This window comes from Monodon monoceros, unplaced genomic scaffold (assembly GCF_005190385.1).
Source record: "Monodon monoceros isolate NGI ecotype Baffin Bay Population unplaced genomic scaffold, NGI_Narwhal_1 Super_Scaffold_18, whole genome shotgun sequence".
In the NCBI taxonomy this organism is placed as follows: Eukaryota; Metazoa; Chordata; class Mammalia; order Artiodactyla; family Monodontidae; genus Monodon; species Monodon monoceros.
This window is the reverse complement of record NW_021703774.1, coordinates 136,191,229-136,263,317: the sequence shown is the minus strand read 5'-3', so window position 1 is coordinate 136,263,317 and position 72,089 is coordinate 136,191,229. Positions and strand designations below refer to the sequence as shown.

General features: G+C 38.7%; 1 protein-coding gene across 1 annotated transcript; it reads right to left on the bottom strand.

Moving 5' to 3' along the window:
• Window positions 1-24,590: 24,590 nt before the first annotated feature.
• On the bottom strand, window positions 24,591-69,025 carry NDC1 (NDC1 transmembrane nucleoporin). Its single transcript, XM_029230629.1, has 18 exons — window positions 68,733-69,025; window positions 67,124-67,244; window positions 64,461-64,562; window positions 61,424-61,598; window positions 60,141-60,279; window positions 56,848-56,956; window positions 54,858-54,909; window positions 52,961-53,096; window positions 51,832-51,924; window positions 50,209-50,290; window positions 47,409-47,567; window positions 44,988-45,236; window positions 44,783-44,898; window positions 42,069-42,119; window positions 40,234-40,297; window positions 39,371-39,471; window positions 28,155-28,315; window positions 24,591-24,909 (listed from the first exon to the last, which is right to left on the bottom strand). Exons 1-18 carry the CDS (start codon window positions 68,880-68,882, stop codon window positions 24,846-24,848), a joined length of 2,124 nt encoding a protein of 707 aa, XP_029086462.1. The 5' UTR covers window positions 68,883-69,025; the 3' UTR covers window positions 24,591-24,845.
• Window positions 69,026-72,089: the final 3,064 nt, after the last annotated feature.

The window sequence follows — 72,089 nt, the reverse complement described above, 5'->3', positions numbered from 1 at the left end:
CCAAATGTAAAATAGATAGCTAGTGGGAAGCAGCTGCACAGCACAGGGAGATCAGCTAGGTGCTTTGTGACCACCTAGAGGGGTGGGATAGGGAGGGTGGGAGGGAGGCACAAGAGGGAGGAGATATGGGGATATATGTATACATATAGCTAATTCACTTTGTCATACAGCAGAAACTAACACAACATTGTAAAGCAATTATACTCCAATAAAGATGTTAAAAAAAACAATGGGCAGAGGACTTGAATAGATGTCTCTCCAAAGAAGATACACAAATGGCCAACAAGTATGTACATGAAAAGATGTTCAACATTATTAGTAATTAGGGAAATGCAAATCAAAACCACAATGAGATATCACTTCACACCTATTAGGATGGCTTTAATTTTAAAAATTAAAAATCAAAAGAACAGGGACTTCCCTGGTGGCGCAGCGGTTAAGAATCCACCTGCCAATGCAGGGGACACGGGTTCAAGCCCTGGTCAGGGAAGATCCCACATGCCGCAGGCCAACTAAGCCCATGTGCCACAACTACTGAGCCTACACTCTAGAGCCCAGGAACCACAACTACTGAGCCCGCGTGCCACACCTACTGAAGCCCATGCTCCTAGAGACCGTGCTCCACAACAAGAGATGCCACTGCAATGAGAAGCCCGTGCACCACAACAAAGAGTAGCCCCCGCTTGCCGCAGCTAGAGAAAGTCCACGCACAGCAACGAAGACCCAACACAACCAAAAATAAATAAATAAATTTATTTTTAAAAAATCGAAAGAACAGAAAATAACAAATATTGGCAAGCATGTGGAGAAAGTTGAGCCCTCATACATTGCTGGTGGGAATGTAAAATGGTTTAGCCACAACTGGAAAACAGTTTGACAATTCCCCAGAAAGTTAAACATGGAATTACCATATGATCCAGCAATCCTATGTCTAGGTATATGCCCAAAAGAACATTGTTGTGAAAACAATCCAAATGTTCATCAAAGAATGAATGGATGAATGGATAAACAAATTGTGAAAAAATATATGTAAAGGAATAAAGTACTGACACATGCTACAACATGGATAAACCTCAAAAACATTACGCTAAGTGAAAGAAGCCAGACACAAAAGGCCATGTATTGTATGAGTCCACTTATATGAAATATCCAGAATAGGTGAATTCATAGGAGATAGAAGGCAGATTAGTGGTTGACAGGGGCTCGGGGGAGGGACCAATGGGAAGTATCTGCTTAATGGGTATAGGTTTCCTTTTGAGGTAACGAAAAAATGCTGGCACTAGGTAGAGGTAGTAGTTACACAACATTGTGAATGTACTAAATGACACTGAATTGTTCACTTTTAAATGGCTACTTTTATGTTATATGAATTTCACTGCAATAAAAATTTTTAATGTAATTAAAATTTAAAAGATTATCTACCTGAGTCCAAAGCCTAGACTTTTCAGTGCATTTCAGGGCTCTCACTGGGGTCAGTCCATAGAAGAGCTTCTATAATGGTTGTGGCTCTGGTGCTATAAAGCTGAGGGACATGAGCAAGTCACCATCCCTGGTTCCTCGATACTACACCTGTCAAATAAAGGTGATGGTACCTGACCCACCAGGCTTCTGTGGAGACTCAATGAGAAGGTGGAAAAAGGTAAAATCAATTGGAAAATGAGAGGTAATGATGACGATTAATGAAATACCCAACTTACTTCTCCTACCATTTCCAAAATTCATATTATAACTTGAAGATGCTCTTTTAAAGAACAAATCAGCGACTTCCCTGGTGGTGCAGCGGTTGAGAACCCACCTGCCGGTGCAGGGGACACAGGTTTGATCCCTGGTCCAGGAAGATCCCATCTGCCACGGAGACACTAAACCTGTGCATCACAACTACAGAGCCTGAGGTCTAGAGCCCACGAGCCGCAACTACTGAGCCTGAGTGCCACGACTACTGAGCCCACATGCTGCAACTACTGAAACCAGTGTGCCAAGAGCCTGTGCTCCACAGCAAGAGAAGCCACTGCAATGAGAAGCCCATGCATGGCAATGAAGACCCAATGCAGCCAAAAAAATTATTTTAATTTTTTACTTAAAAAATAAAACAAATAAAAACCAAATCAAACAAACAAACAAAAACCTGGAGAACCCCAATATGGAACACAGTCACAAGAGGCCAAAGATGATGTTTTATATGTACACTCATATATGACTAGAGAATAAGAACCAATTTAGGAATAGAAAGAAACTTTCTTAACTAGATAAGGGCAGCAACAAAAACAAAAACAAAACAAAACCTACAGCTAACATCACACGCTTACACTACACTTAGTGGTAGAGACTGAATGCTTTCCCCCTGAGATCCAGAACATGGTAAGGATATCTACCTTCACTATTCCTATTCAACATCATACTGGAAGTCCTAGCAAGCGCAGTAAGGCAAGAAAATAATTAAATAAAAAGGCATACAGCAGAAAACTATAAGACACTGATGAAAGAAATTAAAGATGATACAAACAGATGGAGAGATATACCATGCTCTTGGACTGGAAAAATCAACATTATGAAAATGACTATACTATCCAAAGCAATCTACAGATTCAATGCAAGCTCTATCAAACTACGAAGGGAATTTTTCACAGAACTAGAACAAGAAATTTCACACTTTGTATGGAAACACAAAAGACCCTGAATAGCCAAAGCAATCTTGAGAAAGAAAAACGGAGCTGGAGGAATCAGGCTCCTGGGCTTCAGACTATACTACAAAGCTACAGTAATCAAGACAGCATGGTACTGGCACAAAAACGGAAGTATAGATCAATGGAACAAGATAGAAAGCCCAGAGATAAACCCATGCACATATGGTCACCTTATCTTTGATAAAGGAGGCAAGAATATACAATGGAGAAAAGACAGTCTCTTCAATAAGTGGTGCTGGGAAAACTGGACAGCTACAGGTAAAAGAATGAAATTAGAACACTCCCTACCACCATACACAAAAATAAACTCAAAATGGATTAAAGACCTAAATGTAAGGCCAGACACTATAAAACTCTTAGAGGAAGACATAGGCAGAACACTCTATGACATAAATCACAGTGAGATCCTCTTTGACGCACCTCCTAGAGTAAGGGAAATAAAAACAAAAATAAACAAATGGAACCTAATTAAACTTAAAAGCTTTTGTACAGCAAAGGAAACCATAAACAAGACAAAAAGACAACCCTCAGAATGGGAGAAAATATTTGCAAACAAAGTAACTGACAAAGGATTAATATCCAAAATATACAGCAGCTCATGCAGCTCAATATCAAAAAAACAAACAACCCAATCCAAAACTGGGCAGAAGACCTAAATAGACGTTTCTCCAAAGAAGATATACAGATTGTCAACAAACACATGAATGGACGCTCGACGTCACTAATCATTAGAGAAATGCAAATCAAAATTACAATGAGGGGACTTCCCTGGTGGCGCAGTGGTTGAAAGTCCACCTGCCAATGCAGGCGACACGAGTTTGAGCTCTGGTCCGGGAAGATCCCACATGCCACAGAGCAACTAAGCCTGGGTGCCATAAATACTGAGACTGCGTGTCACAACTACTGAAGCCCACACGGCTAGAGCCCATGCTCCACAACAAGAGAAGCCACCACAATGAGAAGCCCACACACCGCAACAAAGAGTAGCCCCTGCTCGCCGCAACTAGAGAAAACCCGCATGCAGCAACGAAGACCCAACGTGGCCATAAATACATAAATAAATAGGTAAATTTATTTTAAAAAACTACAATGAGGTATCACCTCACCCCGGTCAGAATGGCCATCATAGAAAATCTACAAACAAATGCTGGAGAGGGTGTGTAGAAAAGGGAACCCTCTTGCACTGTTGGTGGGAATGTAAATTGATACAGCCAGTATGGAGAACAGTATGGAGGTTCCTTAAAAAACTAAAAATAGAACTACCATATGACCCAGCAATCCCACTACTGGGCATATACCCTGAGAAAACCATAACTCAAAAAGAGTCATGTACCACAATGTTCATTGCAGCTCTATTTACAATAGCCAGGACACGGAAGCAACCTAGGTGTCCATCGACAGATGAATGGATAAAGAAGATGTGGCACATATATACAATGGAATATTACTCAGCCATAAAAAGAAATGAAATTGAGTTATTTGTAGTGAGGTGGATGGACCTAGAGTCTGTCATACAGAGTGAAGTAAGTCAGAAAGAGAAAGACAAATACCGTGTGCTAACACATATATATGGAATCTAAAAAACAAAAAAGATTCTGAAGAACCTAGGGGCAGGACAGGAATAAAGACACAGACGTAGAGAATGGACTTGAGGACATGGGGAGGGGGAAGTGTAAGCTGGGACGCAGTGAGAGAGTGGCGTGGACATATATACACTATTAAACGTAAAATAGATAGCTTGGGAGAAGTAGCCGCATAGCACAGGAGATCAGCTTGGTGCTTTGTGACCATCTAGAGGGGTGAGATAGGGAGGGTGGGAAGGAGACGCAAGAGGGAGGGGATATGGGGATATATGTGTACATATAGCTGATTCACTTTGTTATACAGCAGAAACTAACACAACATTGTAAAGCAATTATACTCCAATAAAGATTTTTTTAAAAAAAGGAAGGCGTACAGGTTGGAAAGGAAAAAATAAAACTGTTGGCAGGCAACCTGATCATCTATGTAGAAAATTCCATGGGATCTACGAAAGCAGTTTCCTCCTAGAACTAATAAATGAGTTTATTGAGGTTGCAGGATGTAAGATTAATATACAAAAATCCATTGTATTTACATATACTAGCAATAAACAATTAGAAATGAAATTTTTAAAATACTATTTATAATAGCACTGAAAAGTATATACTTAGATATTAATCTAACAAAACATGCAAAATCCGTATGCTGAAAACCATGAAACTGATGAAAGAAATCACAGAAAATATGTAAATGAATGAAGAGGTATATTGTGTTCATGGTTTGAAAGATTCAATATTGTTAAGACGTCAACTCTCCCCAAATTAATCTGTAGATTCAACATAACTTCAACCAAGATCCTAGCTGGATCTTTTAAATAGAAATCAACAAACTAATTCTAAAATGGAAAGGAGCTAGAAGAGCCAAAACAATTTTGAAAAAGAAGAACAAAATTGGAGGACTCACTATTTGATTCTAGAACTCACTATAAGGCTACAGGAATCACGACTGTGATAGTGGCAAAAAAACTATACACATAGATCAATGGAACAGAATACTCCTATTCTATGGAACCCACATATGGCCATATGCTTTTGTCAAAGGTACAAAAGCAATTCAGTGGAGAAATAATAGTCCTTTAACAAACAGTGCTGGAAAGGCTGCACATACATATGTAAAAAAACGAACCTCAACCTGTACTTCACACATTATGCAAAAAGTAACCCCAAATGGACCAAAATGCAAAGCTATCACTTCTAGAAGAAAACATAGAGAAAATCTTTGTGATCTCAGGTTAGGTTAAAAAGTAGTTAGATAGTGCTTCCCTGGTGGTGCCGTGGTTGAGAGTCCGCCTGCCGATGCAGGGCACACGGGTTCGTGCTCCGGTCCGGGAAGATCCCACATGCCGCAGAGCGGCTGGGCCCGTGAGCCATGGCCGCTGAGCCTGCGCGTCCGGAGCCTGTGCTCCGCAACGGGAGAGGCCCCAACAGTGAGAGGCCCGCGTACCGCTAAAAAAAAAAAAAAAAAAAAAAAGTAGTTAGATAATGATGCCAACAGCACAATCCAGAAAATAAAAACTTATTAAATGGGACTTCATCAAAAATCTAAAATTTTTGCTCTGTAAAACATACTGGCTGTTAAGAGAATGAAAAGACAAGCCGCAGACTGGGAGAAAATATTTGTAAATCATTTATCCAACAAAAGACTTGTATTCAGAATATATAAAGACCTCTTACAACTTAAAAAAAGAAAAAAACAAATTTTCTAAATGTGCAAAAGATTTAAACAAACATTTCACAAAAAATATATGAAGATGGAAAGATGCTCAGCATTAGGGAATGCAAAGTATAAGCATATTGAGATAGCACTACACACCTTCAGAATGAGTAAAATTTTTAAATAAAACAAAAAACTAACAATAGCAAATGCTGGCAAGGGTATGGAACAACTGGAACTCTCATACCTTGCTGGTAGAAATGCAAAAGGCACAACCACCCTGGAAAACAGTTTGATATTTTCTTATAAAGTTAAACTTAATACTTATCATATAACTCAGATAATCCAGCAATTCCATTCCCAATATTTACGCAAGTGAAATGAAAACCTATGTTTACATGAAAACCTGTACATGAAGATTTTTAGCAGCTTTATTTGTAATCCGCAAAAATGGGAAACCAAATGTCCTCAACTGCAGAAAGAACAAACTGTGGTAAATCCACAGAATGGAATACTACTCAGCAATAATATGGAATTAACTGTCGGTGTTCATAACAATGTGGATGAATCTCAAATGCATTATGCTAGGTAAAAGAAGCCAGGCTCAGAAGACTACAGACGGTATGGATTCCATTTCTGTGACATTCTGGAAAAGGCAAAATTACCGAGAACAGATCAATGGTTGCTAGGAATTAAGAATTGAGATAAATTTGACTGCAAAGGAATAAGGAAATTTGAGGGAGGAAGGGTCAGTGAGAGAATTGTTCTGTATCTTGGTGTTTACATGATTCTATGCTTTTGTCAAAACTTGTAGATATGTACATTGAATTTTACTGTATGTAAATTTAAAACAAAAGAGTCAAGTTGATTATTCCTAAAAGCAGTCTCTTCTGAATGAAGCTTCAGTTTAATCAGACTCTCTCTAGAAATAGAAACTGTTAAACGGCTTGAGAAGCCAAGTTCTACTGAACTCATTTTCTCCCTGTCTCGCTCTCCTTTCTCCCCCCCCATCCTGTGTTTTCTCTTACGTGAATGATGACGCCACCAAGCTGGGACCCTGGGAGTTATCCTAGGCTCCTTTCTCTCTCTTCACCTACGTTCAGACTCCAAGGCCTCTGATTCCTACTTCCAATGTACCTTCTGTAAGTGCTCCTTCTCTCCATCTCCACATGTGTGGCCCTTGCAAGCCTCATCGTCTCTAGCCTGAACCACTGGACCAGCTTCTCATCTGGGTCTCCCTGCTTCCAGCCTGGCCCTTCCAATCCATCCTCCTCCCTGCAACCAGAGTGGTCTTTCCAAATCACTGATCCAACCATATTGCTCTCCTAGCTTAAAGCCTTCTGAGTGCCCCTGGCTCTTTGGGGGCAGGAGTTGTTTCACTTGCCTCTGTAGCTCTAGTACGAAGCACAGGGCCTACCATCCATGCACACTCAGTGAATGATGGTTGAATAAATGCGTAAGTTAATGAAGGAGTTAAAGGATGTGCAGGCCCTCAAGAAACTCAGAGAAGTCAGAAGACAATGGCTAAGAGTGCAAGGAGGAAGCACCGTTTGTATCCCAATCTCTTTCCTTGTCCAACAATATTGATTGAGTACCTACCATGTCCCAGGCACTGTCCTAGGTGCCAGAGATTCATGGAGGTTCCGACTGGTGGAGGACAAAAAGAAATCAACTAACTTCCCTGGTGGTGCAGTAGTTAAGAATCCGCCTGCCAATGCAGGGGACACGGGTTCAAGCCCTGGTCCGGGAAGATCCCACATGCCACGGAGCAACTAAGTCCATGCGCCACAACTACTAAAGCTCCCGCACCTAGAGCCCGTGCTCCGCAACAAGAGAAGGCACCACAATGAGAAGCCCACGCACCACAGCGAAGAGTAGCCCCTGCTCGCCGCAACTAGAGAAAGCCTGCGCACAGCAACGAAGACCCAATGCAGCCAAAAATCAATAAATAAATTTTTTTAAAAGTATTCAACTAATCATACAAATGAATGCATACTTACAAACAAGGAGAAATGCCCCATGCTATGAGAGGATGTGAAGTGGGGAGGGGGGGTCGGAGGCTTGACGGAGTCTAAAGGGTCAAGGAAGTCTTCCCTGAGAGGTGATGATTAAACTAGAATCTAAGAGGATAAGAAGTTACTTGTCGTATAGTTGAGGAAAAGCTTTCCAGAAGATGGAGGAGTACGTGCAAAAGGTGCAAATGTTTTGAAATGAGAAGAATAATATTCCTTCCAGGCAGCAAAATAGAGGCAGTCTGATTGGAGCCACAGAGTGAGAGGAGGGAAGGCATCAGGTGAGACTGGGAAAGGGAAAGGGCTGGGTGCAAAATCAGTGAAGGACTTTGGGTTGGAGACTGACATCAGATCTGTTCTGAAAATATCATTCTAGCTGTTGTGTGGAAAATGGATTGAGAAAGCAGCAAGTGTGGATAATGGAAGACTAGTGAGGAGATAATCCCAGAGAGAAATGCTGAGGAGCCAAGGGTTGGTGGAGATGGGGAGAGGTGGCTGGAATGCAGCTTTGTTGAGGAAGGAAACTTGACAAGCCTTGTGATGGGAGTGAAGAGAAAGGAGAAGCTGAGTATCTGGAAGAAAAGTAGTTTTAGAGTTTGGAACTTCCCCTGGGTGGCCCAAGGCATTCTTCATCCTTAAGGGTGATTTTCTAGAAGCAAAGTGTCACAATTAACAGGTCATTAAGTTATACCCCTTCCTCACTCATTATTATGCTTTTCCATAAAAACATTAGCTGGTTTCCAGCACATCATCGTATTTGTAGGGAAACAGAATCAGACTTAATATAAAATGCACATCAAATGCTGCTAATGAAGACAATAAGAATTGACAGCTTGAAAAGCTGTGAGGGGCGGTTTGGGTTGTCTGTTCAGAAGGGGCGTGTCATTTATGGAAGCACAGAGTACCATGCCCTGTGGCAGGTTCTTTTATGTAAATGACTGCAGATGGCACTACATGTATACATTTAACACAGACAACAACCTATGAGGAGAGTGGTATTGTTCCTCTTACAGATGAGGAAAATGAGACCCAAATAAGTTAAGTGACTTGCCCAAGGTTTCAACTAGCAAGTGGCAGACTCAGGGTTCCACCCTAGGTCTGCTTGACCCTAAATGCCATGGTCTTCCTGTCATGCCACTGTACCTCATCTCCAACTGAACGGGAACATCCTCTGTCACCTGACCTTTCTTTTCCTTTCATCCAGAGTGCCTTTGTGGCTGACCATTCCTACCTGGACCCATCCAGATCTCCAAGGTTCACCTCAAATGGCCCCTTGTCCACATAACCTGCTTCCCCTCCCAACCAAACACTAGCACACAAAGCCCCTCTCAGAGCATTTATTTTCTGCCTTATTACATACCCAATTATAAACTATAGGCCCCTTGAAGGCACAGACTTTCTATGTGTATGAGAGATAATCAGCGGTGTGTGGATTTGAACACATGTACTAAATTGTTTGAAGAGGTCAAAAAGTTGGCAAATGAGGCTACGACAAATGTATATATGGAGTAAGGAATGAGATAGTTGATTATTCACATTTTTATTAATTAATATTTTAATTTGTTAAAGTAAATATCAAGTTCATCCAGTATACACTAGTATTATGTAATTCATATGCTTCTTTTTGAGTATTAAAATCATCGATACCTATAGGCAGAAAGCATTCTGAAAAATGGAATGGAATGGTATTCGTGGATAAGTTTTAAATGAATCTTTCAATTACAAAAATCAATTTTAAGATATTTGATAGACATCTTCTTACCATAATATTTTCTTCTAAGACTTCTTATCTCTTTTGTGAAAACTATACTTACCTTACTATGTGACAAACTCAAAGACTCATGCAAAATTAGTTAGAAGGGAACTTAAAAATCATTCAGTCCAATTCTTTTATTTTGCAGTTGAAATAGAGGTTTAGTGATGAAATCTTAGCACAAAGTCACACAGCTGGATGATGCCAGACTAGAACTTGCTTCTTCCAAAATCAAACTTCAAACTCTGGAGAAGAGACGGCTCACAGCCTATGTTAATATTCATTTAGAGCCCCAGTAACAGAATCCCAATTTATTTAGGAGTTACATACAACCTCTAAAAGACATTTCCCAGGCTCCCTTGCAGCCAGATCTGGCCTCATGACTATGCTTCAGCCAATAAGATACAAGGGTAAGTGTGTGGACTTTTAGGAAGTCTCCTTGAAAGGGAGGGGATTCACCATTCTCTTTTCTCTTCTTCCTTCTTGTTTCCTGGAATACAGATATGATGGCTGTAGTTCTAGCAGCCGTTTGGGACCATGAGGATGAGAAGCTAGCTAAGTAGAGAGCTAGAATGAGCCTGAATCCCTGATAACTTCAGGAAGCAATCCTGAGACAGCCTATTTCTGGATCTCCTTTTATGTGAAAAAAAAAAAAAAGTATAAATTTCTATGTTACTTAAGCCACCATTATTTTGAGTTTTTCAGTTATATGCAGCCACACTTAACTAACCCATCATACTTACCCCACCGTAAACCCATTCCTCTCCCATCTCAGCAAATGGCAATTTCAGTCTACCAACTGCTCAGGACAAAAACCTCAGAGTCCATATTACTGACTCGTTTTCTTTCATACTCCACAACCATTCCACCAGCAATTCTCATCAACTCTTTCTTCGTAATAGACCCAGACCTGTCTGTTTCTCATTGCTTTCACTATCACTCTGGTCCCAGTCACTGCAGGTGACCCTTGAACAACATAGGGCTCAGGGGCACCAACCCTCTGTGCAGTAGGGAAATCTGCATAGTACTTTACAGTCAGCCCACCATATTCGCGGTTCCACGTGCATGGATTCATCCAACCACTGATTGTGTAGTACTGTAGTACAGATTTAGTGAAAACTAGCTGCGTGTAAGAGGACCCACACACTCCCTTGGTTTTTCTCTTGCTTCTCTGGCAACTCCTGGCCCTTCTTCTTTCTTCATCTTCTATTCAGCCTTAAATGCTGGCTTAGATCTTCTTCCCTCTCTGGCTCTACATAGTCTCAAAGGCAAGGTCATCCATCCATATCCCCAGAGCTGTCACCATCATTTAGAGGATAATCATTAGGAATTCCAAAGTTAGAATATGAAAAAGAATATATATATGTATAAGTGAGTCATTTTGCTGTACAGCAGAAATTAACACATTGTAAATCAACTCTACTTCAATAAAATAAATTTTAAAAAGGAGTAAAAAAAAAAAAGAGGACCCACAAAAGTTTGAACCCATTTTTCAAGGGTTAACTGCATCTTCTCTCACCTGCTTTACAGCAGTAGCCTCCTAACTAGTCTCCCTGCTTTCTTTTTTTTTTTTAAGATGTTTTTGATGTGGACCATTTTTAAAGTCTTTATTGAATTTGTTACAATACTGCTTCTGTTTTATGTTTTGGTTTTTTGGCTGCGAGGCATGTAGGATCTTTGTTCCCCCACCAGGGATCAAATCCGCACCCCCTGCATTGGAAGGCAAAGTCTTAACAACTGGACCGACAGGGAAGTCCCAATCTCCCTGCTTTCATTCTTACCTGTTTTCCATAGAACAGCCAGATTTAATTTTTTTTTTTTTTTTGCAGTACGCGGGCCTCTCACTGTTGTGGCCTCTCCCGTTGCGGAGCACAGGCTCCAGACACTCAGGCTCAGCGGCCACGGCTCACGGGCCCAGCCACTCCGCGGCATGTGGGATCCTCCCAGACCGGGGCACGAACCCGTGTCCCCTGCATCGGCAGGCGGACTCTCAACCATCGCGCCACCAGGGAAGCGCCAGATTTAAGTTTTTAAGACATAAGTTGGTCCACGTTACTCCTTCGCTCAGAACTTTCCAGTGGCTGCCCCTGACTCAGAGTAAGAGCAAAGTCCTTGTTGTTGTCTACCAGGCCTGACGTGATCTGGTCCCCTCCTCAGTCTCTGACCACAGCTACCGCTCTTCCCCTCACCCACTGAACCCCGCCACCCTGCCCTCTTTGCTATCCCTTGAACCTATCAGGCATGCTCTGGTCTCCAGGTTCACTGCTTTTAGGAACTCTTCCCCCAGATACCCACATATCACCACTCTTACCTCATTCAGGCCTCTGGCCAAACATCACTTTATCAGGAGGGCGTTCCCTGACCACCCTATCTAAAATAGAATCCCACCCCCACTATCTACTGTCCAATTGTTCCCCTGTGTACTCGCCACCACATGATGTTTGTTTACAGTCATTGTCTGTCTCCCCCACTACAGCCTTAGTGTTGCTACTTTGAGCAACTTGCCATCCACATGGAAACTTGTTAAATATTTGCTCGCAACAAAAATAAGCCAGCCCCGTCTTACTAGTTAATGAAGAAGATCTATAAGGGTATATGGTTTTCTGTTCTAATCATACTAAGTATTATTATTACAGTTAACAGCAACCACAAAACATTAAAAATTTTGAAATAAGAATGATGGACAGCAGTACGTCAGACCAATTTGTAAGACTGACTCCAGAACCAAATGTCCTTTTATAGCAGCCCAAGAGGTACAAAGCTTTTTCTTACTGTTCTCATATGACCTCTTCAGCGAGAACAGGGTGGGGTCAAATTGACCACTCGTTATTTGGTGATGAACACAGCTGTCTTCTCATAACTCTCCAGCTTTATGGAAAATCCTCATAATTTATTAATGTTTTTAAAAACATGAATAAATAAAAGTCCACGAAAACAGATTTATCTTTTCATTCACAAACAGCTTATGTCTTGTCAAAGTTAGGAAGTTTTTCCTTTGGATTTATAAATTGAAATTAGAAATCTTTTTAGTAAACTACTCACCAAATAGGTCTTAAGCTTGAGACATTTTTGGAGACAATGTATTACTAACATTTGTTTTCCTGTGGAGAAGGAGCAAAGGCTGACAGGACATCACAGTTCCCATCTTCAAAGAGGACCAAGAAGCCAAGTTTATATTCTTCAAGAACATTTGCAAGGAAAAACAGCAAGCTATTTCTGAGGCTTTGCTTCAGATGACTGCTAAAATATTCCTTCTTTGAAGAAAAAGTATAGCTCCCAAGAAAATGAAGAGCCGAGCTTTGAAGACAGAACTCCCTGCATCTGAATCCCATCTCCATTAGCTGTGTGCCCTTGGACCGCTCCTCGCCTCAGGCTCCCCTTCTGGAAAACTGAGGTATAAGCATCACAACCACTCCAGAAGATAGATGGCTATTAAAGATAAGAGAGTGGGATAGTGTGGAGCACAGGGTCCGGTACCTAGTAGGTGCTCAATAAATGTTATCACTACATCAGCACTTTTAAACGTAATATATATTACAAAATTGATTTTTTTTAGAACATTTGGAAAATACAGAAAAGCATGAATAGAAAACCTCCCACCAGTACTCTATGAATAATGCCTCCCCCAAACAAAAGAGAAGTGGTGTGGACTATCATTTTTCCTCTGACAACTTTGAAATAGTGACCTCTGCTGGCCAGTGGAAAACATGAGCTTTCCAATCAACTCTCGCGACTGAGCAAGGGTTGAGTCAGCCAGGCTTGGTCCGTGTCCCAGAAACAAAAACCAGGTGTTGCATTACAAGGTACAGAAATCATCACAAGGGTTACCACAATGTAATTGGGATGTTAACAAAATTAAAGGCTGGCCTTTCCATTTGCTTATCCGCCCAGAAGATTCTTTTTTTCAAACTCCATGGTCTCCTATTTTTAAAATGTCATAATTACATGCAAATGTTACAGTCGAAAAACAATGCAAGGGGCATTAAAAATCAATCTTCCATGTAAGCCTCAGATTTTCCAACATGATGATCCAAAAGCAGAAGTGGTGACAAATGTGTAGAAAACAGAGTGAAAAAGTCAGAAGGCATCATTAAGAATATTACAACAAAAGGAGGAAAAAAATCTTTGGGAACACATGTATGATTCAGCTGGGGTAAACAGCCAACTACAAAGAAGGCTTTAAAAAACCCTACAAACCTCTTACAGATATGACCCAGAAATCCAGTTAGGAAGCAGTCACGACCCTTTTCTTCAGGCAGAAATAAACATGATGGAATAGGCTGCCCAAGAGTCTACTGGCTGAGATATTTAGACATGAAACACATTCCCACCTCTTAAGGTATGAAATAAAAGAGGTTGCAAACTGGCAACGACAGGACTGCGTGGTCTGATTTGGCACTTACTGTATCTTTTTTTAATTAATTAGTTTCCAACATTTTAAAAATGGAGATTTCACAAAAATCTGAGTTTCTGCCTTCTTAAAAACAAATGGGGAGATCTAGACATACCAAGCAAGCACTCTCCCACAGCAACAATCAACCAGGGCCAAACAGCAGTGGTTCCTTTATTTTATTTTAATTAATTTTTATTGAAGTATAGTTGATTTACAATGCTGTGTTAGTTTCTTCTGTACAGCAAAGTGAATCAGCTATACATATACATATATCCACTCTTTTCTAGATTTCCTTCCCATTTAGGTCACCACAGAGCACTGAGTAGAGTTCCCTGTGCTATACAGTAGGTTCTTATTAGCTATCTATTTTATATATAGTAGTGTATATATGTCAATCCCAATCTCCCGATTCATCCCACCCCCGCTTCCCCCCTTGGTAACCATGTTTGTTTTCTACATCTGTGACTCTATTTCTGCTTTGCAAATAAGTTCATCTGTACCATTTTTCTAGATTCCACATATAAGCAATATTATACGATATTTGACTTTCTCTTTCTTTCTTCACTCTTTTTTGTTTGTTTTTGGCCACGCCGCGTGGCATGCGGGATGTTAGTTCCCGACCAGGGATCGAACCTAAGCCCCATGAAGTAGAAGCGCAGAGTCTTAACCACCGGACCGCCAGGAAAGTCCCTTACTTCACTCTGTATAACAGTCTCTAGGTCCATCCATGTCGCTGCAAATGGCATTATTTCGTTCCTTCTTATGGCTGAGTATAATCTCACTCCTGGCCGTATATCCGGAGAAAACCATGATTCGAAAGGATGCATGCACCCCAATGCAGCACTATTTATACCAGCCAGGACATGGAAGCAACCTAAATGTCCATCGACAGAGGAATGGATAAAGAAGATGTGGTACGTATACACAATGGAATAGTACTCAGCAGTCGCTCCTTTAGATGGGGCACGTGCTCTCCGGTTTGCTGCGTTCCCCATCCTGACAGCCTTACTCATCACATCACCTGTTTGCCTTTTGTAAGCTCGAGATTGAGACCCTGGGTTTCTTCTTCTTTTATTTTCAATATTTATTTATTTATTTGGTTGCACCGGGTCTTAGTTGCAGCGGGCGGGCTCCTTAGTTGCGGCACATGGGCTCCTTAGTTGTGCCAGGCTGGCTCCTTAGTTGTGGCATGAGGCATGCACGTGGGATCTAGTTCCTTGACCAGGGATTGAACACTGGCCTGCTGCATTGGGAGTGCGGAGTCTTAACCACTGCACAACCAGGAAAGTCCCGAGACCCTGGGTTTCTGACCAACCTAAGGCACTGAGGATGAACTGAATTCAGTTAAAACAATTATCAACCACGAGCAAGGTACTTCAACAAGCACTGGGTTTATAAAAAGACATGATCCTTGAACCCAAAGAACTCATTTATCACCATTTCCAGTAAGACCAAGTAAACGGGTTAATTATAATACATTATGACATGTTCATTGAAAAGATACAGAGGTGGTAAAGATAAAAGTGATAAAATTCACTTTCTAGCTTTTTGAGACGCTACTCAGCCCACTGATGTTCAGCCTTTCTTCTTTCCTAATAGATGCATTTTTTAAAAATTAATTATTTTTTGGCTGCACTGGGTCTTCGTTGCTGTGCGCAGGCTTTCTCTAGTTGCGGCGAGCGGGGGCTACTCTTTGTTACGGTGTGCGGGCTTCTCATTGCGGTGGCTTCTCTTTATGCGGAGCACAGGCTCTAGGCACACGGGCTGCCGTAGTTGTGGCATTGCAGGCTCAGTAGTTGTGGCGCACGGGCTTTCTCCGCAGCATGTGGGATCTTCGCAGACCAGGGCTTGAACCCGTGTCCCCTAGCATCGGCAGGCGGATTCTTAACCACTTCGCCACCAGGGAAGTACCCTAATAAATGCATTGTAAGGGTATAAATCCCTCTAAGCATGGCATTAGCTATATCTCACAAGTTTCAACATGTATTCTTATTATCACTCCTTTAGAATCATTTTTCTAATTCCCACCTGTGTCATTTTCCGTGGGAGATTTTGAAGTGTATTTCTTAATTTCCAAACATATGGAAATTAGTTATTCTAATTATCATTTTTAAAGGATTTCTACCTTAACTGCCTTACAAATATACTCTAAATCATTTAATCCTTTGAAGTTTGTTGAAACTTGCTTTATGGATCAACATATGGCCAGATTTGTAAATGTTCAATGTGAGCTTGAAGAGAATGCCCGTTTTTTAGTTGTCAGATGCAGTGTTTCACGTGTGTCCATTAGGTCAAGTTTGCTGATTGTGTCATTCAAATATTCTACGTCCTTACTGATTGCTAAAATCTACTTGTTCTATCAGTTACTGAGAGAGGTGTGTAAAGAATCTTGTTGTAATTGTGGATTTATCTGTCTCCTTGTAAGTGGTTCTGTCAGTTTTTATTTTGTGTGTTTTTTATTAAGGTACAACACACCAATACATAAAGCACATAAATCTTACGTATCCAGTTCAACAAGTCTTTTATGTATACACCCACATAATTCAAATCAAGACATAGAACATCTCCAGCACCTCAGGTTTCCTCATGCCCTTCTAAGTCAATATGCTGCCCCTCTCTCCATTACTATTCTGACTGAGGATGATAACGTGAAGTTTTACCTGTTCTTGAAATGCATAAAAATGTAATCGCACAGCATATATTCCTTCGTGTCTGGCTTCTTTTGCTTCATACCATGTCTATGAGCTTCATTCATGTTGTTATACATAGCAGTAGTCCGTTCTTTTGCTTGCTATGTAAAATTGCATTGTAAAAGTGTAGCACAAGTTATTTATCCATTCTACTATTGACAGACAATTGTCTCCAATTTGGGGTTTTGTGAAAAATCCTGCTGTAAGCATCCTTGTAAACATGGCTTTTGGTGTGCACACACACTTATTTTTGTTGAGTGGTATCTCAGTATAGTTTAAATTTGTATTTCCCCAGTAACTGATGGTGCTGAATACCTATCTTCTCTTATAAGCCATTTCAATATCCTCATTTTTGAAGTGCCTGTTAATCTTTTGCCCATATTTTGTAATATACTTTAAGGCTATGTTATTAGGTGCATTAACATTTAGAACTGTTATCTTTCTCACGAATTGAATCTTTTATTTTGAAGTGCCCCTCTTTATCTCTAGTAAGGGTTTTTGCCTTATACATTATCAAAAATTAATGCAAGTATACCGGCTTTCTTTTAGTGTCTGCGTATTTCTTTCCTATTTTTTTATTTTCCATATATCTTTCTTTAACTGTGGCTGTTGTTGACAGCTAACAGTTCAATTTTGGTTTTTTGTTTGATGATCTTTGCTTTTTGAGTGGAATATTAGTTTATATTAATGTAATTACTGACATCTTGGGTTTATTTATTTATTTTTTGGTGGCCACACAGCATATGGAATCTTAGCTCCCTGACCAGGGCTCGAACCCATGCCCCCTGCATTGGGAGCGTGCAGTCTTAACCACTGGACCGCCAGGGAAGTCCTGATATCTTGGGTTTAAATCTACAACTTATTATGTGCATTTTCTTTGTCCTACCTATTTCAGATTTCTTTTTTCCTCCTCCTTTCATTTTTTGTTGTTTCATTCTTTCCCTGTCTTCATTTGAAACTTTTACTATTCTTTTAGAGGTTATCCTTAAGTTACAATGTACACCTTTAATATATCAAAGTCTACTTTTAGTCTATTGGCACTTTCTCTCTTCCCAGACAACATAAAGATCTTAAGATATTTTACATCCCAAATACTAACGTATGTCATTATGTTGTGTACTTTAATTCTCTATATATTTAAAACCCTATCAGACATTACTATGTCTCATAAGTCAATATTCGTATTTATCCTTTTTGTTGTTCTTAATTTCTTCCTGCTTCTCTATCCTTTCTTATCCCTGAAAAAACAAAAAAACCCTGTTTACAAATTAAGTTCCTTTTAGTGTGACCTGTTGATGAAATTTCTCAGCTTTTGTCTGAAAATGGTTTGAATTTCCCCAGTATTTTTGTAGATTAATGCTGCATATGGAGTTCTAGGTTAGTAAATTTCTTCCAGTACTTTAAAATTTCCACTCCATTCTCTTCAATTGTTTTCTTGAAATGTTAGCTGTTTAGTTGTTGCTCATTTAAACATGGTCTTTTTTTCACTTCTGGCTACTCTGAACACTTTGATTTTTAGCACTGATGTACCTCAGTGTGCACTTTTTATTTATCTGTTTAGGGGTCATAGAGGTTTCTCAATCTGTGCCTTGACGTTTTATCAATTTTATAAAGTTCTTTGCTATTAAGTCTTCAAAATCGTTTCTGTTCCATCAGATCACCATCTATTTCCAGGACTCCAATTACATTTACAAACTTTCTCATTATATTATCTCTGTCTTAATCTGTCATCTGTATTTTTATATTTTTACTTTCCATGCTTTATTCTGAATAATTTCTTCTGACCGATCTCCTAAGTCAATCTTTTTCAGCTATGTCTATCTGCAGGTAAACCTATTGACTTAATTTTATTCCATTTTTCTGTTCTAGAATTTCTCTGTGGTACTTTTTCAAATTATCTGTGTGTGTGTATGTGTGTGTAGTTTCTACTACATATATACGTAGTTTCTAGTTCTCTAATGAATTAAAATTTCATTTTTTAATCTTATTGAACACAGTAATCATAATTCTTTTAAAATCTTTGTCTGATAACTCTAATACCTGGAGTCCCTATGGGTCTATTCTATTGTCTATGGCTTTTGTTACTCTCATTCATGTTGTCTCTTCCTGTGCCTGGTTATTTTCAATTGTCTGCAGACACTGTATCTGAAAAATCATTTGTAGAAATAATTGAGACCCAGGATGTTGTTTTCCTCCAGAGACGATTTAAGATAGCTTCTCCCAGGAGCTAGAAACACTGGCAAATAGAGATTACTGCAATTCAATTTAATTAGGATTCTAACTCAACTACAGCTCATGCAATCGACTTCCTCTTCACCCTTCCTTCTAGGTTGCAGCCCTTTGGGGTTCCAACCCAAAGCAAGGGGACTTACCAGCCCCTCTTTGCAGGCCCTCTGAATCCCAAATTCTGTCCCCTATGTTGGAAAACTCTGGCAACTGCCCCTACCTGACACTTTATCCTGATCAACAAAGGTAAGTTCTCAGAAGCCATGTTGGCACTACATGACCTTGTCCCTGGAGCCTAATTAGATCCTTGGACACTTAATCCATTTAGGCTAATTTCTTTCAAACAGGAATTTGGTTGGCATTCAGAAACAGATAGTCAGTCTACATTTATTATATGTAAACTCAGGAGTTAGAGGGCAGATGGAGTGAGTAGCAGAAAGCCACTAGGCAGAGAGACAGAATAAATCTTTGATGCACAAAGAAGCAGAGAAGAACCATTTAGAGGTCCTGAGAGCTCTCCAGGTTCTTCATGGGGCCCAGAAGCAAATCTATACTTGTGCTCACCAAGACTTTCCTGTGCCCTTAGGATCAACTCCCCTTCTTATGCTTAAGCTAAGTTGGGGACTGTGTCCTTGCAGCAAAGAATCATCATATAGCAAGGGAGGGACTAGTGTTCAAATTTTTTTCAAGACTGTAGACCGCTTAACTAGTAAGTTGAGAGATTAAAAAGGATAAATCAATCAAGAGTCAACATATCTTCAAGACTATCAAGTAAAAGCATGTAATTCAGAGGTCATCTTCCAATGTTTCTCTGCCAGAGACATTCCATAGGTCTTCCAGAACTACCATCAGAACTACTTTACCAACAGAGTCGCTTGCAAGTCACACTCAACAGTATCTGGTAAGAGATATGTGTGTGCAGGGAGAACATAAGCAATTAAAGACAAGGTAGAGCCACACAGCTCCTGAAAAATAATGTAAGAGACAAAGTGGGAGGGCACCAGGACACCTAAAGAGATGCTGCATTCTGGGTAGGCTAGGAACAGAATAGATGCTCAATCAACAATGAGACAGCACATAGCAAGACACATCAATTCTGTAAATAAGTAGAAAAAAGGTCTTTGCAAACAACGGTTACCTCCACTTACTTCTTCCACACAAGGAAGAACTCTAAGGGGGTAAGTTTGTACTATCAGGGCCTGGTATACAGCAGGCAGTTAGTAAATGCTGCATGAGTAAATGGAAGAATTAACAGCATTTTACAAAAACAGGTCTACAACGCTTTGTCTTAAACTCCTGAGGCCGGATGTTTCGAATAGAGAATTTTTCAGATTTTAGAAAGGTAATAAAGATGTATATTACATAACACTCTAGTGGGGTCTGGAACAGCACCTTATAATCACACTACAGTGAATGTAAACGTAGTCATACTACATGGAATAAATTAAGTCTACAAATAACCTCATATCAGTTAAGGTCGGGTTTAGCTGCCAAATATGTTTTGTCACCAAACTTACCAATAAAAAAACCTCTGGATTTCAGAATTGTAGATAAGGTCTGCTAAAGATGAAAACTAAAAGTAATCCTAAAAAAGGACTGCTAATTTTCACTTAGTTATCAGGAAACTATTGTTAGTGTGATAAGTTTACTGATTAGACACAGTTGAGGAAAACGACTTGTAAGACAGGTCAGAAGAAACTACCCAGAATAAAGCATGGAAAGTCAAAAATATTAAAGTGATACATTGAGAAAGTGTAATGGGAATCCTGGAAGGAGAGACAGCTCATAATCTACAAGGGGAAGCAGATTTTTAATCAGTTAAGTTACAATTCAATGTGATATGGTCCAAAAACGAAAGAATGACAAAGCATTGAAAAAACACATTGAAACCTATCCAGGAGCATGAGGGAAAGATAAGCTCGTTGTGAAAAATGGGAAGTGCGCCAAGACAGAAATTCAGGCAAAGGGAACAATGTGAGCACGAGCACGTAAAGGTGCGAGAGCAACTCGCGTCAGATCCCTGCTGCAGTTTCAAGATAATCATCCACACACCTGAATATTTCTCAGCATTCCTGCATTACCTATGGGATCTAACCACATTCTTCAAGCTTTCCAACAAATGAATCAGATGTAAGAACTCCACCTTATAGAAAATCATAGTTCATATGCTTTAGACACTCATCTGAGAGAACAACACATATGAGAAAATCCACTAGAACAGTAGTTCTTAAAGTATGGTCTCCTGACTAGCAGCATCCACAGTGTCTGGACACTTGTTAGAAATACAAATTCTTGGGCCCCACCTCAGACTTACTGAACCTAAAACTCTGGAGAGGGGGCCCGGTAATGTGTTTTAACAAGCTTTCCAACTGATTCTGATGCATGCTAAATGCATCAGATCTCCTGATCTAAGATAAACCCTTCTCATAATGTAATTCTCAGACCACTGCTTGGAATTGGTTACAAACTATATCTCTTGGGAACCAGTCCAGACCTCCTGAAGCAGAATCTGTACTGAAGTGGAGCCCAGACTCTGAACCTTAATAAGCACTCCCTGTGAGTCTGATGCTTCTGATTCCAAGTTTCAAATGCCACTGCATCAGATTATACACTCCTGGAGGACAAGGACTCTCTTGTTCACAGGTCAATTTGTTTCTAATAGCTGGGCCATAATAGACATTCAGTGAGTATTTTTGGATGATTAGCTAGCTCCACATCAACGTGCCTATCACTACAGCAACTGCCAAGGCTGCTTAGGACCATGACTGAGAACTCTAGGGGGTGCGTGCTGTCTATCCCCCCTTCTTACCCCTCAAAACGATAACGATTTTGCTTATTTTAAAATGGTGGTCAGCAGCTTGTTAAGAGTAGCTGGATTATTAACTGATGAATTAAAGTCATCTTTGTTTTAAGCTATTTGGTTCTAAGGAAACATAACTATGGATTGGGATAGCACACAAGAAAGTTGAGGGACTTAATACATAGTACCTCAACTACCTTGAGTTGAAGTTCAGACTAATTTAAGTAAAGCTGACAGACAAAACTTTTAGTCTGGTGGAATATGATCCGTTTAGAAGCATTATTCTGGCAAGAAAAGAAACCTCTATTAAGAAATGGCTTTCAGCACCTGCATCCTTTGTTTAGTTTCGGAAAAAAAGGCAGCCAAGACAACGAAGAAAGAGGCTTTTAGAATTCAGGCTCCTTAGAGGTACCATGAAACACAGATCACCTACCAGATTAGTCCAACCAGGGGCAAAAGCTCATTTCTCAAGAAGTGTTTCAGGTTTTACAAGCAACAACTCTGAGACTGCATTAAAATGGCTAAGGAAACACACACACACACACACACACACACACACACCCCAGAAATTAAATAACTGACCTCACAGATATACATATTTCATCTTATAGTCCCATTTTTAAAAACTGTCAATTTATTTTTCTACCCAATTGAGTATCAGTGATATACAAAAGTATATAAACAGATCACCATATTTACAGGAAGACACACAGAACAACTACCAAGGAATAAACCCAGCAAAGTAGCAAATTGTTGCTTATCCACGTCCGCTCAACTATACAAGTTTTTTAAAATTCTAGCACAGTGTCCCAGTTCTCTAGGAAAGAAGTTACATGGATTTATACCTTCCATAAGGGTCAAGAAAACATTACAAGAGCTGATACAATCACGTTTTGTACTGACAGTCAGAGAAAGGCTTTTAAAGAACACCCTCTAATTTTCAGGCCAATGTATAGTATCAGTGGGTTCACAGGCAGGATGTGACTTCATCAAAGGAAATGGTTCTCTCCTCTTGCTGGCCTTCCTAAGATCCTCCTCCCTGTACACAGGCGAAGGAGCTCTCTTTCATAACAGGTGATCGAGCCATACCCTACTCCAACAGATGGTGTGTAGATTAACAACACGATGAGGAAAAGGAACTGACTTCCTTATCTACTAAATACAATCCAGATTTGGGGAAGCAGTTTCCAAATTTCCACCAGCCAGACATAAAGTGAACTATACTGTGTACACAGCACGTCCTCTTGAGAAAAAATAGGGATGAACACATCAGAAATTTTCACATTGCTCATCAAATATACATTTGCCCAAAGTATATGGGAAATGATAAAAACCTAAACAAAGCCAGACATTTTATCTAAGTAAGTCAGAGTTTAAATTCTTCTTTATGGAAGCATAAGGTTAAGAGTTCTTTTCTCCCAAAATGCCTCAGCCAGGGAAAGCAGAGAATGGAATATAAAAAGTTCAATGGCTTTAAAACATGGAACTCAACAGTTCTCAGTCAACCTAGTTACAATTTTTTGGTCATCTGTAAGTAACTTCCACATTCAAAATTCAACTTTTACATTCAAAAAAGAGATCAACTCCACTTCAGATGCAAAAAAAAAAAAAAAAAAAAGGCAACTGCCTAAATACTCCAAACACTTGACAACTGGGAAACTGTCTCATAAAGTACTTTAAAGCCCAGCAGGATTCATTTATAATTTGGCATGTGCTGGTTGAAGGGGCAACAAATAAATCAAGATATAATACATCAAGTAATCAGACAAATGGTAGACATATAGACCACATTAAAGATTCATATACAATTCTGTGCTGACTTTAAAGAAAAAAATGGGGGACACTAGAGGGAAAAAATGGGAAAAGAATTACAAGGGAGCATTTCAGTCCAAAGCTAGTCCAGTGAATATCTACCAGTAGGATTTCCAATCTTTCACCTCCAAAGGTGATCTAATAAATTATAAAATTACCTACTCACTTTGGGGACATACAACATACTCCTAAGTACAGTAATCCCTCTGACATTTTGGTTTCACTTGCTGATTGATGACTAAGTTGTTTCTGGCTGTAAAGATTTTCCTAATATATTTTAATTAGCCAGTTAACAAAGCAAAGGTTGCTCCCTCTGTGAGGCCAATTAAGCTTTACAAAATAATTTGATCTAATGAAGATGAGGGAAGGAAAAAAAAGGGAAAGTTTCCTGGTGTTTCGTGCAAAACTTTTTCTCTCACTTGAAAAACTCGGCAATCACTTAATGTTTTGTTCCAGAAAAAGAAAGCAAAACTAGTTGAGAAAATACCCATATGCTTATTGTTTACTAGCATGATACAAAATAAATTCATAGATGTTGGTCAATTGTCTTTCGAAAACCAAATGTGAATGTTTAATCTTGTAACTTAAGAACTGAATTTTTCCACATTCCTTTATATAGAGTTAGCATCTGTAAATTGAGACTTTTTTTGGACAATCATGCAAATTTAATTTGTCTCTGAAAACAAAAACACAACTTAACAGATTAACAAAATATGTCCTTCAGACAATATTTTCTGTGAAATTTTCTCCACTGTTACCCTTTTTATCCTTTAGCAAACAGAAACTACTCCAAAAAAGTTTATGTATTTTGAATTTACAGAGAGCTAAACTCTCAGGATGATTAGGAAGGAAGACTAGATCAAGTCAACCTATTTTATCAGTACTTTCTGAGATGACTCTACTCCTCTCAAAAGTAAACTCTAAAAATTTTCTAGTTACTATTATTAAGCTATATAAGCTACAAACATTTCTACTGCCATAGATGCTTCTGTAAAATTGAATAAAGATTTTATTATGCCACACACAAAAAAAGTAATCGGTACAGAAAAGGCAGTTTTCGGTTATTCTGTTGAGAATTTCTCTCCATGATTTCTCCCATTAAAGTATAGTTTTCAAAGCAACCACCACGACAAAGGAAGCATCTAATTAGTCCATTTTCTTCTGATCCAAGAATGCTGAACATTTACTGTCCCATCTGTAGTTGTATCAGCAGTGTAATGAACACAGTTTATATTACTTAACTATTCTTTGAACTCCAAGAACTGTTGAAGTCTTTTCTGATGTTCTGCAGATGCTTGCACAGCACTAAATGAAACATAAATTCAAAGCATAAGCTTTATTTTACATTAAGCATATTAAGTGAACCACAGAGCACAGAGTCAATATTTTTCAAAACAATTAAAAACGAATAGAAATCTTCACATATTTAGTACTTCTGAAAAAGCTGGATGAAAACCCTCCTTAATCTAATGAGGAGAAGGGCTTGCATTCAGTAACAGCATGCTTCTACCTTCTAAAAGACCAAAGCAAATTAAGACTGACAAGTGAAGGCATCAATTTTAACCTGCTCTGCTGTGGAACCTGCTGTGCAGTTCCAGGCCTTGCAGTAGATTTTCTGGATTTTATTATTTTATTTAAACCAGATTCCAACATTATCTTTGAGTTGTGGAGTATTTGAATTGCCTTTAATATAAAATCCTTTAAACTAAAATGTTTGGTTAAAACACAATGGACTCCACTAATCGTTTTCAAAGGTAATAGCTTGGTGGTTTAGATTTACTTTTCCCTTTGAACGTAAGTTATGTCTTAGAGGGGGAAACTGAGTTCTCTCCCCACCCTTGCCGCCACAAAAATACATTACCTGGACAAAAGCGGGGCAAATATATATATTGAAACTAGTATAAAACTTCCTTTTAAACTTTTGGGCAGAAACTGAATATACTGAAAGATTCTGGTTTTCTAGTTGTTGATAGTAATACACCATTACTGAATGATAAAATTCCAGGTAACTGAAGGTCGCCACTTTTAAAAGTGTCAAGTCTTATTATAATAATTTTGCTACAAATCACGCTAAAGCACCTTATACATTTACATCTCTCTGACTAACTGCACCATCTCAAGTGTATTTTACTGTTCGGACTCCCTCTAGGTGCCAGTGAGGTTGTCAGCTCTCACTAAATGGCTCCGAACTTTTTCAAACACCAGGTCTACAGCTTTTCTCATGACTCCCCTCTGCTAGCAGGCACTGTACTATCTCTTACTGTTGTTAGTATTCTTGACTCTAACAGCAGTCTTCCTCTCATATTTTAATATGTTATAGGCTGGAAAACTAGCAAATCGAATTTGCCTAAATTAAGAGTAAATAGGTATTAAATGAATTTCTCCAATGCGTAACTGATCTGTGTTAATTTTCACACCTCAAACGTTTACTTCATTTATACCTGGTTCTCAGAGGTGAAGTTTTGGGGAATGAATAAACCAGGTATGATACAGTAATAACAGTTATTGTCACAACAATATATAATGTAGTGTGGGCTTTACATATGTAGGATCCCATTTTATCTCTCTTAACAGCAAATGAAACAAACTGGAATGGATAACATACCCTTTTCATGGGAGGGTAAACAGTATCAGAATGGTTTCCAGAGGTTTGTAGATAGAATTCTAGGGTCAGAAAGATTTGAGTCTAAATGCTGGTTCTGCAACTTACTAGCTGCATAATCTCAGGCCAGTTACTTAAATCAATAGGTAACTTGCCCACAACTACAGATAGTCAATAATGTAACCAGGCATATATCCAAATGTTTTAATTCCAAATCTAACTTCTACGATACCATTCTGTCCTATATTTGTACAAAATAGTCTCTACTGACCTCATCAATTTTGGTACATGTATAAAATATGGCTCTTCTCAAAGGAAAGAAACTAAGGTAGAGTTTCATTCTCATAATTTTTTTAACAGTCATCTATCTCCCTTTCTTATCTAAGTTTACATCTTAAAGGGAGTCTAGTATTGTATAGGGTAAGAAGGTGGAATTTTAAGAGCAAGAAAGACCTGATTTCAGGTTCATGTTCTAACAGTGACTAGACTACACTATTAGGCAAGTTCTTAATCCCTCCAAGTCTCAGTTTCCATATCTATACAATACGATAATCTCTATACCCCAAAGGCTCTTTGAGAAGAGAAAATGAAAATGCGAGTGTATTGTCTAGAACAGCACTGTGCAACAGAACTTTCTGCAATGATGGAAATGTTTTATACCTAAGCTGTCCAATACAGTAGCCACTAGCTATGTGCAGTTATTGAGGACCTGAAATGTGGCCAATGTAAGTGACAAACTGGATTTTCAATTGTATTTAACTTTAATTAATTTAAATTTAAATAGCAGGGGGCTTCCCTGGTGGCGCAGTGGTTGAGAGTCCGCCTGCCGATGCAGGGGACACGGGTTCATGCCCTGGTCTGGGAAGATCCCACATGCCGCGGAGCGGCTGGACCTGTGAGCCATGGCCGCTGAGCCTGCGCGTCCGGAGCCTGTGCTCCGCAACGGGAGAGGCCACAACAGTGAGAGGCCCGCGTACCAAACACACACAAAAAATTTAAATAGCAATACATGGCTATCACATTGGAGAGTGCAGATCTAGAAGCACTCAATAAATAGATTTTTTTTTGGTTTGTTTTTAAACAAATGAATAAACCTCTTAAGGAGAGCGGATTATCTACAACTCTTCTGTATTCCCACACAGAACCAAAGTGTTCCAAAAAGACTTGCTGCTGCTGCTACCTTATGTATGTGTTGACATGTATGTCATATGCTTTATGTATGTGCCTCATGGAAGTAAAAGGAAATACACTACTGCTTCTAAAAGCAAGTGGTCTGAGGAAGTTCTAAACTATTTATTGATTGCATACAGAAAAAAACAGAGCAATCTCTTGTATCTTTTAAAGTTTATTTATAATTATGACAGAAATAATTTAGTTAATAAACTAGTATCCCTTACACTGCCTAGGTAGATTATTTCATGAAAAGAAAGCAGTAAACATCAATGAAACTAAATATACACAGGTTTGGCATTTGTGGTTTTCTTTCTGGTTCCGTTTCTGAAGGTGGTATGATCTACCATTGCTTTTCCAGCACGATTCACAAAGCACCATGGACTCATTTATGGAATACTCTCCTCACCCCAAGTCTTAGTTTACTGACCAAAGCATATTTAATATGCTTTTCTGGAGAAGAAAATATCATTTTGCCTTTTTTCTCCCTTAAGGATATTTTAGTAATTAAAAAAAACCAATATATAATTACATTTGCTGCTTTTATAACTTTCTATCCTCTTTTTTACCCATTTGAAAGAAGGCCCCAAAGCTTATATGATAGGCCAAATTTTAAAATGTAAATATTAAATCTAAATCCAAGCTGTTAGTTCCCAGTAGGAATCATGAAGGTCCCAAAAGAATACTTTCAACTTATGAGCCTTTATAATTCTCATACCTGTTTCTCAGGTGAATTCCTGAGAGTGAATTATCGTGGAACAAAAACAGGTAAACTTACTTCAGATGTTCACCAAATGTAGTAGTTATTCTATAGATGGCAGTTTTTAGTGATGCTCTAAAGGCAAATCTTAATGTTTTATAAGAAGTGTCCACTAGGCTTCCTGAAATCCGAGGTGGTTTACTGGAAGCATGAGGAAGCTTGAAGTACTTATCAACTGCCTACATCAAGAAAGAAAGAAAACATGTTAGTTCAGACTATCAAGAAAGCCAATTTAGTCCAAAGGATTAAAGAGATTTCATTTCAGATAGATAGATACAGATACACACACACACACACACACACACACACACACACACACACACACAGACATATAATATTTATTTTGGATCACAGTCAAAACAATTTGAAAAACAGGGAGTAGAGGTTCAGCCACTTCAGCAGTTACCAGGGAAAAGTCCACACCTGTCCTCTAAAAAGCAGTTATACTTCAACAGCCTTGAAAATGCAAAACTGGGAAGTGAAACACAGATATCCTACTCTGCTTATAATGTATGACAGACAGGTAAGAGCATCTTTATTATAAATCTCAGCCCAAAAAAAGACCAAACTTTATACTTTACAAGGGTAAGGTTATTTACTATACTAGTTTATCTTCCTTTTCAATTCTAGCTGATAAAGTACCTATGAGCAAAAATAGGTGGGAAGAGAACTCACCAGTGAAACTGATTTTATTTATACTTGATAGTATGAGATTTAAGTATAACTTTTAAAAGCCAAAGGTAAATATTATAATTTTTAAATGCTATAAACTATATTAAGAGAAGGGAGAAGACTGAGAAGTATAAGCATGTCAATCTACTACAGGAAAGATAATGTCTAAAGTGACAAGAAGTAATAATATAAGTCTATTATTTATAGTTACAGATGTAAGCACCAAAAAAGTACTTAAAACTATAGTTAAAAGGATTTCTGCCATCATGTTTTTAATTTCAAGAGCTCTTACGAGGGGAAAGCAGGGGTGGGGGTGGAGGTGGGATGAATTGGGAGATTGGGACTGACATATATACACTATTATGTATTAAATAGATAACTAATAAGAATCTGCAGTGTAAAAAATAAATAAAAATTTTAAAAAGAGCTCTTTATGTCATTTGAGTGATCCTTTTTACTTCAGCATACTATTTTTGTTTCAAGGCTGCAATACCGCTTTTATTTCTGAGGATTTTGGTGATTTTTGTTATGTTTTTGGTTTTTTGTTTGTTTTATAGTTTCTTCCAAGCTACTTTTCTTCTCCTTGCTTCTTCTGGTCTCTATCTTCTGTATTGGATACTTTCTTCAAAATCTAGTGACCCTTGGCTCACGATTGAGAGTGGGACCTCCTAAAGAGCTGACCGAAAGCTCTGAGTACTGGAGATTATTGACCACAGCTTTGAGTACACAACTGGAGATTACTGACAGCTTCACAACAGGTGATCTGCGTGGACTTTTTTGGGGATAAGTGCTCAACTCAGTAACTTTAGATCTTTCTTCTTGGTTTGATCAGAGTTCCCAAAGAAAAGTCTTCCAGTACCCTGTCTGGGGCGCTTGGTCCCCAGTGCTCAGGGAAGCCAAGTGGTGAACAGAGCTATGGAGCACATCTCTACGCTTTTTAGTAGAGTACCCACAACTGTGAACTCTCCCAGTCCAGAGACCCAGTGCTCTACTCTGAGGATGAACCTCGACTTCTGCTGGAATGAGGGAGAAGCACCACCTAGGAAAATCTAGGGATCTAACTGGTTTTCAAACAGCTCTCACCCAAACCTCCCTGTTCTGGTACCTGTCCCTTCACCCTTGGTTCCAGAGGGTCTTGGTGCTTGCCCCACTACCAACTTCAAATTTGCCTCTGGAATCTGCTAAGTTAGTTATCTCAACCATCTGCTGTCCAGCTTTGAAGACTTTGTTGCTGTTGTCTCCTCTATTTATGGATTTATGTTTGTTTTTTTTTTAAATAAATTTAGTTATTTATTTTTGGCTGCACTGGGTCTTTGTTGCTGTGCGCAGGCTCTCTCCAGTTGTAGCGAGCGGGAGCTACTCTTTGTTGCAACGTGAGGGCTTCTCATTGAGGTGGCTTCTCTTGTTGCGGAGCACGGGCTCTAGGCGTGTGAGCTTCAGTACTTGTGGCACGTGGGCTCAGTAGTTATGGCTTGTGGGTTCTAGAGCACAGGCTCAGTAGCTGTGGTGCATGGGCTGAGTTGCTCCATGGCATGTGGGATCTTCCCAGATCAGGGCTTGAACTCATGCCTCCTGCACTGGCAGGCGGATTCTTAACCACTGCGCCACCAGGGAAGCCCCTGGATTTATGTCTTTTTAAAAGTCCTTTTACTGTAGTTTAGCAGAGTTTAGGGGGAAGGAACAAGACCTGATGCGTGTGTTCAGTCTGCCATGATAACTGCAAGTCTAAACATTTATTCTCTCAACAGTAACTTATAAGAGGGATTCCCAAGACTGGGACAAACTTGAGATAATTTTAGGCAGTATGGGAGATGGTATTCAATGACATATTTAAGCAACATTAAATAACACTGAATCATAATGGAAAAGTTACTTCCTTTTCAATTTTCTGGTAAACCTTCTAATTAACATTCAGTATACCAGCAAAATCATCATCATCATTTACACCTGGGTCCAGTGGACCCTTTTTTTTAAATCTATTTTTATTTATTTATTTTTGGCTGCGTTAAGCCTTTGTTGCTGCACGCGGGCTTTCTCTAGTTGCAGCGAGCGGGGGCTACTTTTTGTTGCGGTGTGCGGGCTTCTCATTACTGTGGCTTCTCTTGTTGTGGAGCATGGGCTCTAGGCACAGGGCTTCAGTAGTTGTAGCAAGTGGGCTCAGTAGTTGTGGCTCGCGGGCTCTAGGGCGCAGGCTCAGTAGTTGTAGCGCATGGGCTTAGTTGCTCCGCGGCATGTGGGGTCTTCCCGGAACAGGGCTCAAACCCGTGTCCCCCGCATTGGCAGGCTGATTCTTAACCACTGTGCCACCAGGGAAGCTCCCCTTTTTTCTTTTTCCAGTGGACCTTTTTTATAGTTTAGTTTTTTTTACAAAAAATTTACAGAAATAAGAATGACAGGATAATGTAAAATAACTTTATAGAAGTTTACATAAGGTTATAAACATATTTTCCAGGTTTTGAAGATATATACATCTGAAATAGGCAGTCTTTTGAATGCAACTAGCTGCTTATCAGCTATCATGAATAAACCTGGAACACAGCCATCTTGCAATACTGATTTCAAACGGAAGATATATCTCCAACAGGTTCTAGTTTATCATTACTTCTGATTCTTTTTCTCGCATCTGCACATCAAAATACAGTATTTTAAAAAACTTTTGACAGCTCATAATATTGTTGAAGACTTCAACCATTTTCTTTGTACCCTAATTGTGCAAAACATTTTCATTCTTAGGTTTATAAAGATGAACTGAAATGATCAATCAAATATAAAAATATTTTATTGTACGTGACTTTTTTCATTTCAGTATCACCTATTTCCTTCCACTTTTTTGTTTATTAATTACTTATTGATTAATTAATTTATTTATTTCTGGCTGCGTTGGGTCTTCACTGCTGCCCATGGGCTTTCTTTAGCTGCTGCGAGTGGGGGCTACTCTTCGTTGCAGTGCGGCTTCTCATTGCGGTGGCTTCTCTTGTTGTGGAGCACGGGCTCTAGTCACACGGGCTTCAGCAGTTCTGACTCGCAGGTTCTAGAGCGCAGGCTCAGTAGTTACGGCACATGGGCTTAGTTGCTCTGCAGCATGTGGGATCTTCCCAGACCAGCACTCGAACCCGTGTCCCCTGCGTTGGCAAGCAGATTCTTAACCACTGCGCCACCAGGGAAGCCCTCCCATAACTTTTTTTTTTTGCAGTACGCGGGCCTCTCACTGTTATGGCCTCTCCCGTTGCAGAGCACAGGCTCAGTGGCCATGGCTCACGGGCCCAGCTCCTCCGCAGCATGTTGGATCTTCCCGGAACGGGGCATGAATCCGTATCCCCTGCATTGGCAGGCGGACTCTCAACCACTGCGCCACCAGGGAAGCCCCCTCCCATCACTTTCGAATACACCTTTGTATACCTTCAGCATGTAACCACTTAAGAACCATGTAAATTTCTAGAGTGCTGTCTCTCCACATTCATCTTCTGATTTATCTAAATAATTATTTAACATATTGGCAATTTTCTTCCTTTTACCATCATCGGTGGTAAATTTTAAAAATCTGAACTAGCAACTGCATTCAATGATAGCTTAAAAAAAAAAACTGTAAAGATGTGTGTTCAGACTATATACCTTTTCTTCAAAGATGATACAATGCTATACGATTTCATCATTCTTCTGCTTTCTTATTGGTCTTTTTTACCACAATTGGAATAACTGATGAGTAATGATGAAATAATTCCTGGGATGATCAAATAGCAAGTTGTTTCAAGATACTGGAAATGTAAAATCACTAGGATTTCATAATACATCTTGGATTTTAAAAGGGTCCAAAGGATAATTGTAAAAGAGTGAATTCTGTTTGACTGTTTTCTCTTTGTTCTTTGAAAGACCTCTAAGAAAGAATAAAAGTCATAGAATATCAATCCTTACAAATAACTGGAATAGCTCACAAACAAATACAAAAATTAAATTGGGTCCAAGCAGACCCTAATGGTATAAAAGTTACACTGGGGAAGAAAGTCTTAGTTTGGAGGTAACGTGTCCTTAACACATCTCTAATTCTCTCTAATCTCCTTTTGTAGCAAAGGACAAGAAGGCTTCAGGTTCAGGGATTTGAGCAAACAGTATGTAGCCAGAGCTTAAAATTATTGTCTTTTCTCACTCTAATTGTCTTCTCCTAAATACTGAAATCCAAGAAGCACTGGGACTTCCCTGGTGGTCCAGTGGTTAAGAATCCTCCTTCCATGTGGAACATATATACAATGGAATACTACTCAGCCATAAAAAGGAACGAAACTAGGTCATTTTTAGAGACGTGGATGGACCTAGAGACTGTCATACAGAGTGAAGTAAGTCAGAAAGAGAAAAACAAATATCGTATATTAATGCATATATGTGGAATCTATAAAATGGTACAGGTGAACCGGTTTGCAAGGCAGAAATAGAGACAGAGATGTAGAGAACAAACGTATGGACACCAAGGGGGGAAAGCAGGCGTTGGGGGGTGGTGTTGGTGGGATGAATTGGGAGATTGGGATTGACATATATACACTAATATGTATAAAATAGATAACTAATAAGAACCTGCTGTATAATAAAAATAAAATAAAATTCAAAACAAAAAAGGAATCCGCCTTCCAATACAGGGGACACGGATTCGATCCCTGGTTGGGGAACTAAGGTCCTACATGCCGCGGGGCAACTAAGCCTGTGTGCCACAACTACTGAGCCCACGCTCCACAACTAGAGAGAAGCCTGCGCACCACAAAGAAGAGCCCGCATGCTGCAATGAAGACCCGATGCAGCCATAAGTAAGTAAGTAAGTAAGTAAGTAAGTAAATAAATAAATAAATAAATAAATAAAAGGAGGTTAAGAAATGCATGCTCCTGCCAAGCCCTCACAGAGGTAATTTGATATGGCGGGAAGCAAAGGACTTCAGGTCTAAAAGCCTGGTTTTCAAATTTACTCGACCATTTATTGGCATGATCTTGATTAAGTCATACCGACAGATATAGTCTTTTTGAGAGAGCCTCAGTCATGCAAAGTTAGCCTTATTCTAACTTTATGGGATTGTTACAAAAATTAAAGAAAGAGCATTTCTTTTGGAGTACTACACAGATATTAGGTAAAGTAGCATAGGATTCTAGAGAAACAAAGAATGGACTGTGACTTGTAGAAGAATATTGGTCAAGGGTCTCTGGGCCTTCAAACCCATAGTTCTGGCCCTCAAGAACATTCCTTTCCTTTTCCCCATTCTTCCTTCTAACTTCTGTTATCACTTCCTCAGGGAGGCCTTTAATGACTTCACACTTCCTTTCAATCTCCTATTCACAAGACTAGCTTAGACTCGCCTGTTTTATGTTCTCTGATCATCCTGCATTTTTGCATACTGTGGCACTTATTACAATTGTAGTTACTTATTTGTATGATTTTCTATTTTATAGTCTGTAAGCTCCTGGAGGGCAGGTACCATGTATGCCTTTCCTCATTCTATATCATAACACATGGTAAACCATTTGATAATTAACATTTATTGGATGAATGGATATGTGAATAGCATAAAGGTCAACTTCAACATTCCAAGTATATCAAAATTTGACCTTCAGATGATAAGGCAAAAAATATAATAGACAGAGCTGATATCCCACCATCAAGGTGACAGTGACTTTTCAAAGACTTGAAGGCTTTCTGAAAACTTTAAAAAGTACTTTTAAAGATGAAAAAGTTCTGGAGCTAGATGATGGCTGATGGTTAAACAACAATGTGACTGTTCTTAACGACACAGAAATGTACACTAAAAGATAGTTAAGATGGTAAATGGTACGTTATGTGTATTTTAACACAATTTAAGAAAAATTTGTTTTGATTAAAAAACCACTCTAGGGGCTCCCCTGGTGGCGCAGTGGTTGAGAGTCCGTCTGCCGCTGCAGGGGACACGGGTTCGTGCCCCAGTCCGGGAAGATCCCACATGCCGCGGAGTGGCTGGGCCTGTGAGGCACGGCTGCTGAGCCTGCGCGTCCGGAGCCTGTGCTCCACAACGGGGAGGCCACAACAGTAAGAGGCCCGCGTACCGCAAAAAAAAAAAAAAAAGTAAACAGACAATTAAAATGCAGTATAATAAAGTGATGAAATGGGGATTACAGGGCAGAGCCAGAGAAAAGAAAAATGTGTTCTAGGCAAAGAAGGAAAGAAGAAGCATCATATACAGAGTTAGAGTCTGGTTAAGAAAATAAAATATATTTGAGGGGAAAACGGAATAGTCCATCGTGGTTATTAGAGTAGAGGGCTTATAGGAAGAACAGGATAGTGACTAAAGTCAGAATGAAGGATCCCTGTTAATAAGAGGAGCAAAAGGCCATAGTAATAATTCAGGTCAGAAATGCCAAGGGCTGAAGTGAGGCTGAAGCAGGAGGGATGGGCAAGAGAAAGGGTGGGTGGTTGATATGGGATTGATCCCTTAGAGTTTTGCCACATGGGTGCAACTGAAGGACATGGCAACAAGGAGTTGAAGAACAGGTAACAAGGACCTAATGAAACTTGGAAGCTTTTGCACAGCAAAGGAAACCATAAACAAGATGAAAAGACAACCCTCAGAATGGGAGAAAATATTTGCAAATGAAGCAACTGACAAAGGATTAATCTCCAAAACATACAAGCAACTCATGCAGCTCAATATCAAAAAACAAACAAACCAAGCCAAAAATGGGCAGAAGACCTAAATAGACATTTCTCCAAAGAAGATATACAGATTGCTAACAAACACATGAAAGAATGCTTAACATCATTAATCATTAGAGAAATGCAAATCAAAACTACAATGAGGTATCACCTCACCCTGGTCAGAATGGCCATCATAGAAAATCTACAAACAAATGCTGGAGAGGGTGTGTAGAAAAGGGAACCCTCTTGCACTGTTGGTGGGAATGTAAACTGATACAGCCACTATGGAGAACAGTATGGAGGTTCCTTAAAAAACTAAAAATAGAACTACCGTACGACCCAGCAATCCCACTACAGGGCATATACCCTGAGAAAACCATAGTTCAAAAAGAGTCATGTACCAAAATGTTCACTGCAGCTCTATTTACAATAGCCAGGACATGGAAACAACCTAAGTATCCATCAACAGATGAATGGATAAAGAAGATGTGGCATATACATACAATGGAATATTACTCAGCCATATAAAGGAATGAAACTGAGTTATTTGTAGTGAGGTGGATGGACCTACAGACTGTCATACAGAGTGAAGTAAGTCAGAAGGAGAAAAACAAATACCGTATGCTAACACATATATATGGAATCTAAAAAAAAAAAAAAAAAAAGGTCATGAATAACCTAGGGGCAAGATGGGAATAAAGACACAGACCTACTAGAGAATGGACTTGAGGTTATGGGGAGGGGAAGGGTAAGCTGGGACAAAGTGAGAGAGTGGCATGGACATATATACACTACCAAACGTAAAACAGATAGCTAGTGGGAAGCAGCTGCATAGCACAGGGAGGTCAGCTCGGTGCTTTGTGACCACCTAGAGGGGTGGGATAGGGAGGGTGGGGTGGAGGGAGATGCAAGAGGGAAGAGATATGGGGACATATGTATATGTATAGCTGATTCACTTTGTTATAAAGCAGAAACTGACACACCATTGTAAAGCAATTATACTCTAATAAAGATGTTAAAAAAAAAAATTGGTAAAAAAATGGTTGAAGTGACAGACTATAAGGTCTAAGCTGGATAGGGAAAGACATATGTGTAGCTAGGAGGGAGCCGAAAAACAAAGGAAGTGAAAATATTGACAAAGACAAAGTGTACAGAAGAAGCAAGGGCATAAGAGGCTATGCTTGGGGGGCCTCTTACATGCGCCCACAGATCTATGGATAGAATTCAGGGTGCAATAACTCTGGGATAAAAATTACATGTTTATCTTTACTAAGCTCTAATTAAAAATTAGCATTTCTTTCAATTATGAAACAGTAAATCACAATAGCATTAGCAATTCCTGTGACTTTGCCAACACAGATATCATCAATACCTTCATATCACGTTACTATTGCAATTATCTGAAATACCATTCATCATATCACTGCTTCAAAGTGATGAGTTAGTAGACTCACTGATAGATCTTGTTATTTAATGCATTAATTAAAAAGCACACATTACTGTATCGCAAATTTAATACTTTCATAATTGTATTCTAATATAATTGATTTCCTTTCTAATCCTAACGACTTTATTTTATGTATTTAAGAACATTATTCTGAGAAAAAGTCCATGGGCTTCATCAGACTGTTAAAGGGACCTCTGGCACAAAAACATTTAAGGATTCTGACTTAGAGGGTAGAATCCTGGAATTTTAAGCTTTGGAGGTGGAGAATTCAGGGGATGACGAGGCCTGGATGATGGTCAAAGGCTGACACTGATGGGTATGTAAAAGACTGGCGAGGAGGTCAAAGTGTGGGACAAATATCCACGTGGACACTGAATCACTCACTACAGTCAACCTCAGGATATGGGGTGGAAAAGACTGCAAGGCAGTTTGCAAAATCTGATGCCTGCAGAGCATGACCAAAAGGCCGACTGTGATGTGGCCTAGGGGAGAACAGATGCCAGAAGCCTCACACTAGGAAGGGTTTTTATACTCAGAAGCAAAGTATCAAATCACTGGTCCTGTTCTTTGTTCCATTTACCTCTTCTCAACTCTCAAAAACATGCCTCTGCCTCTTTCTACTCTGCCCCTCAACAGTATCCTCCATTCAACTCCTCTGTTTCAAAGTAAATAGGGCCTGACCCTTCGACAAATCTATAATTCTTATCTTCCCAATAAATCAAAGGTAGGAATGACTATAACCAAATAAACAAATTGCTTTCCTTGTCATACCTACCCATAACCAACTATGAAGAATTAGGAATTCTGATGGTGGGGAGGTGAAAAGAAAGTAACTTTGGTGCAGAATACCTTGAGGGCAGTGTGATCCTTGTGAAATCAATTCCGTTTCAACCAGCATTTTTTTTTTAATGAAATAGAATGGAAAGCATTAGAATGCAGAGCACATAATAAAAGGTAAGCACTCTTCTAAGAATCTTTTGTTTCTTGTTACACCCACACACCCCTATATTCTGAGTCTAATGTAAATGTACTAGATCATGGTCTAAAAAGTTTGAAAGCCATGGTTCTAAGGGTAGAGCCATTCTCTCTAAAGAGAACATTATGTAAAAATAAAAGCCCAGGAGAAGATGATAGGCAAGTTCAGAGAGAATACAGGATGTGGATCTGCAGCTTTCCCTGGGGTCTACTACACTGCTAATGCCCTGCAATCAGCTCACATTCAAGTCCCAGCTCTGCCACTAACAAGACTTGTGTGTGAGACCTGAGGTAAGTCACTGCACTACCGAGCCCCTCTCATGTGCAAAACAGGGCCAAAACACTTCCATCTCACTTCACAAGATAGATCTGAGGTTCAAAATAAATAATGAAAAGAAATCACTCTGTAGACTATGGAACATTCTACTGTAGTTTTATTTTAAACTACATAGCAAGAGTGATTAAAAAAAAAACTATGCTATGTACCAAAGATATGCCCAAATCATGGTTACCCTATTGTGTGGTTAGACAAGCCAAATATTAGAAGTCGTGGAGAAATAGTAGGAAATTCTTTCTTTAGAGAAAGGCAGCTGGGAAAAGAACCCAAATAATAAAACTATCCATGTGTATAAACATGTCTCAAATAACATACATGAGAAAGTGGGCACAAAGAGGACTCAAAGTGAAGAAAAAAAAAAATCACTGGTTTTGATGGGTAAGACCTTCTAAGAGGTAAAATGAATTGAGATTTGAAGAAAGGAACAGTAAAGCCTGTTTTCTCTTCATATCTTAAATTGTTTCCCAAGACCCAAAGATGCACCAGTTTATTATCCTTTAAGCCTAGTTCAGTAACACTCCCCCAGAAAACCTATACAACACCCAAGCCCCTACCTCTAAATGCTCCTAGCCCTCGGTGTTTATATTCCTCATCTGACATACAACTAATATTATAAGGCAGTGTAAAACATATCACCCAACATGAAGTTAGGAAAGGCAGCCTAATGGAAAACAAGAAGCATACGTTTTATTTTTCTTCCTTTAAGTCTAGGACTAAAAAGACCTGGTAGTTTAAAACTATGCACCCAGCCTGAAAACAGGAATCTGCTGGCCCCAGCTCTATCTTCTTAAGCCTCTGGCCAATAGGTAACTTCTTATCTACAGGGTAATTTAACTTCAAGTCACTTTCAGTAGCTACAAATTATGTAAGGATGCAATCTTATAGCACTGAACAGAATTCCAATATCCTAAATAATCTGATTAATATCAGAGGTATATCCTACAGGTTTAGTATACTTTCTTTCTTTGTTACAATACAATTATTACTTATAAATGAATTAAAAGTTTATCTTCCTAGTTTCTCTTAGATTGTAAGTGCCTGAGGGTGAGAATAGTACCATTATTTTGACTTCCAACATATGTTTGTAAGAAACAAACTGAAAAAGCTGGGCAGGGGGAGGGGACAGGACCTCTACTCCACCCAACCCACATATTGCCTACCTCTTGTAGCGTCAACAAAGTATTAAGAATAGCTGGTAGTGTAGTCTGGACAACTCCAAATCTATCTTCTGTAAATGATGCTGCTACTAAGTGAGACAGACCTCAAGTGGAAAAGAAGAAAAAAGTTAAAAGCGAATCAAAATTAGGCAAATCTACTTGCAATACGTCTATTTGGGAAAGGATTAATATTCTGAATGCATAAAAAGACTTCTAAATTAAAAAAAGAGGGAGTAATACAATAGAAAAATAGGCAAAAGACTGGAAAAGGCATGGAAAAAGTGCTCAACTGCAATAGTCTTGAATAAGATGACAGTCTCTGCCTTACGTTCTAGTAGGAAAAAGAATTTTTTAAAATAATATTGTGTTTGATAGTGATAAGTGCTAAGAAAACAAAGCCTGATAAGCGTGACAGCTGTGAGGATACTTTTCATAGGGTGGTCAGGAAAGGCCCCTCTGAGGAAGTATCATTTAAGCATTGAGAAGGCAGTATCTGTAAGATGAAAAGAAATAGTTCTTCAGGAACTAGATTTTCATATTTAACCTAAGCTAAATATGCTTAAACATGTTATGTCAACGTAAGTTGACGGTTAAAAAACAATCTATTAATTGCAGTTTTTTTGAAATAGAGAAAGAGAGGCAAGAACCCCAGGCTCAGTTTATCCACTTATACACAAGGAAAATTTCTGCCTAAATTAAAATACACCTAAATATCTAAGAAAAATGATCTATATAAAACAAAGAAATAACAATGTATCTGAATATTCAAAGATTGAGATCGAAGTCCAGAACTGATCTTTCACGGATTATACTTCAATATTTAACTAATAAATAAATCATAGTTGCAGTTCACTGAGATTGCTTACCTTCTAATGCCCAAATATGCATTTGGGCATCTGAAAAAACAGCCTGAATGGAGGCCTCTGGGTGCTACAAATACAATAAAGACATTTAAGTAAGTTCCCCTGAAATGATAATTTCATCTAATCAATTACGTAGACTATAACAATAAATATTTCACAGCTGCCTCTGAAGAATTAAAACCTGAAATTCTTACACAGTATGATTTAACTGCAATAAAGCATTCTGGTACCAACTCATTGTGTGACCCTTGCCAAGTCTCTAAATCTCGATGGGCCTCAGTTTCTCATTTACAATAAGAGTTGAATAAATATATTCAACTCAACCCACCTCAAGGGATTAGCATAGAGATCACTTAAGAGAAGCGTTAAGAATGCTCTTTTTTTTTAAACAAAAGAATTGCCTAAATACATATTACCTCTCTTAAATCGTCTGCCCTCAATCCCACTGCAAAGAAAAACCACCCAACCTTCTTTAATACAGCAAGGTATTGTGGTGTGGAGCAATAATTGGCCCGTGTAAATGGTGGATTTCATAATACACCCAATGAAGCCTACTAAGTACAACAGCATGTTACACGTCCCAACATTAAGTAGCAGCGTCTACAACTCCTTATCATACAATAGATCCACTTGCAAAATTAGAATCAAAAGCAGCCGTTCACTTCCAAGGAAAAAGGAGATCTTATCTTGTTCAGCCTCTGCTCTGCCACTTACTGGCTATGTGCCCTTAGGCTAGCTACTTGACCCCTCTGAGCCTCAGGTTTCCTTATCTGTAAAATGAGGACAAAAAGACAACTCACAGGAATGCTGTTAGATTAAAAGGGGGAACTTAAGTGAAAAGAGCATGGCATACAGAAGACAAAAGGCTAAGTTTTCTTCCCATCCTTCTGAAACAAAGCTCTGAAGTAAAACTTCAGACAACTCCTCTTCCTCTTGGTGGAAGACCAGACACCTTCCTCAGGGGTCTGATAGTTTAACCAGGGCTCTAATGGATAGCCTTATTGCTAGTTGGGTGGATCCTCCCTGCCACCACAGTGAAAAAACAGTTTCAAGAACTTGAAAGGATTCTTTGCTATGTGTATCTATATTCTATCAGAGTTACTGAGTTCTCTCTCCCCACCAGAGTATGACTCCCAAAGAATAAAAATGAGGAATGTACGCCAATGCAGAGTTTCACTTGAAGGCATTAACTGAGTGCACTATTGGTTAATACTACAATATCTGGAGAAAGAGAGAAGCTAGATTAAAATAATTAAAACAAAAATTCTTTCCCCTACAAATGGGCAAGGTTTTCCTCATCAAAGGATTAACTGACACACAACAGCTGTAGCAGTGAAAACAGGAATGAATTTTTAGCTTCTACCATTGAGATTTACTCCCCTACAGCAGCTGGGGCAGCTGACAGACAAGTTGGAAAGTCATTTAGTTTGTGGTCTGAATTACAACTTTTATCCAACCCAAGTTTAACATCTGCAATCTAACCCAGTCATCTCTCTTCTGAACACCAAATTGGCCATAAAGATGTTAGCAGGACAATGAGCCATGAAGCATCACCATGGATTTACTCATTTTGCAGCAAGGGGCTACATATCAGCACAAAGCTGCCTGCAGCCAAGAAACTGAGAAGGCCAACTAGAGCCAAGCCTCAGGAAGCCACTAAGGTGAGATGTGTGTCTAGGGCAGCTACTGTTAAAAGGGAGGTTTAGTGAAGCATGATGCAAAGCTGTTTGGCTTGCTAGGATCAAGCTAAATATTTAGAAGTCAAATCCTACCTGCTACTTCATTCTTATTTTGTTTCCTCTCCCCCCATTCCCAATGCTATAACTACATATTCTTACCTTACTGAAAAAATACATTATCAGCACCCGTTTTGATAAGAAATTCTTAATCTGAGTTGGAAAAAGGGAAGAATTAACACATGCACATTTTGCAATTCTACTCAAATATAATATTACACATTTCCAGGTTCTTCCTGACACTAACTTAAATGAAACACTTCACATCTTACAAAGAAAGAACAGTATTTAAGGTAAACTACGTAAATAAATACCTCTGTACTATAAACCGGATAACCAAGATAGGCCATCTAACCTAAATTGCATTCCCATGTACACATGTCTAGCCCTCAAATTTAAGCCCTGTCATAATAAAAAAGGAACTCTAAGTGGTTCTGGTGATATTTTCTAAGACCATATTCTTTCTCAATTCTCTACAACTGTCTTACCCATTACCTCTTAATACCAAAAAAGAGCATGTTTCCCCTACCAAAAAAAAAAAGATCTTAAGACATGAAGTGGTTTTCTACTGGTTGATATTTACAGGGAAAACAATTTTCTTAATATTAAGCTAAAAGCTACATACCCCAACTGACTTGAAAGTAAATTCATGACATAGCAGTACTTATGGCATATAGAACCATATGAGATCCTGAAGTTTTGTAAAATGCCTTCAGTTCTGCCCTCTCTATTAATTGATCATTCTATCAATGAACATGATATTATTTCTCCCATCCTAAAAAATAAAACCCTTCTTTGACCCCTCAACTCCTCCCAGCTACTACCCCATTTCTCTGTTCCCCTTACAGCAAAACTCCTTGAAAGATCTAGCTTTTCTTGTGGTTTCCAATTCCTCTCCCAGTCTCTCCTGAACCCACGACAATCAGGTGTTCATCCCCTCTACTCCACCCAGTAGCTCTTGTCAAGTACTCAATGACCTCCACATTTCTAGCGCAACAGTTCATTCTTAGTTTGAGTCTCATGCTACCTATCAGCATCATCTCTGACACTCACTTCTGTCTGAAACACTTCTTGGTTCTTTCTCACCTCAACGGTGCTCCTTTGCTATTCCTTCTCATCTCCCAGACCTCGTCATTAGAGGGTCCCAGTTCTTGCATCTCTCTTCTTCTATATCTATATTCTCCAAGAATTTTCACAGAGTCTCATGGCTTTTATATTCTGATGACTTCCAAAATTTCATTTCTAACCTGGACTTTCCCCTAGACTCCAGATGTATGTCTAATATCTTATTCAGTATTTTCACTTGGTTGTCTAGTAAGTATCTCAAAATTGACATGTCTAAAATCAAACTCATGATTTCCCTACCTTACCTCTATCAAATCTCTTCTTCCAGAATCATCAGTAAATTGCAACTCAATAAACTGCAACTACATTATTTCAGATCCTCAGGCCAAAAACTTTAGAATCAACACTGGCTCTTTCACACCACAACCAAACCATAAGCAAGTCCTATTACATCTACCTTCAAAATATATCCAGACCTTGATCACATTTTAGTCTCCACCACAACCACTCTGGTCACAGATACCATCATCTCCCCCTAGATTACTTTAACAGCTTTACTACTGTCCCTCTGCTTCCACTCCTGCCCTCTGAGGATCTAGTCTCAACATAGCAGCGCTTTTCAAAATGTAAAGTTACATCACGTCATTCTTGTGGGTAAAACCATGCAGTGGCTATCCATCACATTCAGAGAAAATGTCAGTCTTTACAACGGCTAATGGGCCTGACGAGCTCTGGGTGCCTGCTACCTGTCTTACCTCACCACCCACCTACCACTCTCCCCTCACTCTGCTCTGGACACACTAGTGTCCACAACGTTCCTCACACAAGCCAATCCTACTCCCACCTGAGGGCCTTTGCATTTTGCTGTTCCCTGCCCTCCCTTCAGGCCTCTGATCAAGAGTCACCCTATCAATGAAATGTCCCCTGATCACGCCATATAAAATAGTACTCTCTTCCCCTAGGTACTGGTCTCCTTTACCTGCTCTATTTTTCTACATAGCACGTTAAGACATCAAATTTCTTCCCTTTTAAGACATATAATTTTCATATTTTGCACATGACATATCAGGATGCGTCTTATAGTCAATAGCATGTCACGGTTTAACTGGCAACTTTTTTTTCTTAGTGGTACGTAAAGGAAGTCTTACAATTAATAGTACAGTTGACCCTTGGAAAAACTCGGTTGTTAGGGACACTGACCCTCTTGCAGTTGAAAATCCACCTATAACTCACAGTCCGTCCTCTGTATCCACAGTTCCACATCAGTGGATTCAACCAACTGCAATCGAGTAGTATTGTAGGATTTACTACTGAAAAAAAATCCACATGTAAGTGGACACACAGTTCAAACCCGAGTTATTCAAGCATAAACTGTATTTTTTATATTCAAAGAAATATAATACACTTGCTTGCTCACCTCTTTCCCCTCACTAGAATGTAAACATATGGTCAGGGACTTTTGTTTGCTGTTTTCCCGATACCTAAAACCACACCCTATATAGATGAAGAGCTCAATAAATATCTCTTAAGTGAAAGAATTCACAGATCAAAGGCACTGTATTAGGTTAAGCCAAATGAAATTGCAATTTCTGTAACTCAAAACCAGTCAAATACTGGCAATTTTATATGGGTCAACTTAATACATTAAGCATCCCCAAAGTCCCATTTATTCCTAATGGCTTACTTAAGTGAGATCCTTGATTCTCTCAATGTTACATGTAACTATAAATCCCATACCCGTATCATCCTACCTGTTCACGTTTATTCTGAATCCATGAATAAATCACATTGGGCTGTCTCACTGTCTTACCCTCAGCACTAACAGAGGTAGATGGAGAAGGATTAGAATATTCAGTCATTTGCTGACCTACAAAAAAAAAACCCAAGAAGGTGAAAACTTAGCCTGATTCTCTGCAACTATGACATTTCAAATTTTAGAAAATAAATAGTCCTCACCAGAAGCCGAAGTCCATAATCTTGGCCCTCTTCTTGTAAGCTGAGGACTTTGAGGTGACGCATAGCACGTGTTTACATCAAAAATCCCAGCCATCCGATTCACTACACTAGAGCCAAATGGGGTCGCCAAGGGACTTGCAACAACATCAGGTGTAGACAATTTTGAGGAGAACAGCGATGTCTTAATTAATGATGGCACTGAAGGCCGAGGCATCTGGCTAGATTTGGGGGTTTGAAAAGTAGTTTCTTCTGTAAAAGAACAGATCCAGTGCTGAAGAGGCAACCTGATCAAAGCAGGCCACTGTGGAGGTTCTCAAATTTTACACATCTCAATTCTTTGTTTAACTCATTTAACCAAGGCTCAGTAGATTGTTTCCATTTAGGTTTACATTCTCAACATCCGTATGTTACTACTGCAACTTGGTGACCACTCAAGGAGCTTTATACATCTTTTTCTGTCAGGGTGGTACAGCCCCCGTTTTTTTTCTCTGAACAGGTATCTTCATCTTCAAGGTCAATTTTTCTAACTCTAAGCTGCTTTGAGTGAACCTATCAACTTATACTTTTTTTTCAAATGGCAACAACCTTATTGCATTAGAATATGCCCAGGGTTACTGCATGATCTTACTGTAACTATTACTTGGCTGAATCAAATCTACAGTGTGAAAATGTACAGAGAGAGTGCTAATCTTATCCCATTTTCCCCAGAGTTCTTTCAAGTTAACAGAAGTCACACCAGAGACTAATTTGCCTACAAATCTGATCTGTAAACAGCTTCTTCAAAAATTATCTCAAAACTGTACCAATTTATAGAGTCTCTTGTACAAAAATAGAAGAACATCTTTCTGCCACTCCAGTACAAGGCACATAGACAAATAAATTATACTAGTATTCTATCTTTTTAATAAAACTGGCAAAAGACATCAAACATTTAAAGTACCAAATTTTCATGACATGACTCTGTAAGGGTTAATGGCAATAACAAATATTTGGAGAATCAATTTACAAATTAAGATTGGGGTTTTTAAGTTTTGCGGTTATTCCTCAAAATTAGAGGCAAATTTTGACTGAGTAATGGGATATGACAACAATTTAAAATAATGAATAATCCATATTTGGTCTGGCCCAGGATCTCTCCCAACTCAGAATTACAATGATCTTTCTAACATGCTAATTTGATGTAACTATAGCTACTCAAAATTCTCTAACAGTGCCACATCTAAAGGGTAAAATTTACTCCTTTCATTATCAAACATCATCCTACCCATTCAGACTCCTTTTTGACAGACTTCCTTTTAGCAGTTACATTGTCTTGTCATTATTTGTGTGCCTCCCACGAAAAGGTCAGTTCCAAGAATGTTTTTTCATCTTCAACTCTTTGGCTTCTAGCACAGTGCTTGGTACATGGTAGGCATTCAATAAATGCTTGCTGAATAAATAAATGCTAATCTGAATGCTAAGAACATCTGAAACACTCTAGAATCTTCTAAAATCTGACATTCATGAACTTATCTAAATCACTTTTCTTTTGTAATCTCTGTTTTTGGTCTATGACCCCAGCAGAGTAATGAAGTCAAAGACAGAGATGTGTTTGCTTTGGCCCATATAGTGATTTTTTAAAATATCAAGATTAGGTGCCAATGTTTAAAAGTGGTAGATTTTCCCTAAAACTTCTTCAGGCTTCTCTTTAAAAGAAAAAAAAAGCCCAGAAGTTCAGATACTGGGTCCAAATTTCCATATGGGAACAATGGACTGAAGCTAACCCACAGCTTCCCATTTCAGATGAAGACTGTGCTCTCAAGTTTACCACAGTCCTCACCCAGCCAGTTCTGCCCATTCTCATTAAATGCCTGGCTCCAAAAGGCACTGGAACATTAAGGCTTTTTATCAGTCTTACATTCCTAGGTATTGTCTACTTAAGGTGTTTTGTGAAATAGCATAGGTTCCTCCACCTGTACTTTTTCCTCTCAGCTTTCATCTTTCAAACATTATATCAAGCTATCTTAAAACAATGAATGTGATGCCCCCATCCCCAAATCACCGAGTCATTGCAGTTGCTCCTCTCTGGGCACTGCCCAGGAACTTTTTATCTCTGCGATACTGCAATCACAGCAGCATCCAGTATTACCTGTAAAGATTCACCTGGCTCTCTACTAGAGTAAGCTGAAGTCCTCTATTTGATGATTAACATTTTGTTAGCCTTTTTACCACCACCACCACCACACTGGACTTAACTTTTTCAATCTACAATAGTACCCAGGCCTTTTTCTTGATTCAGTACAATATCCCATATATTGGATCAATTTTCCCTAAAAATATATACTTCACACTTATATACATATCCTTACATTAACTACTGTTACCTTCCTTAGGAAATAAAATGTAAGTGCTTTCCCCTCTCTTAGTAGTATTAGGAGTTACCTGGAGAATTCAATTTCTTAGGTTCCACGGGGTAGGATGAAGACATCACTCTCCCATTTGTAGCAGCAGCTTCTTGATAGAGTACAAGTTTCTGAGTCATATCATTTAAAAGATTCAAACACTCTCTTGAAATGGCTGTCCAACTGTGGGGATGTCCACCTAGGAGGTCCAAATACCAGCTTTTAAAATGTAGATAATCTTATGGTCTCCTCTCAAAATGAGGAGAAAAATCAACAAGAAATGCTATATTACACTTCGCATCAGGGCCCACTTTTCTCAGTCAAGCTGCCATTTATACTCATGCCATCTAAGACACAGCAGGAGTTCAATAAATATTTGGATGAAATAATTTTCTTAAAAGTCTACAAGCAAAAATTTGCTATTTTACCATTAAAAAAAACCATTCTCAAATTGGTTGCTAAAATAAAGCCAAACACTGTTGCACAGTTTGAATGAAAAAGACCCAGGTTACTTCACTAGCAGTACTGAACAGACTGAAGACTTAAGACAATGAACATGTCTAATGAGAGGCACCCCATGGCCCCCAGTGACCTCTAAATTGCTGTGGCTCACCCACTGTGCTTCCTTACATTTTCATTTGCAAAAGAGCCCTTATTTGCTATTACATCTATAGAAGTGACACACTATTTGACAGTGATCATACTTTATACTGAGTGTTTATGTATCTGCTATCTTATTATTTAACTACCGTGATCCACACTCTTAAAAATTCCCTTAATTCTCATTATCTTTTGATTTTCTAAAACCTTTATCTCCAATAGCTGTCATGCAAAAATCGACTGTGCGCTGAGAATAGCAGAGGAGTCCACTGAAAACTGGTTCCTCCATCCTGGGCATTAAACAATCATTCTCTCTTCACTTAGGTCCCTCCTTACATCTTTCTTCCCATTTACAACTTAAGAGGAATAACGCTTAACCTGAAAACAAACAAAATACTCCATCAATAGGCCCCAGGACATTTTTTTTTCCTAAATTTTTTTTTTAAATTTCTTTCTTTATTTATTTTTGGCTACGTTGGGTCTTTGTTGCTGCACATGGGCTTTCTCTAGTTGCGGTGAGCGGGGGCTACTCTTCGTTGAGGTGCGTGCGCTTCTCATTGCAGTGGCTTCTCTCGCTGCAGAGCACGGGCTCTAGGTGCGCAGCTTGAGTAGTTGTGGCTCACGGGTTCTAGAGTGCCAGCTCAGTAGTTGTGGCGCACGGGCTTAGCTGTCCATGGCACGTGGGATCTTCCTGGACCAGGGCTCGAACCTGTGTCCCCTGCATTGGCAGGCAGGTTCTTAACCACTGAGCCACCAGGAAAGCCCCCCAGGACGTTTTTTACCGCTGTATCGCAGGACCAGTAAGGAACTATGTAATGGTCCAGTTACATTTTTTTTTCTTCCAGTTTTCAGATATAATTGACATACAGCACTGTATTAGGCTTAAGGTATACAGCATAATGATTTGACTTACATACATCATGAAATGGTTATCACACTAAGTTTAGTGAACATCCATCAACTCTTATAGATACAAAATTAAAGAAATAGAAAAAAAAATTTTTCCCTGTGATGAGAACCCTTAGGATTTACTCTCTTAACAATTTTCATATATAACATACAGCAGTGTTAATTATATTTATCATGTTGTACATTACATCCTTAGTACTTACTTATCTTATAACTGGGAGTTTGTACCTTTTGACTGCCCTCATCTAGTTCCCCCACCCCCACCCCTTGCCTCTGGTAACCACAAATCTCATCTCTATTTCTATGACCAGTTACATTTTAATAATATGTTCTCTGGCAGAGAACATGCCACCCTGGTACGGTTTACTTGAATATCTTGTGAAAACATTTAGTGTATACAGAATTCTTAAGTAAACCTCAGTCTGCTAGAAAAGTATTGCTACAGTTAATTTTCCACAGCATCAGCACTGGATTTTTCATACTACCAAAAGGAGAGTGGCTCCAATCATCTATATTTTTATATAACTGGATTTTATTTCCATGTAACATGTAACTATAGGTTTATTTTATAATGTGGGAATTGGCGAGTTTGGCAAAATAATGAAGAGCTTATTACAGAGATGTAAAGCTACCCAGGTTCTGTCCCCACTGGCGCTGGGCTGGAAGGCTTGCCCTCTAGAACAAGGCAGAGCACTACTGGCCCAGCTGCAGTCTGGAGGAGCTCGGCAAGTAACAATGAAGAAGTGTTTCAGAGTTGCCAAGAGTGTTCTTGGGCCTATCACCATCAAGTCTATTGATAGTTTCTTTTCACTTCTTTTTTTAAAAAGGAAGGCAAAGTTGCACGGCAGGAAGGGGGAGCTCTGCACTTAAGAGTCAAATGACAGAATTTCTTACTCCAACTCTGACATTAACTTTATTAAGCCATTTTAATCTCTCTGAGACTTAGGTCCTCCATAAGGATTAAACCATCTGATTTTTAAGACCCCTTATAGCATTAAAACCTCTGGGATTCTTAAACTGTACTTTTCTGCTCTAAAACTGTCAGCCTACCTCATAATTTCTTCAGGTGAAGGGAATGAGAGGACAGAAGGAAATAATATAAAAATTTAAAAATACTTTTCCTGGAAATATAATTTCTAACCACAGCAATGCAAACAGTTGTATAATGTTTAAATCAATACTTCATTTAATGGAAGTATTATTAAATATGTGTGATATTTAATGATGTGTGATATTTTAATAAATATATCAAGCTCACCAAAAACTTTAAGTGGAACACTTTCTGCACACACATACTCAGTTCCTATTAGGTCTATTATTTTTAGCAATACCTGGCTGGCTAAGGCTAAAAACTTCTTGTCTTCGTGAAGGAGAATATTGAGAAAGCAACATCAGGTCCTGCAAGGCCAAATACTGAAAGGGAAAAAAATACACACTATTTAATTTTTTTAACCTCTATATAAAATCTTATTTATGAATGGGGCTCAATACTACATATCTAAGGGGAAATCAGTTGAAATTTTTCATGAAGGAAATACTTTTCAGAACCATAACCTTCCTTTCTAGACTTCCAGAACCTTCTTGCCTCTACCCTCTGTAGGCTACCCTAGTCACTGTGGGCTCCAGCTACCTAGGAACTACGGAACTCTCTGGGTTCCTTCCCACCTTATAGTGGGAAACTTAAAACACCACTTCCTCCTGGAACTTCCCTGGCCTCCCCGGCAAAAACATATACTCACACAGCTCTCAACCATGGTACTTACCATAATTTATTGTAACTGCCTGCTTACTTGTCTCACCGGGTTCCACCCACTAAACTGTGAGGCAGGGACAATGTCTTGCTCGCTGCCACGTCCAAAAGCAGTGCCCAGGCACACAGTAGAGACACAACATATGCTGTACTTTTTTACTCAAAATCTTCATTTTGTTCCCTGGCAAACCACTTCACTCATCATTCAAGACACCATCCCTTCTGCGAAGGTTTCCTGCTTTGGTCCCAAGCAGAGTAAGTGGTTCCCACTGCACTTACCACAGTAAATTTTCATTATTTTGTGTATCTGCCTTTTCCATTAGGCTGTGCTTTGTCTTATTCATCATTACACCCTAAGCAACTAGCAGTGACTAACATCTGCCCAGTAAATAAAGATCTTTTAAATAACCAAATGAGTAACTGATATTTTTGTTTATCTAATAAATTAGTCATAATTGATATTTAAAGGAAATCAGAACCTTAGTGGGTCATTTTCTTATTAGTTTACAACTTTTCTAGAGTGTAATCCAAACTCTAGGTTCTATTTTAATTCTTTTTTTAAGTACTATGACCTCTTAACAAGATCATATCTATTGTAGTTCTACTTTTAAAATTTCAAAATGAAACTTAAATCAAAACAATTTATTCTCACTTAGGTTGATTTATAAACGTACTGCAACTTCTTTAGACTTTTTTGATTAAAATTTGTTTTAGGATTATTATAGTTATTCAAATTTTAAGAGAGTTCATTGAATATGTACACACTATCAAGTACTTCCTTTGATCATAACAGCCAACAGTTCTATATGAGTGAAAATATACCTTAAACCAATGATTAAAAAAAAAAATCAGTGTTTTGTTTTGCTACCATGAAGAATTTGTGAAAAGCTAATGTATATGGTTGTATATCATTATATTTCATGCTTGAAATATTTTTATATCTCTCCTAAATACAGAATTAGTCTAGCTTATACACATACGTTGCAATATATACTTGCATCTTAGTCACTTGGAATGAAAACTGAAAAAGTAAACAGCATTTAATGTAGCATATAGGTGATTTTTACAATACTTTTTACAGTATTAGAATATTCTAGGCCCTCAAAAAATATATCGAAATACTTAATTATGCAAATATTAAGTCTATTCCGTAAGGTAAGTTAGAGATGACTGTGTAAAGACACAAAATGCATAGTTCCGCTACCTTTATGATGAGGGGAGGATTGCTGTTTAAAACTTTCGGGAGGCATTCATCTGACTCTTCTGAAAATGGTGGTTGAACAGGGAACAGACGAGCCTATCAAATATAATCAAATATAAAGACTATGGAATGATTATTTTCATGACTTAATTACATTCAGTAAATTAGCACTATTTGAAATTTATTATAAAGGAGACAATACAACCAAACTAACATCTTTAGTGTTCCTTGCAAAAACAGATTGCATTAAAATTACATATACCCAAATACACTACCTTCTAACATGTTACTTTCCCAATTTTACTAGATCTCTGACTTCCAATAATAGAAACAAATTTAAGAAAAAATTCTCTGAAGTCACTGGAGGGTACAAACCTACAGAGATGGTAAAATAAAACAGAAACACTCATTTTCTAAGACAAACATTTGGATGATGAAGACGATGCAATTCCTACTCATTTAAAATCATTTCTTCAATATAAATTTTTAAAAGTTCCTTCAAAGAACAAGTATTTTGGGCTTCCCTGGTGGCGCAGTGGTTGAGAGTCTGCCTGCCAATGCAGGGGACACGGGTTCGTGCCCCGGTCTGGGAAGATCCCACATGCCGCGGAGCGGCTGGGCCTGTGAGCCATGGCCGCTGAGCCTGTGCTCCGCAACGGGAGAGGCCACAACAGTGAGAGGTCCACATACCGCAAAAAAAAAAAAAAAAAAAAAAAAAAAGAACAAGTATTTTATTGCCTTCCTTATATTTAAATATTTTACTACTGATCAACAGTATCTATATCAATAGCAGTAAAATTAATTAAAAATTCAGGCCAATCTAGTATATGCTCAGTAGAGAAATAGAAACTTTAAGATGAGAATTACACTATAGATAAAACATAGTAAGTACCACTAACAGTTCATTCAGATTAGTTTTCAAACATTAAGAACACTAACACTGTTCCTCAGAAAAAAATACAAATAAATGATGGTTATAAAAGATATATGCCTTATGAAATCTCAGAAGAAAAACCAAAACCCAACTTCTCAAAATGGCTTTGGGCACAACAACATGCTGATCAGTGCTCTACTAAAAATAAACCTCTGCACTCTAAAGCAGAAAAGTACTGACAAAAAACTCAATACTAACCTCTGTGGCATAGATTTTGAAGAGGATCCATGAGATGTACCAAGTCATCAGGACAAAGACACCACAGAGCCAGACGTGGTAAAGTAATGAGAGATTCAAGAGGCCACTCACAGTGTCAAGAGGCCTATGAAACTGCCTGTGAAAGCAGAAATTACTATTTAATCCTGTAGGAAAAATACAATCTAAGCATTTAAGAGACATGAGGCCCTACACTGAGAAACAAACAAATCCTATTTCTAAATAATGATGGTGATAGATTCCTCTCCTTTTGTACCCTGTACAGTTCTTTCACTAATACCTTCTTATAAAGTACACAAGGGAGCCTTAAGGGAAGAGCAGACCTAAACTAGTTCTTAGTTTCTTGCATTCCAAATCTTCACTGTCACTTTGTATGACGGAAGAAGTCTCCCCTAGAGACTGGGTAAAATTTTATTATTGTTGTTTTGTAGCTTGATACTTAAAAACCATTCAGCATGACTAGCACCTCTCCTGGACCAGATTTCAGCTCTATCTGTATATGTATAAACAGTTTCATAGTAGTTAAGAACACAAAGTACTATCTAAAAATAACAAACTTTACTTTTAAAATAAGTTAAGAAACTCTGTTAGAATGCTAAATAAAGGGAATGCAGGCAATGTTACCAAAACCTTGAATAGCTCAATTTGCAAAGTCATTATAATCCTACAATCATACTTAGCAATTGTGAAAACAGGACTAGAACCTCTGACTCTGCTATTTGTAAATGTTGTGATTTTGTTAATCACTTGACCTAACCTACCCTCAGTTTCCTCGTCCATATGGTGGCATAATCTCTTCATTCTACCTCTTAGGGCTTTTATGAGATTTAAAACAGTTTATGTTAGGAGTGCCCAGCGTAGTACTTGACATTCCTTGGGGTTGGGGTGGCGGTGGGGATGATAAAGTTTTTTTTCTGCTTTTAAATAAGCATCACTGAGGGCCTGGCATACATTAAGTCCAGAATATCAGGCACTGCCATACAAACAAAACATTTTTTAGGTGAATGGAGGAAAAAAGTATTATATTAAATTTCTATCAATACCATTATTATTTTTCTCTTTCCATTTGACCAAGTATAAAACCTGGGCTAACATAATAAATGACCCACATGTTTGGTTTCATATATAGTGATTAAGCAGAAGACAAAACTAAATTTTACCTAGCGACTTTTAAAAGTTAGGAATTGTTTGAAATCTACACTGGAGAAACCATAATACCTCAAATATCCATTAATGTCGATATTCCCACTCCTCAAAAGTGATAGTAGTTAAGATCATACAAAAGTATCACAGTGGAATAACCAATAATTAAAAGAACAAATACTAATAGAGAAGTTTACATTTATTCGCTAAATAAAGATTAAAGCTTTGCCTATGTGCAAAGTGCATAGGGAATAACTAGAACAATAAACCCCGATGCTGTCACTCCATTGCTACTTATGACCTTCAACTGGTCACGTGACCTGACTCAAATCTGGTTTCCTCACAGGTAAAATTAGAGTAAAACCATAGTATGGTGCTCATCTACCACAACATAGCAAAGAATGATTATTGAGGAGAAAAACAAAAGAGAGGTATGTCCATGCAACTCAAGAAATCCACTTATATAAAAGCTGTATCTAACAAAAAAGGAATTATCATTGCTTATTTTTGGGGAAAGGAACTGGGTGACTAGAGACAGAGGCCAACAGATTCACCATATACCCTTTTATATACCATTGGAATTTTAAATTATGTGAACTATGTGTATTCAAAAATGAATGCAATTTTTTTAAAAATTTAAAGGCTAAATCTAAATAAAACATCTGGAAAGTAGCAAACATCTAAAAGGATGGAGAGAATTAAAAGCATTAAAATTAGACTTTTCAGGATCACTTACTCATCTAACTGAAGGTCCATAGCAGTGCTAATCCAAGCTTTGGGAATGTGGCCTGAAATGAAAAAACACCATGCTATAATCATAAAAAGTTAATGAAACAAATCTTAATCATGCTTTGGAACATGAGGTGGATGAGATGACCAAGTAGACACCAAGACCTCAGTCAAAATGCTAGACTTTGATTAGGAATGGGCAGAAAAAGAGAGTAATTTCTAAATACAGGCAGTCCTTGCTTTGTACACGTCCAACATGTACATATTTCAGTTACTGTGGTTTAATAACACCAGCCTGCAACAACACAACTCAAATTTCAGTTACTGTAGCCTTAGCTGTGCATAACTGAATATAGCAATTCCAGCTTTTCAGTAGTACACAAATCAGTATATAGATAACAGATGGACATCCTTTCTTTCAAAGTCTGTTAGTGATTAGTCACTCACGTCTGTTATTCAGTTCTGGCACAGACAGCAAAGCATGTAGTTGTGTTGCCTCCTTATCTGCCATGATAAATCTCCATGACATTTTACCAAAATGAAAAACTGAAAGAGGAAACTGGCCAAAAAGACCAAAGTGCAACAAAGAAATTAAAAGTGGTAACACTGGAAATCTGAATGAAACATAACTGGAATTAAAGAAGAAATAGTTGACATGGATATGTTGACAGAGCTGCTACGTCAGCCCAAATGTATTGATACAACAACAGGGGAACATCCATGCTGACTGCAGTAGGTTAATAAAAAACAACAAAGTGTTAACATTAAAATAACAATTATAAAAGCTATGTAGAAAAATGGATTATATAAACTAAAAATTTTTTAAAGTAGACAACAGAATGGCCTATGCACAAATAGAACAATTTTGTAAAATTATTCCACAGAAAAAAGTAGGACCAGAAAATGTTATAGTCTGAAAACAGTATTTTAGAATGCTGGATTTTGTTTATATTAATATGTGTTGCTATTGAGATTAAGGTTTTCCATTCAACTTGTACTGTTCATTATATTAAATAAGCTGCATCTTTGTGCTTAAAATTCATGTTAATAAATTCTACAATGTCCCCTTAGCAAAAAGGTATTTCTGTTGTATTAGTTAGCAAGTTACAAAAAGTTATAAAAAGGAATATGTTATTTATAGAGTAATGACTAAATGATATACAATATTTTCTTTTTTTTTAAAGGATATATCTTTTTATGTGGTAAAAAATACATTATAAAATTTACCATCTTGACTACTTTTAAGTGTATATACACTGTATGGCACCTTGTCATACAACAGCTCTCCAGAACTTCTTCACCTTGCAAAACTGAAACTCCATGTCCATTGAACAACTCCCCCTTCTCCCCTCCCTCTAGCCCCTGGCAATCACTATTCTACTTTCTATTTCTAAGAGTTTGACTACTTTATTTATTTATATATTTTTAAATATTTATTTATTTTGGCTGCGCCAGGTCTTAGTTGTGGCACACAGGATCTTCGTTGCAGCACACAGGCTCACAGTTGCGGCATGCAGACTCCTAGCTGTGGCATGCATGTGGGATCTAGTTCCCCAACTAGGATCGAACCTGGGCCCCCTGCATTGGGAGTCTGCAGTCTTACCCACTGGACCACCAGGGAAGTCCCTTGACTATTTTAGACACCTCGTATAAGTGGAATCATGTAGTATTTGTCATTTTGTGCCTGGCTTATTTCACTTAGTATAATGTCTTTAAGGTTCATCCATGTTGTAGCATGTGACAGGCTTTCCTTCTTTTTTAAGGTTGACTATTATTCCATTGTATGTATATACCACATTTTCTGTAACAATATTCTCTCTTAACTAGTCTTTGAACGTTTGAATCTAAATCTAAACACTTAGTCGAAACAAGCAATCAGCTGGGCTAATCACATACCTACAATTGTAGGAAATATATAAATACAATCAAGAATGACTTTGATATTTTCTGAGCTGTGAGCTAATACATATACTGTATCAAAAAGCAGAAATTCTTACCAAGAAAATAATACACAATGCAGAAATTTCTAAGCAGGAACAGCGATTCCACACAACTATGCTTAACTAGCAAAGGCAAAGACCTCCTGAAGCGCAAGAACTTGTATTGCTGTGGAAGAAAAGAAAACCAGAATCAAATGACATTCAAACAAAGGTTCTTTTTTATTCCAAAGCAAGCACATAACTATAACGGTCCACACAAAAACATAATCACTGCATAAAAAGACAAAGTTTATTCGAGAGGTAAAAAAATCATCCATTTCAGATGTTAAAGTATTTAATATTTACATTATACAGCATCTCACTGATATGAGATCAGAAATGAGAAAATTAACAATATCAATCTATACTTATAGTAAGGACTACAGAGATGGAGTAAGTACAAAAAACATAATAATAATTACAACAATAGCAGCTAACATTCTTTGGATGCTTATCACATACCAGGTAGTGTTCCAAGCCCTTTAAATGCATTAATCCATTTAAACCTCACAACAACCCCATGAAGGAGGTTCTATTATTATCCCCATCTTACAGATGAGAAAACCAAGGCACAGAGAGGGTAAGCAACTTAACCAGTGTTACCGCTAGCAAAAGAAAAATCTGCAATTTTAATGCAGGCAGGCTGGCTTCAGAGCCTGCAACCTTAAAGATAATGTATGCTGCCTTTACACTAAAATGTTTCACATGCTGTTTGCAGAAAAATAGGAGGTAGTGAAGAAGACACGAGACTAAGAATTGGGAGACCCGAGTTCTAGTGCTTTCTCTTTCTGTATAACATTAAATCAGCCTCGTCTCCTATCTAATTATCTGTGAGATAAGAAGGCTGAACCAGCTAAACAGTTCCTTAGTGGGTACCTTCCAACGCTAACAATCTAAGAGAAAAGAATCAAATATGAAAAAATATGAAATGTTTTTCCTGAAAAAATTACACTTCTTGGGAAACAAGGGTTGTCGGCCCTAAAAATGCCAATGGAAAAAATAATTTTTAAATTATTGGAAAGAATCTAAGGAAACCCAATGAACCAAAGATGGACTTCCCAAATTCTGGTCTTCTTTTGTGTTTATATTAAGGCTGATCCTTCTCTAAGGATTTCAGAAGCTAAAGGACAGCAAAGAATTATAGTCCTTAGGTAGAGGTTATGTCTTCATACCACGTCTGCAGATTCCCACAGCATCTTACAAAAAGCAGCCCAGGTGAAATGAATGCTTGATCACTAACCATACAGCTTGAAGTATCCTGATTTATTCAGATATTTTCGAACTCCAAGACATGGAATTGCACTATTCGACGCAGTTACTGGGTGCTACCACCATCTCACCTCAACCCCCTAATAAAAAGGACACAGTCCCTAAACTATTCCTACTGCAGCTCTCACCTCCATCATCACTCTCAAGGGTCCAGAGAGGCTAAGGAAGCAGGCAGACATTTCAGTAGATACGCACAGAACAGCTAATAAACCCTCTTCTTGCTCCCAAGCTGAAGTGTTTTTCAATTCCCTGTTGGGTTCTTCTGTGATTTGGCTATGAGCTACCCTGTACCTATTCAAATATTTACTATGTGCCAGGCTCTATAAATCTTATCTCATTTAATACTTTCAAATAGTCTTGTTGGCATATAACTTGCCAAGCCTGTCTTGGCATTAATCCATTTCTTTGTCCCCTACTCCATGCCAACGTTCTGCTTTTCCCTATCAGTCTGTCATTAAGAATTTAATAAGGGCAATAGAACTAGTTTTTGTAGCATAGGCAAGTTTATAGAAAAAAACCCTAATGGACTAATGGTAAATGGTTAAAATTACTAGATTTTTAAAAACATCTAATTTTTCATACTGTTATATGAAAAAAGTAGTTACTGAATAATATGTACAATATAAAACTATTTATGAAAACCCCACCCCACAAACTATGTAGTATTATAGCTACTATATATATAAATGTACAGTAAAGGGTCTGGAAGAATACACAAGAATGAATCTAAGATTTTATCAAAAGCTATTATAAAAAATTTAGTAGTCAAATTTTACAAATGTAACAGTACATGGTAGAAACAATAATTTATCAGTACTGTCAATCCTGGACTCCCCTTGTTCACTCTTACACGTCCGTGATGTTAAATAGGTGGTTACTTTCAACACAAGTCCGTGGAGGAGCAAGATATTTGGGGGTAATCTCATTTTTCTCTAATTTTTTTTTCTTCATTTCCTATATTCTTAACTATGTTTAGATCAAAGCTGATTCACCATGGATATTTCTATACAGGATTTTGGAGGGTTTTCTCCTTTTGAAATTCTGAGGTGGCAAAGCTGACACTCTGCTTTAATTCACCTTCACAAGATGTGAAGAATTTATAAATAGGACTCTTTGTTCATACACTCACAGACTGCAGGGAGATAAGGGCCAGATCCAGATAAGGGCCAGATCCTGTGAGCACTGTCTCCTTGCAGTAGGTGTATTTTCATCAGATTGTTCTCAGGGATGCAACAGGCATGTGAAAATTTTAGTTAAACCAGGAGAATCCTAATCCGTCACACTCTCACACTTACACTCTTGTGGAACATCATTTGTTTACATACCCCTCCCTCCCTACCGGACTGCGTCCTAGTGGGAAGGGGCTGGTTCTAACAGTTTTGCTCCAAAGCCCCGTACTCAGCATGCCCTAGAGCAGGAATGAAGCGAATAATAGCACAGTCAAGAATACCAGCAACAGGCTGGGGATAGCCTTGATGGCACCGGAAAAATCTCAACCGAACTTTCTCTCTCCTGCCAGAGGAAGAGTCAGCTCCTACCAAACTAGTAGAATTTTTAAAACCTGTCCCACTCAAACCAGTCAAAACTGTTTTATTTATGCACATCAAGCCTTGTTCTGAAAAGGATTTGAGACAGTAGCTGACATATTCTATGCTTAGTTGTACATTCTCAAGCTTATGAGCTTCTTAGGTTCAAAAAGAAGCTGGCAGCTGCACAGAGGTACTTTGCATGAATGTCATCCTCCTCCTCCCCCGGCCCTGCCAGGTCACAGCAACTGCCACTACCTAGCAGGGAGGGGAAGAGTGGAGCAAAGAGGTATTCTGAGAGTGGCAGCAGGAAGGGCAACTGCAGCTCTCAAACAGACACTGGAGTCTCATGAAGACAAAGATCTACTCTCCAAATGGCATTTTGAGGATCTCAGTCCTAAGTTTTGCTGATCAAATCTTGAATTAATCAGGCAATGCCAGTTATATATACAAACACCAAGGCAATTTTAACTCTGCCAAATTCTGACATAAAGTAATGCTCAAATCATAGCTTACCTGTATGATGGGAAATGGAAGATAGTTCATGTTGTTAATAAAATACAGGAGGCTATAGCTATAGCCCATAAATGCTCCAGCCAGCAGAAAAAAAAGGTGATACTCATTTAAGCAGGTTTGTGCAGCAGGGCTATCTAAGCTGAAGGGGAAAAGTTAGGTTATTAATTCAACAGTCAGGGACACATATTACTATTTCAGGCTTATTATTTACTGAAGGCAAAGCTTTGACTTAATTACTTAAGAAATGCCCCAAATTCTAACAAAGGGGTTAAGTGTGGGCAAAAGATTAACAAAACCCTTTTCCCTGATGCATGAGAACTTGACCTTTAGTTAATGCTCTAGCTCTGCTCCTCCAGAAATCTGGTAAGGGTAAGAAAGTCCCCTGTGACAGTAAGCAATGGTGCTTATGAGTTGGTAAATTGCATCTGGACTGAAGAATTCTAAATAAAGGCTATAACCTGATAGAGATGCTGTAACTTTGGGCTTCTCTCTGTGCTGCTCTTATAACTAGGCAATCCCTCAGGGGGACCCTTTTCACTAAAGAAAATTTATTGCATTAGGAAAAAAACTTGCCTTATATAATGTAACTGGGGGACAAAAGGAAATCAAGTATTCAGTAGCAATCATGAATACTGTCTTAAAGTCACTGGATAACAGAGAACTTAAGATTACTTTTTTGACTTTTAAAGTCAGAATATAAACTTGAAATTTACATCAATGCCATCTGGTCAAGAACTGTGTAAGTTTCAAAATTATAAAAGTACTCTACTGAAGAAGGTATTTTTAATTATTAAAAATTTTTTTCTTCATTCTTCTCATACTGTCCTTCCTTCAAACCCCAACCGAAACACCACCTCCTTCAAGAAGCCATGTGTGGATTCCTCCCTGCCTTCTGAAGCCCCAGATGTTTTATCTGCACATTTCACTTTCTTCCTACTACATACTATTTCTCATACCTTCCTATTTCTCTCCTATTATATCTATTTGAGTCCAGGTCTTAAATCCCCTACTGTTCTCAACTCTCAAGGAGCTTACAGTCCATGTGTGAATCATTCTAACAAATCCAACAGCATTTAGCATAGTACCTTGTACAAAATAAATGGTTTAAAAAAATTGTTGAATTCAACAAACATAAAACATCAAAAACATTCGATTGTACATAAAAAAGCACTTTTTACTGAGGTCCAGAAAGTAAAGAACGTCCATAAACTATTAATGTATATAAGTCACTTTGGGCTTAGTAACTAAACAAGCACCCTTAGAAAAAATATATGTAATATTACCTCTCAGTAACAGTGCAGGGAACCACAAGAAAACTGTATTGACCCTTGGTTATCACCGCAGCACACCAAGCCATCATCATTCCCATTGCAGCATGAATAAAGGAGTGCATGAGCTGCTGAGGGTGAATGATCTTCCCTATCAGTGCCAGTCTCGAGCAAGGAATGGAAGGCACAACTGCAAACAAAACACATGACTGTGGCTTAATAATCTGCAGCATATGAAATTAGAGGACCTAAACTATTCCCTCTCATCTTTGCACAAATACGCCAAAGGGCAGGAAGAAACCCAGAGTCACTGTAAAGTATAGTACAGAAAAATACCAAGTTAAAAATTCTTAGTTAAAATAATTTGAAAAAAGACTGAATACAAACAGATGCACAAAGAAATAGAAAAACCAAAGGATCTAGAGGTGAAACCTAAGTACAGTATGATTAACATTTTTCAATTCTTTTTAATTAAGATTTCCTGATAGCTCAAATAGTGCCTACCCTGGCACTCCCCTCACTGCCATAAAGGAATAAACAATAATAATTTTAAGATAGTGCTTGCCCTCCAGCAAGTTATCGTTATTTCAGCATTTTAAATTGTCAATATATAGTCCATCTGTGAAAAATAAACCACAAACCAGGTAAATAATGATAACACTGAATACTAAAATAAATGCTTGCATGGGAATTTCTAATACTGCTCTGACAATCCTAAAAGGTTTTCAGAAGTGAGCTGGGGGAAGCAAGTGTGGGTGGGAGGTGAGGGGTGCTGACTTTTGAAAACAGTTGGCACAGGGTTCCCTGGCCTATCTTTGTACACATTCTCCTTTTGATACATACCAATTAAAGAGATTGTGGGGAAGTACAAAATTAAGTATAAAGGGAGAGGGCTTAGGTGCTTTACAGTTTGGGGAAGAGGCTGCTATCACCTTCCCCTCCCCACCAGAAATGCCCACAAGGCCTACTGACTGTGTAACTGACTTACATTCTGACTCATACTCTGAACATACCAAACCTTCTCATGTCATTAAGCCTTTTTATATGATACACCTTTTCCCTAAAACATCATTTTTCTTCCGTGTCTACTTAATACAGCTCATTCTTTAAGGTTTGGTTCAAGCATCACCTCCTCCAGGAAGCTCCCCATGCTGGGTAAATGATGCTTCTATATACATCCATACTATCCATGTATTACTGTCTTTCTCAGCATTAACTGTGATCCCCTGGGGAAAACTGGGACCATACATCTCTTATCCCCATACAATGCATGGCATAAAGTAATACATAAGGAATGTTGAAGGAATGAGCCAAAGTGACTTAGTCAGGCTTTAAGAATGACTAGACGGGGACTTCCCTGGTGATTCAGTGGTTAAGACTCCTCGCTTCCAATGCAGGGGGCACAGGTTCAATCTCTGGTCGGGGAACTAAGATCCTGCATGCCGCATGGCGAGGCCAAAAAAAAAAAGAATGACTAGCTGGAGAGCCCTTGTCTGGCATCTAAATCTAGATTACCCAGGTACATGGGACAGTGTGAAAGAACACATGCTGTAAACCAAGGGGCTCTGTAGATGGCGTGAATAGCAAAAGGGATCCATCAGCCAGTAGTGAGGGATTAGAAAAGCAAAGGAAAAGGGTGTACTATAAAATCCAGAGAGCAATGTGAAATTTTATACCATATCTAACAAGGAAGTACTAAAGAGCTAAAAAGAAGAATGATGTTATAGTGAAAAAAAGAAGTATCAGAAGAAGCTTCTCAAAAAAAAAATGTCATGAAGAACCTAGGGGTAAGACAGGAATAAAGACACAGACCTACTAGAGAATGGACTTGAGGATATGGGGAGGGGGAAGGGTGAGCTGTGACAAAGCGAGAGAGTGGCATGGACATATATACACTACCAAACATAAGGTAGATAGCTAGTGGGAAGCAGCCGCATAGCACAGGGAGATCAGCTCGGTGCTTTGTGACCGCCTGCAGGGGTGGGATAGGGAGGGTGGGAGGGAGGGAGATGCAAGATGAAAGAGATATGGGAACATGTGTATATGTATAACTGATTCACTTTGTTATAAAGCAGAAACTAACACACCATTGTAAACCAATTATACTCCAATAAAGATGTTAAAAAAAAAAAGAAAAGAAAAAGCTTCTCATTTTACCTCAAGACAGATTTAAGGAATCTGAAACAGCAGGAAGAGCAAGGAGAGAAATTGAGAAAAAGTAAAAAGCTCTGAAATCTAACAGGTGATTCTCCCAAGACAAAACATATGATATTTTAAATTTTGTTGGAAAACCACAGAATTATAGACTTCACTATTTGAAAAGGACCTTAGAAATCATCTGGTCTTGATCTCTTACTCTATAAAGGAGTTATTTTTGTAATATATCTGCTGAATTATAACTTTAACACCAGCTGTGAATTATTAAAAGGTCTAAATTTTTGTATGTCATAAAGTACACATTAAAAAAAAGTACCATTTTAACCTTTTTTTTTTTTTTGCTGTGCTGCGGGGCACGTGGGATCTCAGTTCCTCGACCAGGAATTGAACTCACGCCCCCTGCATTGGAAGCTCGGCCACCAGGGAAGTCCCTTAACCATTTTTAAGTGTATAGTTTCCTGGCATAAGTACACTCACATTGTTGTGCAACAATCACCACCATCCATCTCCAGACTTTTCCATCCTCCCCTGTACCCATTAACTCTATGCCCATTAAACAATTGCCCATTCCCTTCTCCCTCCAGCCCCTGGCAAGCACCATTCTACTTTGTGTCTCTATCAATTTGACTACTCTAGATACCTCATATATATAATTGGAATCATCCAATATTTGTTCTAAGAGTTCTAATTATTTTTTTTAAAACAGAGAATGTATTGGTCAAATAAATTTTATGGTAAGACATTCAAAGCATATATAATAATTCTGTATACATTTTTTAAACTTTGACATAAAATACAGCCTCTGATGTACACATCCACATACAAAATGCATTGAGTCTGCCCTTAGTAAAATAAATTCAGATACTTTAAAGATGGTTAATATTTGAAAACTCACCTGTATAGAACTCCACATTGAAAATACTTATTATTACTATTACCACTGACAGCAGTAGAAGGTAAAAGATTATATAGGAACTATACAGATCACTGAAAGAATCTAAAACACAAGAGAGATGAATTAGTAAGTTCATTCAGTTATATAGTCATGTTTAGTATACTGCAATAGAAAAGGGGCTTGAACCACAACTATAATTTTAAAAGTTATCTTTTATTTAAAAATTTACTCATACACTGCTGATGGGTCCTATAGGACATCAACTCAAGAACTACATACAGCACGAGCTATTTGGACCAAGTTCCAGGTCCTTAAAAATTATACTAGAATTTCTTTTAGATGACCCAGATGTTAACATCAGACAAAATAATACCATATGCAAACATTTTATCACGTGAAACAGAGAAGTACCACATTTAGTAATATACCAACAAAGTTTCTTTTTAAAATGTAAATAATATTTTTCAGATCTCTTCTTAATTAATGCAATTAGTCCCTACAGCTAGAAAAAAGTAACATTTCTAGAAATAGCATAATCCATAAATCATCCAAATGAGCCGAATTAAAAAAATATCATGATGTCCCTATGAAATACTAATACATTCACATTTTAGAGTAGTTCAACAATCAATATTCCATTTAAAAAATGTGGTAAAGTTTAAAATACGTATATATTATGCCTAAAAACATGAACAAGAGATATAAAAATAAGGACATATGTTTGTTGAATAGACTAAGACTTAATAATGAAACCAATTATTTTTAAAATTTTAATTCAGTGACCAAAATTATGGAAAAATATTTATTCAGTATCCACAATTAAACTCCTCAAGCATTACACTGAGCTAAAAGAGTGAAAGAACTGATTCATGTGACTGGAAATAAGGAAGGAAGGACTACAGTTTCTCTGTAAAGACTTTGTGAAGCAAAAGTTGAAGAATACAAGTAATATTTGATGAGAAAAATGGCATAAATCAAATCCAATCTGAAGAGAAAGTGATACTAGGATACCCTTGGGCCATGAAATGGCAGAAAGTGTTTATCTCAAGTGCCAATACTGAACAATTGGTATGGCTCTAGATTACAATATTGAAATATTCTGACGTTGCAACTAGACAGCCCAGCTCATGAGTGATGCAGACGCAGCAAGGTGGTTACAGAAATACTTGCCATTCTTGTGCTGGCTTATGGCTTAATTTCATTTGACCTGTGAGACTCACCCAAGAAGTGATTGATATGTTTCAACAAAAAACTTAAAATGACTTTAATTCTTTAGCAGCAATATCTCTCCAAAGGTCACAAGGTAAGCTTTTAACTTTGAAAATTGGCATTTCTTCAGAAAAATTAAATTAACAACATACTTCCCACTTTTCAAAGCAAAAGAAATTTATTGTTACTGTTTCTGAGAGGGAGGGAAAAAAAGAATTTCAAGAGTATTTGTGCTTCTAGGCCTTAGGCAAGACTTTAAAGACTTCAAAACCTACTCTGGGAACATTTCTCTCTTTTTATTTTTTTAATTCTAGTGTGGCAGAGTGGAAAAACATAGGTTTGAAGTCAGAGACCAATATTCAAATCCTAGTTCAGTTATTCACTAGCTGTGTCTCTGCACAGACTTATAACCTGAGTCTCAGTTCCCTCATTTAAGTAGGGATACTATGTCATTATCATACAAGGTTGTAGGAAGGATAAGAAGTATTATACATAAGGTACTTAGCCTGGTGCCTGGCACACAGTAGGCAGCAATAATTGGTAGCTATTATTAACATAAAATAGTTTAATGAACTTATTAATTTTATCTACAAGGATTTGGAGAAACATTAGCCTGCTCCAATCTTTTCCTCCTCATCAATCTTTCAGTTTAACTCTATTTTCCTTAGTCTTTCCTCTTTTTCTCTCTTCTCATCTTTTTTATCAACCACAATATAGAAATTTTTTAAAATATATTTCATGTATCAGATTCCAGGGTATCATTCTTTTTTTTAAATTTATTTATTTTTGGCTGCACTGGGTCTTCACTGCTGCCCACGAGCTTTCTCTAGTTGCAGCGCGCAGGGGCTACTCTTTCGTAGCGGTGTGCAGGCTTCTCACTGCAGTGGCTTCTCTTTGTTGCAGACCACAGGCTCTAGGCACATGGCTCAGTAGTTGTGGCACATGGGTAGTTGCCCCGTGGCATGTGGGATCTTCCTGCACCAGGGATCGAACCTGTGTCCCCTGCACTGGCAGGCGGATTCTTAACCACTGCACCACCAGGGAAGTCCCAAAGTATTCTTAATTTTAGACAGACTTTTTAAAAAGGTATGTCATATTTTCTACCTACAATTTTTAAATATATAAAAGGAATAGTTCACTTCCTTAAAAAGACAACCTCAATAAAGCTGCCAAATAGAAGAGACAAATAAACAAAATTAGGTTCTTATTTATGTGGTCTTCTAATGATCTTTCTGTTCATGTGTTAATACTACACAGTCTCTGATGTGTCTACTAATCTTATTATATAGTGAAAAGGCCTATGTTAGGAAGGGAATGCCTTAAGAATACCTCAAAGTGAATGTTTTATCACTGTCAATACAGCAATTAAAATAAATTATTTAAAACATAATGCGATTTTTATGTTGAGAAGTGGGTCCTGTAAATTTGTTTTCCCCAAACTGAGTATCACTTACCAGACAGCCACTGTATAGGATGAAATAAATCAATGCTGCTGAAGATGACAAATACTGTGGTACAGATGGGCAGAAGCAGCACCGACCAGACAATACTTGTAACTATCCTCCAGCCCAAAACCTATAATTAAACAAACAAAAATCCCTCAATCATGAAGTCAGTTAAACTATTTCAGTTATTTCAGTTATGCAAATCCTATCTTTTCATACAGGATGTTGATCACTAATATTTACACCCAGATCACAGTCCATGCAGCTATAGATAAACTCTAATGGTTACTACTATTAGTAACACTACACATCACTCCAGAAACTTGTAATAACAGTGAACTGATGCTTGTTTTAGTCCAGAGTCAGATGTCACATTAAATATCACACTTTGGAGGGTGAGGGAGGTTTCAATTAGTTTACAACTGTACTTTACAGCAACTTATACTTGTCTCTCTAGGTTTGATATGTCAATATCTGAAAGTGTATTCATTTTCCAGGAACCAACAGTATATTGTAATTGTGTTTATTAGACATGAGCTCCTTACTGGGCAACTACTGCATTGTATTCATGTCTGACTCACCAGTGCCTACCACATGAGGCACAAGATTTACTGCTTGAATACAAGAAGAGATACTGAGGCATTTTAAGCACACAAGTGACGATCAGATTTATATTTTGGAAGGTAAAACACCCTTGTGTCTGTAAGGTGGCTATAATGAAGATGGATCAGAGGGGACAAGACACAGACAGGAGACAAACAGGAGGCGGTCCAGCCCAATTGCCCAAGCCAAAGATTATAGTCAGTGTCTGAAGGAAGGCAGTGGCAAAGAGCAAGTTAAAAAAAAACAAAACTGCAGCCACGTTTCTGACATACAATCTACAGAACATCGATGACTGATAATACAGGTGGTAAAGAACAGGTAAGACTCAGTAACTTGGGACACAAAGTAGATGGCAGTGCCGCTGGGGTAGAAGCACTGTCCTAAAAGGGATCTTACTCCTATATCTCTGTGCCCTCCACAGAATGCAGGCAGAACTGTTGATTGGACTTCAACAAGGAAGTACCTCCTCTTCTCGGGCCCACAGTGCACACATTCCTCTAATTTGACAAGATACCTGTCCTGCTCACCTAGTCCCCAAGACCAGCCTCTGCTAAGGTCATACCACATTCTTTCCGATTCCGGATATTCCTTTCTGCTTCTTATCCCAAGTAATCAACAACTTAACAACTTATTAATTGTGCACCTAGCAGAGTTGCATACAACTCTTCCCCATTCTCTGCCAACTCCCATGCAGGACATCCTTCCCACCATGACCAGCTTCCACTCAGGACCCCTCTCTCACGCCGTAACAAGTTTGCACTCAGGACGCCCCGCACACACACAACTTGTAAGCAACTTTCCCTAGCACGCCCGTCCCCTCTGTAACCAGCTTGCACTCAGGACGCCCCCCACAACCCTGAAATAAGTCACTCGGGTCGCCCCCTCCCCACGCGCTCCCCACACTACACTCGAGCCAGCCCCGCCCCCGTCCAGCGCGCACGCGCGACCAGCGCCCGCACGCCCAGCCCGACCCCCGCAGCTGCCGAGCGCCTGCCACAGCGTGCGCAGCACTCACGCGCCACAGGATGTCCCGCGGTCCGCCTGCGCACGGCTGACTCGCAGCAGTGGCCATGGTGATGGCGGCCCCTACTCTGAAAGGTACAGGATACAGTGAGCCCACCCGCCACCGCAGTTCAAAGGGAGGAAGGCCCCCCGAGGGCCCCATTGGGGCTGTCTCAGACGCTGCCTGGGCGAAGCCTGGCCCAGGCCCCAACCCATCCCTTCGAGGTTCCGTCTGGACGGGCCCAACGGGCCAGAAGCGCCCCGCAGACACGTCCCCCAAAGAGGGCTGGGACTCCAGAGCCCGCCCTCTGGAGTCCAAAACGTCTCTCCGAAGCAGGGTCCGGCGGGGCGCCAGAAACTGGGGGCGGCGCTCCATGCTGGGAACTGTAGTCTCTACGGCCCTCTGAGTAAGGAGGAGCGTTGCATTCTGGGACTGGGAGTTCCAAAGTACAGCATGCTGGGAGTCGAAGTCTTCCCAGCGGTCCTTTGTGCCATGCTGGGAATCGTAGTCTTTTATAAAGCAGCTTCTAGTCACAGTGCTGATTATCAGAATTCTATAATTAGAAAGACCTGGCAAAATGCTTTGCCTTTATCCCTTCCGATCTTACTTTATCGACCTCCTGAAAGTGAAATCAAAGGATGCTGTGGCCCTCTCCACAAAGGTACTAATTTTACTGAAATGAAAAACTCTCTTTCCCTAGAGGTGCATTTGGTTTCCTAAGATCTGATTTCTAGCTCCAGCTCTGCCACTTGCTAAGTGGAATATCTTGACCCTCCCTGAGCCTCCGTTTCTTCATCTATAAAATAAGGATAAAAATAAAGATGGCATCGGATGATGTTGTAAAGATGTACTAAAATGCTATACAAATATTGTCATTAATTTCCTGCCAGTGAGAAAAAAGGCTTTTCACCAGCCTAAGTCCCACTTAATGAATCCTTCTCTGATTGCATTAGGCCTCAGTGAGATCCCCAGAGGCATACTGCTAACACATTTTAACACCCAATTACATACCACAGACAATATTCAGTACTCTAGAAAGACAGATTCAGTGATTTACTGACTCTGAAGAAACTCATAGTCTGGTGAGAGTGATTGAGATCACACATATTGCTCTGCAATGTTTTCTAAAAGTGGTTTCTTGAGTTGTTTTAAGGTTGTATATCATATTCACTTCCAAAAACATGATAATATCAATCAAGTCTGAAGTATTGCAGGACAAACTGGAAATGGAAAGGTAGATCAAGTCTCTGCCATGAAGAAACCTTCTATTTGGTGGTGGAGAGAGATTATAAAGAATCATTCTAGGGACTTCCCTGGTGGCGCAGTGATTGAGAATCCACCTGCCAATGCAAGGGACACGGGTTTGAGCCCTGGTCCAGGAAGATCCCACATGCCGCTGAGCAACTAAGCCTGTGCGCCACAACTATGGAGCCTGTGCTCCAGAACCCATGAGCCACAACTACTGAACCCATAAGCCACAACTACTGAAGCCCACGTGCCTAGAGCCCGTGCTCTGCAACAAGAGAAGCCACCGCAATGAGAAACCCGCACACTGCAATGAAGATTAGACCCTTCTCACCACAACTAGAGAAAGCCCACGTGCAGCAGCAAAGACCCAATGCAGCCAAAAGTTTAAAAATAAGAAATTAATTAAAAATAAAATAAAATAATGAAAAAAAAGAAGAATCATTCTAAATGAGTGTCCATAAACAGACCTCAGGTTACTTGCAATCATATCCCTTTGTTTAGTTCCTTTGGTAAAGACTAGTAGTTGTCTACACCAATGTCTATTCTCCCCTTCTTTCTTAGTAGTAGACCACCCCCCCCCCTCCCACGTTTAACTGGGCATGTGGCTACATTTCTTAGATTCTCTTGCAGCTAAGTGGAGCCAGGTGGCTGAGTTCAGGCCAGTAAAATATAATCAAAGTATTGCATGGTAGCTTCCCAGAAACCTCCCCTTAAAAGAGAGCTAGCTCGTGGTCTTTGCCCCTTTCTTAATCCCTTCCTCCATCCAGCTGCATGGAACTTGGATGTGTTGCCTGCCATATTGAACCACAGTAAGAGGGTCACACTCTAGGCAAATTAGGTACTGAGCTAAAAGGAGACTTGATTACTGGGAGCAATCATACTATTTTGGGCTACCTGCCTTTACCTTCTGACTTAATTTATACAAGAGAGACAATTATTTGTTGTTTAACCGACTTCTATTTTTACAGCACTTACTACAATCTGAAATCATATTGTGTAACTCCTTAGTTATTATCTTTCTTCCCACTAGTGTACAAGCTTCATGAGGGCAGGGACTTTGTCTATCTTGTTAATCATTGTTTCCAAAATACCCATAACATTAGTAGGTAGTCAATAAACGTTTGTTAAATGAACAAAATAATGAATGGAGACAAGTAAGTGCATCAGATAGTGTCTGATTCAGGAAAACAAACTTTGTTATTTAAATCAAAGGGGGATTTAATTCAAAGAATTGATAACAAAAGTATTGGAAGGGCTAAAAGAACATGGGGAGAAAGAACATGGTTGTAGTAGCAAAAGGAAGAAAGGAATTATTACCCAAATATCAGGAAGATGCTACTCCCTCTGCATTAGAGCTCATCGGCCCACATGCAGTGCTCAGCTGCTGAGGTAGTTCCATTACTGCTGTTAAAACCACACCATTTCTGTTGAGCAGGAGCTAAGGAGCTAGTACCCTAGAGCTGTTGAAACCACCACAAGTGCCCACAACATCTGCAGTTGCTCTCCAAGCTTTGGTATCTTCATCAATAATAAAAAGATGTTGCAAGATGCTGTATTAAATTAGATTTTGTTGTAAATTGTCTGCCACACAGTAGATTTTCAATATATGATAAATATAATTAGTAAGAAGATTAACAGGCTTTGGAGTCAGATAAACGTGTGTGAATACCTGCTCTGCCACTTAGTAGCTATTTGATCTTGGGAAAGTCACTTTATCTTTCTTGGCTTATATGAAAAGAAGATTTAAAAGCATCCCTATGGACACCAAAAGCATACTAGAAAGACACATGCACTAAATAGATGAAACTATAACCTAATCCTCCAAAATGGAATAAAATTAATTAAGGAAATGATACAAAAGATGAAAGAACAACACTAATTACTACTAGAAAAACTCAGGATTATGATATAGAACACCAGGAAGAAATAGATATATAGGAATAGAAATATAGGAAATATATAGCAATAGAATATCTATATAACAAACACATGAAAGGGTGCTCAACATCACTAATCATTAGAGAAATGCAGATCAAAACTACAATGAGGTATCACCTCACACCAGTCAGAATGGCCATCATCAAAAAATCTACAAACAATAAATGCTGGAGAGGGTGTGGA

Coding starts and splice junctions, on each gene's coding strand:
- NDC1 (XM_029230629.1), bottom strand. CDS start 68,882: ATGGGGCCCTCGGGGGGCCTTCCTCCCTTTGAACTGCGGTGGCGGGTG. Junction 64,563..67,123: donor TCCTATACAGTGGCTGTCTG/GTAAGTGATACT, acceptor CTTGTGTTTTAG/ATTCTTTCAGTGATCTGTAT. Junction 61,599..64,460: donor CAATGTGGAGTTCTATACAG/GTGAGTTTTCAA, acceptor TTTTGTTTGCAG/TTGTGCCTTCCATTCCTTGC.